Raw genomic sequence first — 72,089 nt, 5'->3', positions numbered from 1 at the left:
TCCCATTGGTTAAAATGTCTGGTTTTATTTCAGTATCATACTGTTTACTTATTGTAGCTTAGTAATACATCTATAATAAGGACATGTGTTACCTCCAGCTTTTCTTCTTTTTCAAGATTACTTTGACTGTTTAGGTCTTTGCTAGTTTCATGTGAATTTTAGGATTATTGTTTCTATTTCTGTAATGTTGACCTTGGCAATGATTTCTTGGATTTGACACCAAAACACAGGCAACAACAACAACAACAACAAAAAATCAACAAGGGAGGCAACAGCAAACTACAAAGCTTCTGCCCAACAAGTAAACAATCAACAGATTGGGAAAAAAATATCTCAACGATATAACTAATAAGGGGTTACTATTTAAAATAGTTAAGTGATACCAGCTGTTTTCTGCAGCTACTCTAACAATCTTCTTCAGTTGCGGGTTACATCATGTCTTTCTTATACAGCAGTCTCTAATATCTCCCTCTTATGAAATAGATCGAGTACACAGAAGCCAGTGAGGCTTGCAGAGTCCTCATTGATTAACTATACCTTTTCAACTGAAATTTAATTCTGCTTATTCTCAGCAAGGTTGGACCATCAAAGTCATCTTCCAATTTTCACATAGGGTTGTATTGATATTTTTGCTCCTTCGGGATGCCTTCATGGTGAGCAAGTATGAAAATAAATGAACAAGATTTTTTTACCCCTGAGAGTGGGTACCAGGATTGAACTCAGGGGACCTTGACTACTGAGCCACACTCCCAGCCCTATTTTGTATTTTATTTAGAGACAGGGTCTGACTGAGTTGCTTAGTACCTCACCCTTGCTGAGGCTGGCTTTGAACTGGTGATCCTCCTGCCTCAGCCTCCCAAGCCTCTGGGATTACAGGTGTGCACCACCATGCCTGGCAAGAAACAATATGTTTTCTTATAAGCTAGAGAAATGACAAAATCTTGGAGTAAGTATGCAGCCTCTCCAAGGGTGTTACTTTAGGCAGGGAGGATGGCTTATGCTTATGAAATAAATACTGGTTCATTTTACTCTGTTTACACTTTCCTCTATCCTTTGCAGGAGTTGACTCATCTTTTATTTTTTAAATATTTTTTTAGTTGTTGATAAAATTTTATTTTTACTTATTTATATGTGATGCTGAGAACAAAACCCAATACCTCACACATGCTAGGCAAGCACTCTACCACTGAGACACAACCCATCCCCTTGTCTTTCATTTTTAACGACCACATTAAAGTTTACCTCCACTGTTTAATCAAATTCTGGGCATTCATATTTTCAACTTCTAATATATTAGAAGTTTTTGCACATATTGCTAAACATGTCTAAAACATGCTTCCTCAGTTTTCATCCCCCAAATTCTGTTCCTCTTCCTACTTCTGTGGGAGATCCAAAGAGCTACCAAACTCAGTCTCCGTGGTCTATAAGGCCAAGTAGCCCATATAAAGATATAAATACAGGGGTGATTCATTGAAGAGGAGTAGGTTAGTGTTAGAAGTCATTCAAAAGAGCGCTTAAGACCAGGCATAGTCGCTCACGTCTATAATCCCAATGGCTCAGGAGGCTGAGACAGGAAGATTGCAAGTTCAAAGCCAGCAGCGAGGCACTAAGTAACTCAGTGCCTTGTCTCTATATAAAATACAAAATAGGGCTGGGGAAGTGACTCAGTAGTTGAATACACCTGAGTTCAATCCCTGTTACCAAAAAAAAAAAAAAAAAAAGAGTGCTTAAGATTTCCCTTTCCTCAAGGCTACTGAATTTTCCTCTTTCTGTGGTTCCATAAATATTTGTGTATGGAGATGGAAGCTAAATGAAAAGATTCTGTATATTATATAACATTACTAGAACTTGAATATGGATTGGATACAGGATAACAGCATAGGAGGAAATCCAGGAATGGCTCAGGTCTCTGACTTGGACCCTTGGGAGCAACACGCACAGTTCCCTAATATAAGGAACAGAAAGAGAAGCAGATTTGGGGGAAAGAGAAGATTTAGTCATACATGTGTCATGCTGAAGTTGTTGTGAAAAATAAATGGAGTGTTCATTGTGGGTTGAATTTAAATCTGGAGTTCAAAGACTTATTTTCCACTTATTTCTTTAACTTTATTATTTTTATCCATTAACCCCTTTGAATCACCAGTCCATCAATCTCTCTTGGTTTCACTTTTTTCCCCATAACTTGATTATTCACTTACACTCATTTTTTTGTTTTACATTTATCACATTTATCATTTTAATTTTCTTCTGTACCAACACAGCAGAATCCTAGAGTTGTAACAGTGTAGTTGTGTACTCAAATCTTATATGTGGGCAGCCATGTGCACCAGAGAAAAACACACTATATGCAAATTATTGACAGCTCATATTTCAAACCTAGCTGGGTTTTCAACATCTTTAGTTCAATGTGTGTGTGTGTCTCTCTCTTCATTTTTCACAATTGTTCTATGAACTCCACTACACCTCTCAAGGCCTTTGGCACATCACCTCTCACAAATGACTTCACTTCCTATTTTATTTTTTGCATTGCCCGTATAACGGTAGCTCCAAATTCCCAACCTCCAGACCAGAGGTCTCTGAATGTACTCAACTGAATTTTCTAGTTACTACAAGCTCAGTTCAAAATTTAATGTCTAAAATAAAACAAGCAAATAAGCAAAACACCTTAATATCTTCATTGTATCTCTTCCACTAACCAATATCTCTTGCATGAATTACTTACCTATTAAGGTTTTTCTCCTTGCCTCCAGCTCAGATTTCCATTTTTTTTTCTTGTATTTCTGTTAGAACATTTTTTCCCAAAACACAAATTTAATAGGACAAAGACATTTTGTCTAAATACATTTTTCTGAAAAGTACCTCATCCAAAGTAAACATTTTATGTTAAATATTCTATAAAGCATTTTTTTTATTCATCAGAGAAGTACTTAGAATTCTCAAAAGTACTAGGGGGAAAAAAAAGCACACAATGAAATAAAACTAGAACCAATAATAGAATAGTCCCCAAAAGCTCTTCAATAGGAAATTAGGTAATTTCTTTTCAATGATTGTATTTTAACAGGAAAAACAACACAAAAAATATATGCCCAATTATGCAAATTTTAGACTCCAAGTTTTAAACATAAGTTTACAATGTAAAATTTCATGATAGAAATAGACAAGAACATGAGAAATACATTTTAAAAACCCATATTTAGTCAAATAGTATTTAGAGGAAAACAGTTATTCTTATGTGCATTTATTAAAACACTAGAATATTTTTTAAATAAGTGAACTTCATATTTACTTAACTCAAGATGCTAGAAAATACAAAGAATTGGGAGAAAATATTTTATTGAATAAGACATAATCTAAAGAAATAAAAGAACTCTTACTTCAAACAGAAACTGATTTAAAAAATAAAAACAATCATGAGAGAAAAATTATGTAAGGCAAATCAAGTAGAAAGAAAACAAAACATAAATAAAAGGTACTAGAAAAAAATTGTAGTCATTACAGAGTTAGAATAATTTAAATGAGAAAACAAGTTACAAGTCCAGACTAAAAAGATAATTTCCAAGAGCATGTAAATCACTAAAATCTCAACTCATATAGAGGAAGAATAACTAAATTAACTGAAGTGGAATGCTAACTGCCCATCTCTACAAGGCAGTTAGTCCAGATAACAAAATAGGATTCAGATAATCCCTATGAAACAAGCTCGTCTTATATACTCCCCAAAATATCTCCCAATTCACTCTCTACAGCTAGTGTAAACTAGATACCCTAGTATAACATAACAAAAAACTATACCAATTTTATTTATGCAAATGACACATACATGATTAAATAAGATAACAACAAATTAAATCCAAAGCTAAATGTTTTTGCCATATGTATGTTTGCCATGACCAGGTAACTTCAACCTTACACTATTTAAATATATACTAATGTCATTTATAAGATAATTAGATTAATGGAAAATCATATTGATAGGTCATTTTAAAATAATAAAACATAAGATCCATCCTGGAAAATTTTATTTACAATGGAAGCTAGATAGTTTTTAAATAAATTTGACAAATTGTTTCTAACATTGATCTGGAATAGCATATGCTTAAGAACAGTCAAATATTTTAAAAACAAAACCTGAAATTACTGTCGTCTTGTGAAGAAATGTACAACTTTCAAATCATTCTTACCTGAACTATGAAATTTGATTTGAGACGTAGACGGGATCTGTATTGTTACCTCATGTTTAAGCCATCATTAAGTTCTTCCTGCCTTATTGAAATTGTCACCTGGTTGCTTTCTACTTCTTTTCCCTTTCCATCTATTCTCACTACTAAGAATAAGTCTCACGACTAAGCAATCCTGTTAAATATAGACCAGAAAATGTCACTTCCTTCCACAAAATCCTAAGAAAAATCCAAAATCATTCATTAAGTATAAAGCAATGGGCTTCTCTCCATTTTTGTTCCCTCCCTGGTTTCACCACATCTCTCTCTCTCTCTCTCTCTCTCTCTCTCTCTCTCTCTCTCTCTCTCTCTCTCTCCATTCTAACTACATGGCCCTCCTTGATCTTAAACAGGCATGCTTTCACCTCAGGATCTCTGTCAGGAACTTAGTATTTACCTCCAGAAATTTACCTTCTTTGGGTTTTGACTTAAGCTCACCATCATAGAGTGTTTTTTCTGGATGACCCTATTTAGAATTGTAAGTGTCCTGGTACTCCACCACTCTTCCTCATGTTACTATATCCCATAATGTTTATCTCTAATATGATAGACATTTTATTTATTTTGTTTATTTTCTGTCTCCTGTCCGTAGAATATAATTTTGGTGAGGACAAATTGTGGTATCTCCAGTGTCTAGAATAATGTTTGGTATATCATAGGCGCTCAGCAAATATCTCTTGGATGAATAAATGAATGCATGGATTACAGATGTGGTAACCAAATTCAAAAGAGTTAACAGCTTCACTTGGTGGTCATAAAACTTCATTAAACCCTCGATCTTCTGATTCTGGAGTGCCATATGCTTTTCCAGCAGACAGCCTCATGCCTATGATACCCATATATTAAATTAAATTTTGGTTGTTATAACTTCATTTTCTTAAAATTTAAAAATGAACAGATTTTGTCTTCTCATGCAATAACCTTAGAATTTAGAGTATAGATCCGATTTGTAGATTTCACAAATAATCTCTCTTTAGGCTTTGATTGCTTTTTTTTTAAAATCAAAGATCTAACCTAAAACAAACCTTAAAAATGTTTAAATTAGCATGTTTAAGTGCATATTCAATTCAGTTGTACAATATGCAAAATCCCATTTTATGAATGTAATGGAATACTAATAAATGGGGTATCCAGAAATACCCCAATTATAGAAAATTGAGGGATTATTAGTTTAAATTTTTATAAGAGACCATTAACAGTTTTCCATAGGACTAATGTTCACTTGTAGCTACAAGGTCCACTCTGTCTTCATACATTGTTGCCTGAGAATTTTAGTGTTTACTAGGGAATTAGGAAGAGAGAAAACAAATGTATTAGATCATTTTTCTACCTGAACTATATATGCTAAAAGGAAACATAAAGAGGTAGGTTACAACATCATATATATTGTTAAATGTCCAAGATATCTCCAGGGGACTCTCCTTTTAACCTGAGACCTTATTCTGTTTTGCAGGTCATACTTACAAACTTGTTAAAAGATTGGTCATTTTTCTAAGCCTGTCTTAAATGTCTCAATCATTCTCCAGTGAAGCTAGGTGAGGGTTGATTCAAGTGAGCCTTATAACATTTGTTATGAACTTGAGCTCTTTGGTGGGGATAATATTTAGACATGTTATAAATGTGGAAAATGATATTTTCTCTATTTCAAATGAGGATTTGGTTAACGTGACTAATGGAGAGCCTCTCGGTGAAGCTTAGGAAATACATTTTTTTTTTTACAAGTGAAGCAGAATAATCTTGAATTTGAAAAAGCATGACTGCTCAGGGCTATAATTGCTATTTCTAGTTCCATCTCATTTTTCAGTCACATTTCACGTGTGTTTATGTCTGATGGCTTTTCATGGGTTTTTCTCTTTGTTGTGAACTAATTATCCCTTTATTAAGCTCTTTAGGAGAATTGTGAAGTTGCATTTATATGTTTATAGAATACACTGATCTCTTCCTCTGTTTCTTATCTTTACTGGTTTTAAAGAGAGAAAGCAAGTGTATATCTATACATCAGATAGTTCTTTCTGTATTAGATGGGTTTGTTACAAATAGTGTGAATTTAAGAAACATTCAAAGCATAGAAAAAGACAGCAATTGGTAAATTTGCTGTGTCCTCTGTAAAAATAAATGGAACACTAAATAATGTGACAAAATGTATCTTGAATCTTCTTTATTGAAAAGCATTTTAGCTGAACATAAGATGAAGTGAAATTCCATTCTAGATCCATTTGGCATTTAATCCTCTAGATTAAATTAAAAAATGAAACTATGTTTTGATGTTTCCTATTTGAGCACAGCAATATCTCTCCTGAGGCAAATGTGATAGCTCAGAATCTTTTTCAGGCTGAAATATCCGACTGAGGATAGGGTTGTACAGAATGCTCTTTCTTTGTAGAACAATAGATAATGAAGAAAGACAGGTTCAATGAACATCTAAAAGCAAGTTTAAAAAATTCCACTGAAGTGTCTCACAAATGAATAATTATGTCATGACAAAGAGAAACACAATGTTCTTGGTTTCCTGATCTCCTTTCTGGAATTGTACCCACGGAGAGGACTAAGCAGTGTACCCACACAGTAATGGGGCCACATTCTGCTTCGTCCCAGGGCCTTGGGGTCCACGCCACAGTCAGGATGTAATAAACCGGCCAGCTTGCCTCTGTTCAGGCTAAGAGCTGGACTCCCTCTAGTGGTCATGGTAGCAAACAGGGGTCTGGCTGCTTGGCTGAAAACTAAACCAAAGCAAATAGACTGGGACGGTTCTTAATATGTGGGTGCTGTCAGAGAATCTAAGGGTGATTAAATAAAACACCCAATGCAGAGCTTCAGGGACCTTCCATATCAGGAGCTCTCTGATTCCTCCCTTTGGCCAGGGCTGTTGGGGCTGAGCCCTTGGCAGGCTGGAGCGCTTTTGCTCAATTAAGTCAGGCTCAGAGATTGTTGTGTGTGGTGCATTTTCTTGTTATTGAAATCAAGGGAGAATAGTGAAAAGAGTACTGGGGAGGGTGTCAGGAGGACTGTCTCTGCTGTGTGACTTTGAGCAGGTCCTTGGGACTTCATCTTGATGGGACAGTTTCCTCCTGACTGAGTTGAGAGGATGGGACACAAAGCTTTCCTCCTGACAATCATTCAATACCTGCCAGACGCTAGGCTGAGTGTTTTGTGGGGCTCCAAGATTTTCAAGTTCAAAGGAAGGGATAAAATTTTAGTGTAAACACCTAAAGTATATTAGAGAAAGTGCTAAATTTCATAATCAGAAGCCACGATAGATTTACATACAGAAAACTGAGGATTAGATAGTTATTTCTGGATGGTAGAAATGAAGCAATGTCACAAATATCTGTCTTATCCATCCATAGCAAATCTGTATCTCTTCCTTCCATGTGTGTATGTATACATATAAATGTGTAGATAAATATCCAATGAAATAGAAGCCATAATCAATAAGACAGACAACCACTTGGGGAAAGCATATGCAACATGACTGACAAACATAAGTTTCATATTGTTAATGCTTAAAGGATTTTTTAAAATGAGCAACAAATATACCAACTCCTTAGTGGCAAAAAATTTAAAAAAGAAACTGGAGAAAACCAAAAATATGTAACAAATACATTTACTAGCAATTACACCAACTAAATCAACTCTTTCAACTCTTTTTTAAAAAAAATATTTTTTTTTTAGGTGTAGATGGACACAACACAATGCCTTTATTTTTATGTGGTGCTGAAGATTGAACCCGGGTCCTGTCCATGCTAGGCGCTCAAGTGCTCTACCCTGAGCCACAATCCCAGCCCCCAAATCAACTTTTAATTTATTAAATAAATATTAATTACTATTAATTATTCAATTCACTAAATCTAACTGTCAATAAAAATACATTTCAAAATTATGCCTAAAGCAGCAAAGTTTAAAAAGTTTGATTATAGTTACTAGTATTCAATGGGTCATGAAGAAAATGAGCTCTTAGACACCAATGAAAGGGATATATATATATATATATATATATATGTTGGTAATCCATCTGAAGCAAAGTTTGGCAATATAAATTAGACTCTGATTTCTCAGAAAGCTTAAAAGGAACTACCAGATGAGCAAGTATGGAGTATTGTCTCTATTTATATAGATCGTCGTTTATAACAAAATATTTATAATATGTTACAGATAAAACACCTTACAAAAGAATGTGTCCTATATATGGAAGAATATACACAAGAATACAAATTGAAACATTACTGGTGTTTATGTGCTGAAATTAAAGGTAATTTTCACTTTAATTTTGTACCTTTTCCTGTTGTCTACATTTCCAATGCTTATGATAAATTATTTTATTGGCAGATAAACCGATTAAGCAATTTTTATTGAGGATGGGAAAGCCTGAGCAAGTAGGGCACATTCCCATGACAATCTCTTAACTACATTCCCCATGATGTTTCCTAATCTTAAAATTTAATTTCCTGCTTCAGTTTATAGTACTGTAGAGGTAAATAAAGGGACTAACAAAAGAGAGGCTTCTTTTCACAGACCATAAAAGTTCTATCTCACTGGTGACAAATTCTCTTTTCATACCCCTTAAGCACTATATTAAGTCTTCATGTGGGAGAAGTTAGAAAGGAAACTTGTAAAGACACCAAGACCCTCTCTCAAAGGAATAGGCCAACAGAGAGCTTATGTGGTCAGGACTTATCCCTTCGGCTATCAGCCAGCCTGCTAGGAGCCTGTATATGCTGTGGTCAAGTGTGAGAGTTGAAAAAATGGTTAGCAATAGTTAGACCTAGACAAGGAGAGTGTGGGAATGACTGAGAAATACAGGATGAAGGGCTCAGTGAAGTCCAGGGACCTCCTGTGATTACACTTGTAGTCCAGGTCCTAATTGTGTCCCCCCTAGAATTAGCATATTAACCTCAGCTTCTCTGCGGACAGTTTTTTTTTTCTATTCTTTAATATTGTTGTTAAATTCGCTCTCTCTGCCTTTCCAGTAGAGCCACACCGACTTGTGCTTGAACCCTAGTGTTGCCGTCAGCATTATGTAATTTTAGTGGGCAAGTAAATGAACTCTCTAAAATTTCAATTTTCTTATATATGGAGCAGGGATAATACCATTTCATTAAATTCTGGTAAAGGATGAGGTGACATAAGTATAATGCCTAGCATATAGTCAGTGTTCCAGAAATAAAAATTCAGCCATTTTGTGAATATCAAAGCAGAGCAGGTATAAGCCTCCATTAGTCATAAGTTGGATGACCACATAACTTATAAAACAAACAAGATAACTTTTGACAGTCAAAAGGCATTGCTTTAGTTATGCCAAAGCAAAATGTAATCTGTAACTGACCCTCAGAAAATTAAGATGGATGATCATTCTGCTGACAAGGTTCTTAATGTGATATCTTCAAGTATACATTTACAATGATTAGTGCATTATTAGTAGTTCTGAATATGGATGATTTGTTTAGGGTACATGGGTTTGGAGAATCTGACAATTCCCTGAGCACATAACCATTGTGTACATATGTTGCATTGCTATTATTTGCATGATGGAATCCCCATGGTATGTTATTTACATCCCTGGTGCCTAACATATGGTACATGGTCAATAAATGTTTAGTGAACTCATGAGTAGATGCCCTGAAACTATTAGTTTCAGCTGCCAGGAAATGGCCCCTGTGCTTTCTGTGTGGTTCCTGGCAGTGAGCCCAGCTTTCTAGCCATTGGATAATTGCACTCTGGTGGTCAGCCTAAGGCAGCAACAATCATCTCTGCTGCCTATTGGGTCAAGAATAGAGGTTGCTGTCTATTCACAATAGCCAAGTTATGGAACCAACCTAGGTGTCAGTCAACAGATGAAGAGAGAAAGAAAATGTGGTATATATATACACGGTAGAGTTTTATCAACCATTAAGAATAAAATTATGCCATCTACAGGAAAATGAATGGAATTGGAGAATTTTGTGCTGAGACAAGACAGCCTCCAAAAGTCAAGGGTCATACATTTTCTCTCATATGAGGAAGCTAGAGAGAAGAAACAAAAGGGACCTCATGAAATTAGAAGTGAAACCACCACGGTAGAGAAAGGGCATCAGAGGAGGGAGGAGGGAGAGAAAGGGGATGTCCAGGAGAATAAAATAGAGCAATTTGTGCTATATGTATGTATGAATATATCACAATGAATCCCATTTTATGCATAATTATAATGAGCCAGTAAACATATTTTTAAAAAAAGAATAAAGGTTGTTGATTGCTGCTGTCCACATCAGGTCCTGGGAATTTCTGAGGAAATAGGATACCACCTGGCTTTCTTGTTGTGCTGTAGAATCACTCTGCTTTGCTGGTCAGTCACATATGTGATCTACTAGGCTATGAGCCCCTTGAGCACAAGAAGAAGACAGGCTTGTTTATGCAGTAAAGAAAAATAATAAATGGGAAGAGCATTTTAACTTTCTATGTAAATTTAGAAATTTCACCTTTTTTTGCTCTTATTTTCTATAGCTATGGAGTGAGAATGATAATAGTATCTTATAACAGTATGGCATCACACATTTTAGTCATCACCATAATGTATGAGCATTAAGTCTATAAATTATAGTGGCTATGCTATTAGCTTTGGGTTTGGAAGGCTTGGAGTTTGAATACAATTTTTATTAACTGTTAAATCTTGGAAAAGTTGGTTAGCGTCTCCAAGTCTCAGATTCTGATGCTCTAATGATGAAACTAAATGTTGGTATTGTCTATTGCTCAATAAATGAAAGCTATTATTAACATCATTACTCATATCTGAAGTTATCTTAAGGTTTTAGAATTTTATGATTGTTTTTTGTTTTTATTATGTACAAAACCTCTATAAAATAAGAATACCATTATCATTCTTATTTACAACCAGTAAACAAGGAAGATTTTTTGGATTTGGATTATTGGGAATTGAGAGTGAATTGATAGATACAATATGTAGAAACCAATGTGAATCAAAAATTGCATAGTATTTTATGATGCACAAAGTATTTTCACAACAAAAAGATTCACAAAGCTTGGAATAAACTATGGATTGTTGGTATGTTTCCATTCATTACTGTGAATTGCATTTGTACCTTGCCATATTATTTTGGAGTTCCTGTGAACACTAAGAGCCATGTGTAACTCATTTACCTGGTTGATTTAAGAGGAGTTTGATAGTTTCCAAAAGTTTCCACTCTCTCTTTCTTCACCAGAAAAACAGAATGCAGGTGCATCCAAGTGATTGAAGGGAATTGAGTGTAGATTTGTCGGGTATGGGGAATGTATTCGGTGAAAAGCTTTCTGTAGCTGTGTGTGTGTGTGTGTGTGTGTGTGTGTGTGTGTGTGTGACTCACAAAGGCACAGGCACGTCTGTGTGTCCCACACCACTTGGGAATGAGATAATGGGATGACTCAAGGGAGAAAGAAACGGAACAAAGATAATCACACCAACTCATTCTGCACTTTAGGAGAATCTTATAGTGAGTGCTTAGAACGCTTAACTTTCTTAAGAAGGCTCTCATGTACTCAAACAGAATTTATGAACATTTCTCAACTTCAACACTATGTATCTACAAGTAATTATGTTATCTTCTTCCTGATCACATATCATTGCTCACAATTTCAATTTCAAAAACCTTACTTTATTAAATTTTCACTCAAAACTGTGTTGGAAGCAACAATGAATGATTCAGTTCTCATTTTCATTTTTCCATTCATCTCTGTTGATGGAATACCAAGAAAAGAAATCTAAGAGCTTTCTACACACTTTGATTACCAAGATACATTTCATGATCTGTGAGTCCCATTCTAAGTGTCAGACACATTAACAATTCCAGTCAGCTGACAAAAATGTTTGCACCTTGTAAAGCTAAAGAACTCTTTTTAAAGGGTTTAAAGAGTCATGAGTCCTTCAGGGAAAGGGGTGGGGAAAAAACAGCAAAAATATTCTCCTGGCTATGGAGACTGAAGACTTCCCCCTGAAAACTGTGGATTTCCTGGGCAGACACCCAGCTTCACATGGAGAAGCAGCTGGAGAGTCAAAAACTGACTGCTTTTGACTAGTTTATACCCACAATTTTCTATTTTAGCCTAGGAAATAGCTACCTTCCTGACCTAGTTATTTTTAAATGTTTATTAATTATTTTGATAGCCACTTATCTATTTCTAATAAGGGGAGGCTGAAGAGAAATTTGGAGGAACATTTTATCTTTTTATATGATATAAATGTGTGCTATAATTTAAATCATGCTACCATATAATATTATGACTTTCTTCTACAACATTTTACATGATTTTAATTAATGTCTTTGATGTGTTAAGTCATTTGCCTGTAGAAGAATTATTGAAGTGAGTTATGAAAAGAAGTTGAAATAACTGCTGATGAAAAACAGCAAGATGATTTGATGCTGTTTAGTTAACTTGCTATGTTATCTTCTTTATCTTCTTTTCCTTTATCTGTCTGTCTCCCTATTTGTCCATCTACACATATTCTAGATGTTCATAAAGAGCAAAAGATCAGTTTCTTGCAAAAGTGTACCCATATGGGTGAATTAGTAATAACTACAGGCAGATTTAGTGTCATCATAATAAGTTGTTTAGAATCAAAGGAAAGACGTGTTGGGAGTTTTCTTCATCATGTAATGCTGGAATGAGCAGCACAGCTGTGTTTGAATGGTCATGAACATCTGTATTATAAACCACAGTTGAGTAAAAACTGGTCCCGGAGCCAGAAGAAATGGCCTGAGGCAGCTTATACATCAGAGAGTGATTAACATAATCTCAAAAAGTATGGGTTATAAATCTGTAATAGTTTTTCAATTTTTAGTCTGCCAGAAAGATGCTGAGACTTTTATCATCTTTTAGGGGTCACATACTGGCCAAGGATCTCCTTTCGTAGAGTGTAACTGGTTCAGATAAAGAAAACATGTTTTGCAAAGAGTCAAAGGGAAACTTCTTCCTGCTTACCCCTTAGGTCAGTGCTGTCCAAAACTCTCCGTAGCAATGGAAATCTTTTATATCTGTGCAATCCATAAAGGTATTTATGTGTCACATGTGCTATTGAGCACTTGAAATGTGTGGTTAGTTGCACTGAGGAACTGAATTTTTTATTTTATTCCTTATAACTAATTTGTAGTTAAATAGTCACATGGGGCTAGTGGCTATGGTATTAGTACAGAGCTTAGATTCAAACCCTTCCAACTTTTTTGTCCACTGAGGGAATTTTTCTGAGTTATTAGCATTATCAGATGCTAAATATTTAAATGCTAGGCCAAAAGTTAAGTTCAAACTCTCTGTCATTCAGACTACTAAAGAACTACTTATTTAGCATTCCTCTACTTTCAGCCACTGCTATTCATGTCCCCTCATGAATAAATTACTATTCAGGATCTCTTGTCTCAGGTAGTGGTCATGGTAACAATCTTCGAATTCTCAGTGGTTCAAACAGATATTTTTCTTTTCTTTCTTTTTTTTTTTAGTAAGATATTTTCAGTCAAAATAAGTATTTGACATTAGTTGTAAAAGTACAAGACTTGGGTTGAGCCCAGTGGCACACACCTATGATCCTATCGACTCGGGAGGCTGAGGCAAGAGGATTGCATGTTCAAAGTCAGCCTTAGCAACATAGAGAGGCCCTAAACAACTTAGTGAGGCCCTGTCTCAAAATAAAAAATAAAAAGGGTTGCGAATGTTGCTCAGTGGTTAAGCAACCAAGAGTTTAATCTCTGGTCCAAAAAAAAAAAAAAAGTATAGGATTTGGGCCTGTCATTTTTTTCATAAATTCAATAAACAAAGAAATCTTTTCAATAAATAAATCTTCAGTGGTGCTGTGGTTTGGTCAAGTGCCCCCTCAAAGGCCTATGTGTTAAAGCCTTTGTCCCCAAAGTGGCACTATGAGGTGGTATGGCCTAGTGAAAGGTATTTAGTCATTAGGGGCAGGCCCCTGAAGGGACCCCCAGTCTCTTCCTCTTTCCATTGCTTCTGTTTCTTGGCTCATGTGGTTAGGAGTTGGCTTCATCAGACACTTCCAATGTGATGTACTTTGTCAGAGGCCTAAAGCAATGAGTCTACTCGGTCTTGGACTGGAACCCCCAGAACTGTGAGCCAAAATAACCCTTTTCTCTTTTAAGTTAATCATTTCAGCTATTTTATTATAGTAACAGGAAACTGACTGATACAAATGAGTGGTAGTTTCCTTTATCCGTTTACTGTGCTTTTTCTCTATACACAAACTCACTTGTAGACCATTGTCCTTATGTATCTGATAACAACACTAGAGGCTAATGAGATTTCTCTCAAACTCAAATTTTATTTCAGAAAGCTGCATGAGAAACATTAACAAAGTTTAAGACCCTTTAGGATTTTTAATTTAAATGAAATTTGCTTTTTTATTTAAATAAATATATGTACTCATATTTGGGAGACTTCTTTCTTCTTAAGGCATGAGATCATTTCTTATGTGCCCAACAGAGTGTTCAAAATTAGGATGCAGTGGAGGACTCTGCCATATACAAGTCAGAAATATTGCATCCGATGATGAATCAATTCTATAACTCAGTTCTGTAGTTGGAGTGGGATAGAATTTAAAAACATCCACTATGACACCTTGAAAGAGGAACTGGAAACCACTGTGACATTTGAAGCAACTAACTTCAAAATGTTCTAATATTAGTCTAAATCTGAAATCTCTCTTTGCGATATGTTGCTATCTCTTAGAAATGTTAGGTAAGCTTCCAACCAAAGGCAATAGAAAGCGCAGCCCCGAAGAGCCTAGCTACTTCTTGATGCACTCCACCACCTGCAGCCAGGCATGCCATCTACCTCTGCATTATAAAACCATCCAAAAATCACCCGCAGATCTGAGTGTTCTTATTCTTGCTATTGACAGCAGCATATAGACTCCAGCTTCCATCCAATATTTGTCTATGTGATTGTTTCAGTTGCCAAAATGTTGATATTGTGTCATTAAATTCTTCCATTTCTAACAAATGATTTCATGAAACTACATACACTGGACCCATTTTTTAAAAATCCATATTTATTCATGTGTCTATATGTAAATGTTTAAAGTGATGGGAAATCTCCAGAAAGCAGGACCAAAGTTTTATAAACACCAAACTATTTCTCCTAAGTAAGTCCATTTTGGGGAAAGCTCTGTCCCCTGGTTCTTGGACATAAATGCCTCTCCTCTAGACCACTGCATTTCCATCTGGCCTGAGCCCCCATGAGGTAGGGGGAGATTTTGACTGTAACCTCATGGCAGTTTGCCAGTGTGCTAAGTCTGGCAATGTAGTTGGCTGATGTTCTGAGCAAGGGGCTAGATCATGATCACACTTGCATCACACTTCAGTGATGCTGTTGGCAGAGTGCTCTCTCTTACTCTCTCTCTCTTACTCTCTCTCTCTCTCTCTCTCTATCTCTATCTCTCCGCCCCCTCTTTCTCTCCCTCCCCATCCCCTGATTGTGTGTGGAGTGGAGGGATCTGGGAGGAAGAGAACCTGAAGGATGAACATACCTGCTACTCACTGATTTAACTTTTCTGGAGACTGGAGTACTTATTATCTTCAGGGCATTTTTTTTTAGTGCCTCAGAAAAAATGTGGACTAAACCCAAGTTGTCACCAATTAAAATTGACAACATTGACCAGAGAGGGAAAAGTAAAGGTTCACATTCTGACCTAGTGCATTATCAACAGCCTCTGATCATCTCTTGAACTGAGTTTGTTTCTTTACAGACAGCAGCTCAAAACCCCAGACAATATAGGATTTGGACTTGAGGAAAACTAATGATGGATTTTCTTCCCACATTTTCTGATGGGCTTGGATAAAATAGGAAGAGTAGAAGGGGAAGAGAATTCTTAGGGAATAAAAACAAAGTAAAACAGAAACAGCAACTACCCGAAATGATTACTCATAATGTTTGCTCTTTGGGGGTTCATAATAAATGTCCACTTTAAAATAAAAAGTGATAGGAGGCATTTTATATCACAATATATGTTATCAAAATCAGTTTTACCCCATTCCTCCCTGTTCCATAAAGAGTGCTCAACTTCCACCCTATTCACTACGAGATTAAGTAGAAGATGCTTCCTTTGTCTTCTTTCACAGCTCTTCCTTATGGAAGAAGAAGCAATGATCCTGTTAGTGATGAGTGGAAATGGCTCATTCCTCCACTGATCCACATTTCTCAAGGGGGCATGATGAGATTTAAAATTATGGTACCTGTATTCTTGGTCTGTGGGGGTCTGCAATCTTAATGAGATATAGGGAAGATCAGTATTTCCCCTATGGCAGGATTACAGGGAGTGTTATGAATCCATTTTCCATTGCTAAAACAAAATAACCAAAGCTGGATAATGTATAAACATAAGAGCTTTATTCAGTTCACAGTTTTGGAGGTTTGAAGTCCAAATTATATGGTGCTGGCTCTGGCAAGATACCTCCTGGTTGCATCACATCATGGCAGATGGCATTTTGGTAAGAATGCATGCAAGATATAGTAGAGGGGATGGAGAGAGAGAAGCGGAGGGGAGGGGAGGGGAGGGGTGAGGGGACAGTGGAGAATGGGATAGACAGCAGAATACATCAGTCACTAGAAAGGCAATTTGTAAATCAATGGAAATGTAACTGATGTGACACAGCAATCTGTATACGGGGTAAAAATGGGAGTTCATAACACACTCCAATCAATCTGTGAAATATGGTATATTAAGAACTATGTAATGTTTTGAACAACCAACAATAAAATAATAAAAATAAATAAATAAATAAATAAATTTGAAAAAAAAAAAAGAATGCATGCAAGAGAGATCACATGGGGAGAAATAAGTCAGAGAGCAAGGAGGGGCCAGTCTTGCTTTTAATAATAATCTCCTCATAAGGTAATTAACAAGGCTCCCTGGAGCACTACCTTAATCCCTTCCTCAGGCAACATCCTCAATGACTAATCCACTTGTGTGAGGCTTTGCTTCTCAAAGGTCCTTCCTCCTCCCACTGTAACCACACATGCTGGGGACCAAGCTTCCCACACATGAGCCTTTGGACCCCCAACCTGTAGCAAGGGGCAAAGAGGAGGATCTTAGTAATAACCTACTTCTAGTCTTCCCAGACAGGAACAAGAGTCCCCTGTACTCTTTAGGAGGAAACAGTATTGGAGCAACATTCTGTGTCCTTTTTTCTGATTAAGGACATTAGGAAATGGCAACTGAGAATACGCAGGATAGCCCTTCTTTGGCTTTCCCCTTTTCAGAACTTTGTATTCAAAACATATTTTTCCATCTTCCAAGAAGTGAGCTAACTAGTACAGCCTTCTCTACCATCCGAAGTCATCCTAAAAATTAGCAGGGAAGTTCAACTCAGGAGGAAAGCCTCAGATCCAAACACCAATCAAACATTGCCATTATTCAAGATCACTTTTTCTCCATCTCTGATACTTCTATTTTCAAAAGCTTCTGAGAACTCTGAGGGAAGACGAGATAATAACTCTGATAATTTTCTTTTTTAAAACAAAAATTGTTCTTTTAGATATACATGATAGTAGAGTGTATTTTGACATGTTATATTCCAATTTTTATCCCATTCTTGTGGTTATATATGCTGTGGAGTTACACTCGTCATGTATTCATGTATGAATTTGGGGAAGTTATGGCCGATTCATTCTACTGTTTTTCCCATTCCCATCCCTCCCCTTTCCTTCATTCCCCTTTATCTAATCCAGTGAACTTCTATCAGCATCCACATATCCAAGAGAACATTCGGCCTTAAACCAAAGGCCGAATGTTCTCTCTGATGACTTTCTTTAAGCAGAGGCATCTGAGAGAAAATGGAAATGAATAGGTCAATCAAGGCAAATCTACCACTGAACTCCAGCCAGACAAACCTAGCATGGCTCTGACCTAGGATGGGTCAGTTATTCTCTTGGATCAGTAACATGAGCATAATGCTTACCACTACTCAGAATCCAGTGAAGATATTCCCGGAATATAAGTTCATTGTATGAATTAAATAGCTAACTTTATAGAACATTTACTTTGTGCCATGAACAGCAACATGTTTCATGTGTGATAACTCAAGTAACCCTCACAAGACTATAGGGCAGGTTCTGTGTTTTGTTCATATTTTACACATGAGGACAGGACAGGGAAACAGAGAGAGATTCAATAATTTGCCCAAGGTTGCACAACTCACAAACAACAGGGTTTGAACTCAAATGCAAATTGTTTGGCTACAAGCCTGAGTCTCTAACTCCCATAATATACTCTCGAATTCAGATATTTTTAAAGTATTTTCACAACTAAAATGAGTGGATGAATGTTTTAAATAGGGGTATGAATGGTAGAAGAGTTTCACAATCTCTTGATAGAAGTGAGATAGAACCTACAATCTCCTTCTAGACTGAGGAAAGATGATCCAGTCTCCTGGACCTCTCTCCAGTTCTTATCACTTTCCCTTGTATCATGATGGATGTCGTTGTTTTCTTCCCCTAAGATGATCCTGATCCCCTAAGGTGATCAGAACAAAAGTGAGTTGTGAATTGTGATCTAATATGGATGTTTGGATCACAGACTCTGATATGCTAGAGCAAAAGGTGATTTTGAAGATCACCAAGTGAAAATAATGAATGCCAGGAGGCAAAAGATCTTAGAAAAGTGCACAAGCCTAGAACTTAGCATTGGCTGGTATCTGGGGGTTGTACCAAATGCAACTGAAAAACAACTATAACTCAAACTCAGTTTTAAAGATCATACCATAAGTCGTGCATGCTTGTGTGTGTGTGTGTGTGTGTGTGTGTGTGTGTGTTCAAAAGAGCAGCAGGTAGGTATATTGCCCTTCTCGGACTATTCCCTGAAGACCTTAAAAGAGCATGCTACAGGGATACTGCCACATCGATGTTCACAGCAGCACAATTCACAATAGCTAGACTGTGGAACCAACCCAGATGCCCTTCAATAGATGAATGGATTAAAAAAATGTGGCATCTATACACAATGGAGTACTATGCAGCAATAAAAAATGACAAAATAATAGAATTTGCAGGGAAATGGATGGCACTAGAGCAGATTATGCTTAGTGAAGCTAGCCAATCCCTAAAAAACAAATACCAAATGTCTTCTTTGATATAATGAGAGCAACTATGAACAGAGCAGGGAGGAAGAGCAGGAAGAAAAGATTAACATTAAACAGAGACATGAGATGGGAGGGAAAGGGAGAGAAAAGGGAAATTGCATGGAAATGAAGGGAGACCCTCATTGCTATACAAAATTACATATAAGAGGTTGTGAGGGGAATGGGAAAACAAACAAGGAGAGAAATGAATTACAGTAGATGGGGTAGAGAGAGAAGATGGGAGGGGAGGGGAGGGGGGATAGTAGGGGATAGGAAAGGTAGCAGAATACAACAATTACTAATAGGGCATTATGTAAAATTGTGGATGTGTAACCGATGTGATTCTGCAATCTGCATTTGGGGTAAAATTGGGGGTTCATAACCCACTTCAATCTAATGTATGAAATATGATATGTCAAGAGCTTTGTAATGTTGTGAACAACCAATTAAATAAATAAATAAATAAATAAATAAATAGCAGCAGGTAAAAACTCACATTCATAAATTTTGAGTGCTATGGATCTAAGTATATAATTTTACAAAATTGTGCCTTTTCCTGTTGTATGTTTTCATTTCATTGGTCAATACTTACTTATTTTTAATTATAAACAGCTAACTTCCAGTTTCTGAGACTGTGGACAGTTTAGCTTTTGATGCTTTATATCATCAAGCTCATTTTCATCAACAAAAGTAGATGTTTGTACAATGTGGAAAATGTTTGTTAATACTAAATAACTTCTAGAGTGATGTGGATGCAAAGTTCCAGATCTCAACCTTGAGCTGAACCATGCTTTCTAATAGCTTTAGAGACCAATCCCAAGAGATATTCCAGGGAAATCCTCTGGCATGGAAAATAAGGCACTTATTGCAACAGTGACTCTTTTGGAAGTATTCATTCATTACAGAATTGACCACCCTGATAAAATGAAGATCTCATCAATATTTTTCAAAGGCACACATCACTCTGGTGGTAACCAACAAAGTCAGGACTCAAACTCAAGACCTCAAAGATCATGCTGTATCCATAATGTTTCAAAGGGTTCCAATACCAATTTTGGGGTAGGTCGTCCTATAGCACTGTACATACTTAGCAGTTCAATTGAGGGCGTGTGTGTGTGTGTGTGTGTGTGTGTGTGTGTGTGTATGGGTGTGTGTGTGTGTTTATTTGTTTGGTTGCAAATTATGAACATTGTTTCAAACCAATTTTAGTAAGAGTGGATACTTTGTTTTTATGAATAACTAATGTAATCCAAGGGTGGGAAGCAGAATTTATGAGACAATATAAAAAACTGGAATATCATCATGAAAGAAGGCAGCTACTCTCTTTTATCTGCAAGGCCAAAGCTTTATCTATACCCAATTCATTCTTCAGTCTACAACTGGCTTCAAACTGTTCAATGTGCCTAGTGAAAAACAGGACTTACATCACCATCCATGCTGCTAAATAACCTCCTAACTTCACCATTACTGGTCCAGCTTCTGTCAGGTGCCCATCTTTGTTATGTGTCAACCCTTTCCTGTTGTGGTTGGGGGGAGACCAGTTTCTGGAGGGGGCATGATGGATATAGACATCCAAACAGATGTCTGTCAGCACAGGTCTGCATTTCCTCACTTGGAGAATGGAAACACTAGATAAGATAGGATAAAAGGAAGGATTATTATTAACAAAGTTGTCATTCTGTTTTGGGCATTTGGCTAAGTTATGCATGTGTGTTATCTCATTCAATCTTGTAAGGACCATATGAGGCAAGAATTTCATTGCCTCATTTTATACATGAAATAATTGAAGCCATGAGAGGTTAGGGAATTTGCTCAAAATAATTTTTCAAAAATGTCTTGTAGTTTTGAAAAGTTATGATTTTTAATTAAGCACCACAGTTTGATAGAGATAGATTAACACATTAAAATAATACAAAAGCATGTTTTACTTTTAAACCTCTGTTCCTCTTTTCCTTAAAGAGAAATTGATAGCCTGAAAAATAGCTCAGTGATCATATTAGTGACATTTAGTTCCTTAGTCTAAAATGGACAGGACATGGTAATAAACACTGATGGAATAAAATTATTGTTAAACAAGTGGGTCCAACATCCAGAAAATAAAAACTTTAAAACCCCAAATCTCCAAGTACAAAATGTGGGATTTGTAGGTAACAAAAGAAAAGAAAATATGAAACAATTCAAGTTTCATTTCTCAAATTAGAAAGACATAAGATATTTCTTGTTATGGGTATATATCAGTATTATTCCACAGAGCTAATCATGTATGTTGGTAGTAAGCTACCAGGCCCCATTCGTGATACTATCTCAAAAGGTTCAACTCTGTGCCTAAGCAAATGACCCCTTTTCAAATGTAGCACAGTCTAAACCATGTAAGAAATAGTCATTCTCAAAGAAGAGAAAGAAAAGGAGAAATATTCAGTTAAGCAATTTTTATTTCCATATGATATAATGAAAAGCTCTTCATTACTGGAGAAAAGTGATACAAATTCAGCAAAGCTTAGCACATCAGTAGTGAAGTGTCCTTCACAGTTTCACTATAATACACCCTTTATATGGATTTGACTAAAGAACCAAATTTCATGTTGCATCTAGGAACTATAGTAAAAAAAAGATTTTTTTTTTCTCATTTTCTAATGATGAAAATTATAACCATTATAGGAAGGCAACAGTTATTAAATAAATTAAAAGCATCTTTAAAGTTTTTCCATATACATATATAATATATATATATATTTTTTTAATTGCCATTTACTGTACAAGCATTTCTCATCTAAAACATTTACAGAAACTAGTGTGGAAAGCTGAAGGGAAGGCTTCGTTTTCAGAAAAAGGGGATTATTTTTATCACTTATTAACTACATTAAAACACAGCTCTCAGAGGAAGAAAAGTTATACAAAGAAGTCAGACTTACCCAAGATTTCTTATTTAATCACTTATTTAATCTTATACATTAAGTGTGCTGAAGCTATTCTCTAACCCAACCGTGATTCAACGAGAAGCCAATGTCCAGACATTACTTGTTAGCACAGAGAAAAGTGAAAGTAGCAAGATTAAACGGAATAGTATAGTTATATCTTAAAAATTATAAGATGACTGATGATAGTATTACTCACATATGATTATCTATGAAAATATTAAATGGACAAGGAGTCATACAGAAATATTAGGTAAAAATTTATCTTACTGAATAAATGATCCACAGTTAATATATAGCTAGGTGAATATAAAAATTAACCTGGAATACTGTAGTCCTGAGATGTGAGGAATCCAATCTTCCAGTTTAAGTTCTACAACACCAATTCTGTAAATTGTATGTTATTTACATAGGTTACAATAAAATATTCTTAAAATACTAATCAACATTGGCTGTCCCTTAATTGGAATTCCAGATAACAGTTATTGAAAAAAGAACTCCTTTATAAAATGACGGTGTATATATGTGTGTGGGGTGGGTTCCCACACTGCAGAATGGCTAGGGAAAGGTTGAGAGTGGAAGGGCTGAAGGGAAGAAGGAAAAGAGGGAAAGAGAGAGAGAGAGATGCATGAATTTTAGGACATGGCATTTTGTAAATGTAATTTCTCTTCTCATCCATGCCAATTTTTTCTTTTTCTTTCTTTCTTTCTTTCTTTCTTTCTTTTTTTCTTTCTTTCTTTCTTTCTTTCTTTCTTTCTTTCTTTCTTTCTTTCTTTCTTTCTTTCTTTCTTTTTTTGGTACAGGGGATTGAACTCAGGGTCACTCAACCACTGAGCCACATCCCCAGCCCTATTTGTATTTTATTTAGAGGTAGGGTCTCACTGAATTGTTTAGCGCCTCGCTTTTGCTGAGGCTGGCTTTGAACTTGCAATCCTCATGCTGCGGCCTCCTGAGTTGCTGGGATTACAGGTGTGTTCCACGACACCCAACAATCTTTCTTTATTCTTTGGGAATAAAACTTTTTCCATAGTTAGCATAATATGTCCTTAGTACAATAGAGGTTGAATGATGGCTATAAAGTCACCTGGGAAAAAGTTACCAGTGAAATCTCTTTCCATTGCTAAGAGACTTTCCGAGATCTTTCATTAGGTAGTAGTATCATCATATCAATTGCTACTTAAAATAAATTGTAATTAGTTGGTACTTAGAAATTTTTATTACTTAAAGTATTTTTTGCCATTTGGTAGTATTTAATCTATATTAAATACGCATTGATTCACATTAAGAAAAGCAACAGACTTTAATTTGTATATGAGGCTGAGAAGTGATACTAAAAATTGCCAGCCTTTTTCATCAATGCATCTCTAAGAAAAACTGTTAAGAATTTAATCAAATATACCAAGGAACAAGAAATTTTCTTTGTCAAAAGACAGTATGACCAGGATATATGGCAGCGACACTCTGGTTCATTTCTGTCTTTAAAATTTGGCATTCAAATGTATAGGAATATTTCTTTGGGGGGTGGTGAGAGGTACTGAGGATTGAACCCAGGGGCACTTAACCACTGAGCCACATTCTCAGCCCATTTCATATATATATATATTTGACAGCATCTTGCTAAGTTGCTGAGGTTGACTTTGAAGTTGAGATCCTCCTGCCTCAGCCTCCTGATCCACTGGGATTACAGCTGTGCACCATCATACCCAGTGATAAGGACAATTTTTAGAAAGTAATTTTATCCCACATCTTGGTTTGAATCTTTAACTTTATGGTACCAGAACAACAACAACAACAACAAGGAAGTGAACTAGAGGAAACAGGGTTACTTAGACACCACAACTTCATTCATTTTTTAGACCTGTTATATCTCATTCAGAGTTAACACACACCTACACCAGCTTTTGTATATTTCTAAAGTGGCAAAGAACTTCTCTTCATATCCTTTTAATAGGTTTCCAATAAAATACCACTTAGACTACAGAGAATGCCACACTGGTTTACCAACACTGAAGGGTGGGGATGTTCCTGCATCTGGCTGATGCACAGAGATACTTGCAGTGTTTTCACATCCATCACTATAGTCCCCTCAAGGAAGACGTGTACGGAATAGCTTATAATAAAAACCCAAACGTTCAGTGCCAAAAGACTCCCAGCTCAAGTGGTCAGTCTCTTCATTTTACCAGGGAGGACACAAGACACACAGTTAACTCGAACCTTCCACAAAATAGATAGATGCTCAATAAATATTTATTAGATGACTGAACCACCATAGATAGCTACAGGCAGAGACACAGCAAAATTCCATGGCTTCTGATCCTGCACAGCTTCCAAAACAGACTAGTTATTTCTATTCACCAGGTAATACTCAACTAAGACAAGGACTAACCACAGATAAAACACTAACAACCATCTACATCCTGAAATGGCTTCTTGTATCTGGAGCAAATATAGCAAGGGAAAGATTTATAAAACAATTTTCTAGGGCAAAAATGAGATAAGGTATGTATGATAAATGGAAATGAAACAAAAACCAAATAGTATCTACATTTAACTCCTTTTCCTGGTGGATAAACTTGGTGAGCTTTGCTAAAGTGTAGATTCCATGACAGAGGCAAAAGCCCAAATCTGTGTGAAAAAGGTGCCCTTGATCCAGATGTGGTTGATGAATGATATTCAACCAAGGTGAGAGTGTTGATGGTCAATGTCTATGGGAAATTCCACAGGAAGGCAAGGCAATATCAAGCAAGTAAAATTCCAATGGCCTCAGGAAGAATTGTTGCTGTTGTTGTGTTTTACAGGGAGTTTCTTTTTCTCTTTTTGAGACAGGGTCTCACTAAGTTGCCCAGACTGGCCTCAAGCCTGCCATCCTCCTGCCTCAGCCACCCTCCTGAGTGTCTGGGATTACTGGTGTACACCACAGCATCTAGCAGGAAGGACTATAAAATTCATTTTAGAAAAGACAGATAAGAAAGAAGGGCAAAAGATGAGTTGCATCTGGGTTTTTAAAAACTGAGCTGCTGACTCCCTTTTCTGGAAGGCAGAAAACTGAAAATAGCAGTATTTCCAATATAATGGAGGATCCAATGGCAATTCTGTACAGGCTCTTGAATTGTTCTACCATTTTGGTAAATTTCTCATACTAAAATGGTGCTTGCCAGAACATGAAACTGAAAAACAAGGAATCCTGTGTAGACTGAGTTACAGAGTCATATTAAGTACACTAGCTATAGAGGACACAGACCCAGGCACATGTACACACACACACACACACACACACACACACACACACACACACACTTCAATGCACACAGTGACTTGTGTAAAGAAAACAAGGGTAAACAAGTGAAGAACTTCTAATATAAACATTAACATTGATTGGAATATTTAGCACATGTTGGTTTTTTTCAGAAATCTAAGGCAACAAGCCTACTTAAAAATATGAAATTACTCTGTTTCCCCTAAGTTGTTAGAATGAGTAGAGATAAATGATAAGCTACTGCTGTTTCTCCATTCTATTTTTAAATCCCCTTACAAAAATAAATCAGTGTGTTCTTTAACAGTTCTAAAAACAGTTTGATACTCTTCCTCATGTGATTTTTTTTCAAAAGAAAGAAATATGTGTCCATATTTACTACAAATTTATTTTCAGTTACATTCAGGAACAAATGCAGTCCAGTTCTGCATGGTAGAAATCTTCAATCTATTTGCTCATTCTCTTTTGAATATAAAACAATCTTTTGGAACAAAATGCATTGGCAGTGCAAAAAAAAAGTCCATAAAAATAAACTAATGATTGAATGAAGCATTCAAATGAGTTCTTTGCCAGGTTATCTGCAAGCACAAGACTCTACTGTCATGTTAGGATATACCTTAAGCACTACATTCTTATTTTCATCGAAGAATAAAATGCTGAGCGAGGACATCTTTTCTGGCACACAGCAAGGCTCAGGAATCCCAGGAACAACCCCTACAGCTCTCACTATGCTCTGGATGGTAGCGTGATTTGATGGTTTCAAAGACTAGAGAAAAGAAATGAGAGAACACACGTTAGGTGGAATGGTTATTCTACTCCTCATCACACAAAATGCCTATATAATGAATTTGTTTCAACAATTTTGTAAAATCCTGACATAGTGTACATCAGCCCAACCTTGGCTCCCCATCGCCCCGAAGTGATAGTCATTTGCTGAGAACCTGCTATGTTCCAGGAATTGTATACAGACCACCTCTAATCCTTATAACAAAAACACTGTTTCTTACATTTGGCAGACTCAAAAAGCTTAAATGACCTGTCTGAAGTCAAATAGCTTATAAGTGGTAAGAATTTGAGCCCATTCTTTCAGCAGGAATCACTTAACTGCAAAGAACTTAATCCCCAACCATGGAATTGATACATTAGTGATGTTTTCAACAATAGGTTTGCAATAAAAAAAAGTTTTTATTATTGTTCTTGACCCTACATTAATCATGAAGAACCCTAAAAAAATGCCCTATTTAACAGAGGTGCCTTAATGCCACTACTATAGTGATGTTTATGCATTGTTGTCAAAATAAAACTAAGTGGTACAGAGGAGCATTGATTGCTTTACTAGTTGCCAGGAAAATGAATTGGATGGTGACTGTTTCATTAATGTAATTATTCAACTTTCAGAAGTGCAAATTGAGGTTAAAAAAGACCACTCCATTGGCCACTGGGGGTCACTGTTGCTCCATGGGTTTAGACTTGGTAGAGTGGTGTTTTTAGGAGTAGATCTTGTCCTGTGGGAATAAACTAGAGGGTCTAAGGTTATCCCATGGATGTCAGACATTTGACCAAGGAAGCCTGGGTTAAATCTCTTCCCCGGGAAAATCCAAATGGGATCATTACCTTCCATGTGAAACATGTGGTTTTATTTAGAAAGCCCCATACAGCTCTGCTCTAACTCAAAGCATTGAAGGGAGGAGTCAGTTTTGCTAGCCCAGAGTGTTAGGTCCTGCAGAATGGCCAGAAGACCTCCATAAGAGATGCTTCTCAACAGCACTTTTCCCCCATGGTCTCCTTTGGGTGGGTGAAACTGGTTTTGTTTCAATCATATTTAAAAACAGAAATTTGGGGGCTAGGAATGAGGCTCAGTGGTAGAATGCTTGTGCTTGCATAGCATGTGTGAGGCCCTGGGTTTGATCCCCACCAACACACACACACACACACACACACACACACACACACAAAGAGAGAAGGGGGAGGGGAGAGAAATCTGGTAATTTGCCAGCCTTCATGTCAGGAATAGGATTTAAGTCAAAACTCTCACTCTAATTTCAACATTTTGAGCAATATTTCTTATGGCTTAGAGGCACCCCTGCCACAAAGAATTGGGGTTTTAAATTCAAACTCCTAACTCCAACATGGGAAACTGGCACAAGTTACATAAAAGTCAAAGGAGAAGAAAATAATATAGAAAATCAGCATATTGTGGGGGGTGGGAAAGGATTCCTTTTGGCAGAGAAAGGGAAATTTTTATTTGTCTCATTGCACTTTTCAATTTCACTGTAAAAAAAAAAAAGAGTCCATACATTTGACTTCAACTTATTGTGAATAAATATAAATAACTTAAAAATTAGTCTTTTCTTTGATATAATGAGAGCAACTATGAACAGAGCAGGGAGGAAGAGCAGGAAGAAAAGATTAACATTAAACAGAGACATGAGATGGGAGGGAAAGGGAGAGAAAAGGGAAATTGCATGGAAATGAAGGGAGACCCTCATTGCTATACAAAATTACATATAAGAGGTTGTGAGGGGAATGGGAAAATAAACAAGGAGAGAAATGAATTACAGTAGATGGGGTAGAGAGAGAAGATGGGAGGGGAGGGGAGGGGGGATAGTAGGGGATAGGAAAGGTAGCAGAATACAACAATTACTAATAGGGCATTATGTAAAATTGTGGATGTGTAACCGACGTGATTCTGCAATCTGCATTTGGGGTAAAATTGGGGGTTCATAACCCACTTCAATCTAATGTATGAAATATGATATGTCAAGAGCTTTGTAATGTTGTGAACAACCAATAAAAAAAAAAGAAGAAAAAAAATTAGTCTTAATTTTACTCTTACTTTCGAGGGACTTTATGTATAAGTTAAAAAGAGAAGTCAAGTTTCAATTCACTAGCTTGGATTGATTGCAAAACAGGATTTCGCCCCTTAAGTGAAAAAAGAAAAAAAAAAGTCCATGCTGTTCTACTTTGCATTTTGGGTGCCCTACATCATCAATAAAATATGTGAACCTCACCCAAATTGCAACGAGCATTGAACCATGGATGTCAATAGGCTTGCTTTGTTATCTTAGCAGTATCAGTAATTTCTAAAAATAACTTTTGCAGACATACAATTTTCTCTATTGATTTAAAGTTATTCTGAAGAACTCAATCATCCAAACAGCTTGTCATGAACCCCCAAAAGATTTCTAAGCCAGATTTTCTAACATAATTCTATTATTGTTAATGTCTAATGATTCAATATTTACATTTCATACAAAGTTGTTCTATTTAATTAGATCAGCCCTTGGGCAATAAATATGCTGCACATTGCTGTCCTCAATGCCTAGAACACTGTATACTCTTGACACTGAAGAAATATTTGGTAAATAGATGAAATACTTACAGGAAACAGCATACCCTTCATTTTACCTATTTTGGGGGAAAAAAAATTCAACACCAAAAATGAAAGGTTCTGCCGGAGATATGGAAAATATTCATGGGTGTTTCCTAGGAAAATTCCTATCCTTTTTTCCCCCCTTAACCTCCAACTCATAAATGATGGAGTCAGAAACTATGAGGGTATGAGTAGTCTCTAGTGAGCTCGCGGGAATTCAGCACAAGCCCTTGAATAGTGGGTTGGTGTTTTCTTATCAGGAACCTCTCGGATTACTAGGGAGTTTCCCCTTTTTTCTCACTATGGAATCCTCTGATCAAGCTCCCCTTACCAGGAATAATTATGTCATGCACAAATGATCCATGCTGCAATTTTCTGGGGTGAAGCATATTGCCTGTTCACAGTTTTGGGTTTGTTTCTGAGTTCAAACTGTGTTACTCATGACTCTTATTTACTGAGATTGAGAAATGTTTCAGCCATAAATGCCAGCCTATTCTCTTACCATCACCAGCCTCTCTTTTAAATGAGGTTGAAACATGTCTTCAACATCAGTTCAGATAATTTTTTGCTTAGGAAACGCAGTACATCACAATTCAATGTTTTTAGTTTTTATATTCATGACCAGACATTAGAATTGGAAAATTCAGGCAATTCATTGAGGATGTATGGTTTTGAACTAGTTAATGTGAATTTTTTTCATATGGAATATTTGGTGCAACGTATTTGGATTATTTGCTGCCTAGTTCTGTCTTTGCTATTCTTAGTTTTTGCATAATTCCTTGCAAAAGTAACTTCATTCCTCTAATCCTTGTTCGTTTCTTGGAGCTCTGTCAGCAACAATGGCTGAAGCATTTTCATTTGAAATTTCTGTTTTCCATCTCTGCTAAGGTGGTGAGGGAGGCAAAGAACTTGGCTTTGGCTATGTGGGTATTTTTCATCTCATGGCATTATTCCAAGAGTCTCTCTCTCTCTCTCTGGGAGAACAGATTGCCTATAAGGGCTAGAAATCGGAAAAATCCAAACTGCTCTGTCTGTGAATGAAATCTACAGTGGTCAGGCCTGCACCTGCCAAGCTGTGTGTGATGTCCTCAAGTTGAATTTGATTACAAATACATTAGCAGGGGAGAGTATGTCATCGGCTAGGAGCCTTCATTCCTGACCCAGACCTTGAGGCTTTGCTCCCCACTCTTCCAGTCCAGCCCACATGGGTGTGAGGGCCCAGAAACTATCTAATTGGAATCAGTGAAAGGGCAAAGCCTGGAATTTGGGAAAGGCAGAGCACAGCTGTTCTGAATTATGGAGCAGGTTGTCGACTTTAGCAGAAGAAGAGACCTGCCATATAGAGCAGGCTTTTGCTCAGGAGGCCCAAAACAGGAGAGCAGCTGAGCAGTCTGGCCTGGGAGAACTTTTCTCTGGGGCGAAATGAATATCTAAAGTCTGAAGATTCTTTGGTGCCTCCATTACTGCACGTGTCATGCTGACCTAGTTGCAGACCCTCATTTTGTTCAGCTGGTCAGGCTGCGTTTCTATTTAAGTAGTTGTCTCTGGTTGCCATATTCGACGCTATGCTGACAAGGGATATACTTGCCCCTTGCCCTTCCTTCAGCTTTATGTTTCCCATCCCTTGGTTACTGTACCATTGGAAGACTTAAAGGAAACCACTAGAAAGCTTTAAAAGTTAAGCATATCCACACAAGGTGACGAGAGATTGAGAACTCTTTGTAACGGCCAAACCTTCACTCTCCACTTGGCAAAAAGAAATATCAAGCTCAGAGAGAAAGCTCCATGCTTATCCCTGTTATGTCTCCCTGGAGCTCTGATGCCATTCCAAGTTTTGACAAATATTATGATGAGTCCAGTTGCTGCAATGGATGCTCTCCTCATTCTATTACTCTCCAAAGGCACCTCACTGGAAGAGCTCACAGGCTGTTAAACCCGCAGGGAGAATCCTATTTTCAATCTTGTGATATTTGTAAAGGAACTAGAAATACAGAACTTTTTCTTGCTTTACAACTTTTATTTTCTTGCTGCCTTTCCCTACATAGTCTTTCTTCAGCACCCCCACACTTAATTTTTCTGTTCTCCTCAGACTCTGCAATGGCCATTAATGATAACAACAGTAACAGCAAATACTTATTGAGCACCTACTGCATGCAAGTTGCTCTACTATCTCATTTCCCCCATCTCATTTTTGTTATGAGGTCCTATTATTACTATTTTTACCCATTTTCAAGATGGTAAACTAACATGTAGAAAGTTTGAGTAATTTATCTAAAGAACCATAGTTGGTAAATGGTAGAATCAAAATTCAAGCCAAAAGCATTTGATTATCAATGTCACTACTCCAAGTACAATTTGTGATTCAGCAGCATTAGTATCATGCTGAAGCTTGTTAGATGTGCATAATCATGGACTCCAGCCCCAAACCCACTGGATCAGAGCCTACATATTTAAAAAACCCCAGGCAGTTTGCAGACAAAGTAAGGTTTAAGAAGCCCTGTATGATTAAGCATGCATATTTAATTATTCTGCTATGTTAACATACTTCTTTCCTTAAATTCATCCTTTTTGTAACTAATCCCTTATTAGCCTTTAAATTATTATTCTTTAGATCACTGAGGACCATGGTGAAGCTCTTCTGGAGCAATACCAGGTTTAGGATGAGTAAAAGCAGGTGGCACCAACAGAAGAGAGAGACACAAGTGAGTAGCAGTGGTGGAAGGCTGGAGGCTAAGACCCTTCTCCAGAGTTAGGGAATGAAAAGCAAACCAAAAAGAACATCTCAACATTCGTATGGCTTTCTGGAACCTTCCTGGAGTCAGGAGGGAGGGAAAAAAACCTTCTTTTCCAGGTTACCCAAGTGACCTGTTTATGAGGGTGAGAGAGAGAGTTTAGAAAACCCTCAGGCTATCTAAAATCAGTCTTCCTGGACTTAACAGTAGAGGAATCCATTCTTGCCTCTGGATGCCACAAGGCAAGCCATATGGTAAAAGATTCTTCTCTGCTTGCGACATGTGTCATCTTTGTTGTGTTTCTAAGTGTCATCTCTGGTGAATGAGTTTTTGTTTCATCAGCAAAATGTACTCCATGAATCTTTAGACAAGATAAGGCTCTTTGTATCACTGTAAATGTAGAAAATCCTTACTTTGTATTGAGTGTACAAAACTTGATATCATTCAAAATCCTTGGGAAACATAAGGTCTTGGAAAATGTGAAAAGCTTATCTTTCTGAGATATCCTAACAAGAAAAACAGGATGCCAGTTAGCACCTTTGTTTTTATGTGCATAGTACCCAGTGATCACAGGACTAGAAACATAAAAATGCTATCATAAAGATTTATAAACAGAAATCAGTCACTCTTTGAGGTGAAGGATCTTCTGTCCCCATTATCAAACTATAACAAAAATTGATTCAAGTATTTTTAAAAATCCACTTTTTTTTCTGAATTCTATTCCTTGGGTCACCTCTCATTGTTTAATAGATTCAGATTGTTTGAAGCTAAGAATGAAAGCATGGCAACAAGCTGAACCGAAGGCTGGAGGGCCCCTCTCTATTTTACTATTTATACCATACATTGAAAGAGAACTGTCACTTGGACTTGCTGTGCAAAAAGAGGTGAGTGTTGGAGAGACTTCTGAAAATATATTTGTCATAATACTCAGTAGTGATATGATAAAACACAGTCTTAATTGAGTTTGGAAGAGTCAGGTGATTTCTGAGAGGTTAAAATGGGTCTTGGAAGACGTATACAGAGTCGTCATATTCTATTTTGCCTTCTTTTTTGACATTTAGCAGAGAAGCAAATGAAATAAACATCTGGAAGATCTAATGAGGCCAGTTTACCTAGCCAAACCCTGATCTTAACCTCTGTGGGGACAACTCTTCTCATGAGTAACTACTTATCAAAAAAAAAAAAATGTTCTGCATCAGGGCATCAATCCCATTAGCTTGTCCTTTTGCTCCCACCATCTCTACGCATTCCATTCCCTGAACATCCCTCAAAGACCAGTCTTCTACCACCTGGGGGTTGCTTATCATAGACAGGTAGAGATAACTAGTTGAATATGCACCATGTTTGGAAGCAACACAAAAGCCATATTTTATGCATACATTTTTTCATATTCTTCATATTCATTTTGACCTCATATTACTTTAACACCATTAAAGTAAAAACAAGCATAACCATATTACCTATTACACTTTAGAATGTAGTAAATCAGGGTCCAGATGGATTCTGTAAATGAAAACATGCACTGACACAACATGCACATTCAACTTAGTGTGACTTTCTACTCTGTGGAAATGGAAAGAACAGGGCTAAAACAATGGCTACCTTTGGCATGGGGAACTGGCAGGCTCCGGAGCAATAATAAGCATCAAAAGACTTGGGGGAGATAATCCATTCACTCCAGCCAATATCCGCAAAGTCTACTTTAAGGTATCTCTTGGCACAATTCCGAGGTTCAACCCACTGCTTTCTTCTTGCCTTCTTCAAGGTCTGCTCATCAAACTGGAGCGTCTGACTCTTTTGGTGAGGTCCTTTTCTCTGTTTCTTCTTGTTCTTATTCTTCTCAGGAGGCTGAGTCTGAAGGGTCTTGTAAGGCTTCCTTTCTTCCCATACCCCTTCCTCCTGGTACTGATACTCTGCCCCAGGAAGCTCATTGTTCTGCAGAGGCAACAAGATACCCGTAGAGCGTTTCTTCCTTCGTTCCATAGAAAGGGCAGCTCTGATGTGGCTATCCAGTTTGGGAACAGCTCCATTGGGGAAATTCCAATGTCCCTGTAAGCTTGACACCACACTTTCTGGCTCAGAAATGGCAACATCATTGGCATACACCAAGATATAAGGCTCCGGAAAAGGAACCATCCTTTTTGGCGGTTGCTGTGCTTTGGGGGTCATGTTAAATCCTATGAGGAAGTCCTCGTTTTCCTTGGCCTTCTTCAAGAGCTGAGTGATATCTTTAGAGAGCCAAGACATGGTATCTCGATGAGGTTTGGCTATATCTACTGACAGATGACCCAGGAGTTGGCTTTGGTTTAGATTATTAGCTTGGAGGCTCCACGCAGAGAGTTCTATCTGAATGTGTTTTCTCTGAGCATGATGTGAGCATCTTGGGGACACTGGACAATTCCAACTGATGTTTACTAGCTCTCCAATATAGAAATACAGTGTGGCAGACAAAATGTTTTCAGACTTGGTTAGGGAAGTCAGATTAAAAATATGCAGTCCTTTGCTTTTAAGGTCTCCTAGGAAGTAAAAAAGACAAAGAGTAAATAGAAGTAAATAAGACCTCAACCATGTGAAAAATTTTGACTCAAAATAAATCAGTGCCCTAAATATATGAGATAAAAGCCATAAAATTCTCCGATGAAAATAGAGGAGTAATTCTTCATGAACTTGGATTTGATAGTGAATTCTTAGATATGACACTCAAATGTAAACAACAAAAGAAAACAGATATATCAATAAAAGAAATTTATAAATCAGATAAAGTGAAATTCATTGAAATTGGTAAGTTTTGCATCAAGGGACATAATCAAGAAAGTGAGAAGACAATCTTCAGAATGTTAACCATATATCTGACAAATCTAATATCCAGAACCTAGTACATAAGTGACAGCTATAACTCAACAACAGTTATAACTATGTATAAACTAATAAAACATGAGCAAAAGTCTTTTTGCTCTCCAAAGAAGATATAAAAATGGCCAACAGGCACATAAAAAGATACTCAAAAACATTAGTCACTAGGGTACTAGAAATCAAAACCACAATGTACTAGTTGAGACATACTAGTATGGCTATAACAAACCAACCCCAAAACACCAGAGAGTCAGAGAGGATGTGGAAAAATTGCAACTCTTTCACTTTGTCAGTAGGGAGGTAAAATGGTTCAGTTGTTGTGGAAAACAATTCAATAGGTCCCCAAACATTAAACATAGAATTACCATATGATCCAGCAATTCTACTCCTAGACATATGCCTCCAAAACTGAAGATAGACACTCAAATGAGTATTTGTTTATAGCAGCACTATCACAATGACCAAAAGGTGGTAACAGCTCAATAGATCGTCAGTGGATAAATAGATAAGCAAAGTGTGGCATTTCTAAAAGATAGAATGTTACTGTTATGAAAGAGAATGAATACCAATACATTCACAATGTAAATAGACCATGAAACATTATGCTAAATGAAATAAACTAGAGATGCAAAAGTTCACAAATTGTATTGTTTCATTTATGTGATATATTCAGAATAGTTAAGTTCATAGAGACCATAGTGATTGGTGTTTGCCAGGGACCAGAGGAAGGACCAAATGAGGAGAAACTCCTTATGGAGTTTAGAATTATAGAAATGTTTTGGAACTAGATGGGGCTGGTTGTTGCACAACACTGCAAAGGTATCAATTGCCACTTAATTGTTCTCTTAAAAAGTTAATTTCCTATTTTTGTGAATTTTACTTCAATTAAAAAAATACAAACCAAAAAATTTATGTAAACTCTTGCTTTTGAGGGTTTCTAATAGGGGTGGGGAGTCACCAGGAGTAATTTTAAAAGCCAGAAAAAAGTTTAAAGCAAAAAATAGCCACTTTTATGATTTGTTATTTCCTTTACTGAAGCACCATAAATGTGTGAAAATTATAACACCATAGTAAACTTAGTGCAGGGGTGGGGTGGGGCAGAGCTGAGCATTCTAGAGATGATATAGATCTGCACATATAACTTTGACAAAATACTGTAATAGCCTCCTATCTGAGGCACCCAGACCCTACTAGATACAAGCACAGGTTTAGAATTAGACTCACCTTGACTTAAGTGCTGGCACTTAATTAACTGGGGGAGCTATTGTTCTCATTCATAAAATGGAGATAATTTCTACCTCCCATGTCATCAAAATTAAATGAGATAAGTTTAAAGCATTTCAAAAAGGATCTAGTTAAGTGTTTCTTCTTTTTTATTTATATATGACAGCAGAATGCATTCCAATTCTTATTACACATATAGAGCACAATTTTTCATATCTCTGGTTGTATACATAGCATATTCACACCAATTCGTGTCTTTATACCTGTACTTTGGATAATAATGATTATCACATTCCACCATCATTAATTACCCCATGCCCCCTTCCTTCCCCTCCAACTCCTCTGCTCTATCTATTCGTCTATTCCTCCCATGCTCCCTCTCCTTATCCCACTATGAATCAGTCTCCTTATATCAAAGAAAACATTCATCATTTGTTTTTTTGGAATTGGCTAACTTCACTTAGCATTATCTTCTCTAACTTCATCCATTTATGTGCAAATGCCATGATTTTCTTTTCTTTTATTGTTGAGTAATATTTCATTGTGTATATATGCCACAGTTTCTTTATCCACTCATCTATTAAAGGGTATCTAGATTGGCTCCACAGTTTAGCTATTGTGAATTGTGCTGCTATAAACATGGATGTGGCTGTGTCCCTGTAGTATGCTGTTTTTAAGTACTTTGGGTATAGACCAAGGAGAGGGACAGTTAGGCATTTCTTAAATGTAAATTGTCAGTGTAATTAGTGCCACTATTCACAGTATTTCGGGGATTGTATCTCCCACCTGCCTCACAAAATGTAGGGTGCAGGATATGTGTTGGGTAGGCAGGGCGAAATAACTTAATATTCAGAAATATATTAGAAAATGAGTCACCCATTCAAAAATGTTTTTAATTTTATTTCTTGTGTAGCTGTCTGAAATCTGATACTACATGAATTGTGAAGTTAAATTTCTATATAGCTCCACAACAACAACAACAACAAAAAGATTGAAATTGTTTACTTGTAATTCTAGTTCTTCATATCCAGAATAAGAGATAGTAGAGAGAAGGAGACAGATTTGTCAAGGCAGAACACGGCTCTTTCTCGTGAGATCATCTAACAAGTTATTGGTAAAGCTGAGGTTAAAGAATGTCCAGTCCTGGGACTGGCCACCAAAACCCAGGCTTTCCTTCATGCACTTGTTCCATATACATACTTGTTTCAGAAACACACGCAATCATGAAATTATGTTCTTGATCAAAAACATGTTTCTGTAAAAACAAAACATTTTTATAAAGATGTGGAAACTTAAAATGAGTTCACTGAGTCCCCAAGCACAGAGGAAGTGCAATGGGAAACACATTTTACTCATTTTTAACATTGTGTGAAGCAAAAGAAGGAAACTGCCATTTGTGCACATTTGTATTATCCATGACACCAGGATAATATTTTGCAGACCTTTATAACAAAGCCATGACATTGGAGTTGTTCAGAGACTCTGACCTTAATTCATCCCAGTCACCATAGCATACACTCTTACCCAAACTTTGTGTAGCAGAGGGAAGTTTAAAATGGAAGAAGAGAAGTCACTCTGTTCTAAGTATGTGGCAATAGAACAGCTGCCAAACTTACTGGCAGTGAATGAATGAACTCCGAGGGACAGGGGTGGCAGAGTCTCATTGGGTAAACTAATCCTGCTCCTTTCCCCCACATTTTGCTTCAAAACATTTCCTTATTTCAGACTAGTTTCCCATCACCTTGTTACCTACTCTTGGTCAGCCTCCACCCCTGTGTCTAATCTTCAATATCTTCTCATGAAAATTCTCAGAATCTGTCACACCACCTGGTCCCACCACTCCCATTTCAGTTCAGGCCATGATTTTAAAGTTTAAGCCCTGTGACCCAGTACCTATTCAACTACACTCAATAGGGGTTCTCAGACAAATTACAAATACAAACAAATGTATTTTGTTCTCAGACAAAATACAAATGTGCACAAATCCCAGTCTGCTCCTCTATAAAATGAGCCCAGTAGTATCAACTGTAGAGTAGTTGTGAGGATTAATTGAATGGATGCATGTAAAGTCCACATTTGAGGAAAGCCTCCTTAAATGCTAGAACTGCACTGTCCAGTATGTTAGTGACCACCTACTCCAGTTCAAAGTGAGGTGTGCTGTATACATGTAAAACGAACACTGAGTTTCAAAGATTTGCTAAAAAAATAAATGTACAGTATTTCAGAAATATATTTTATATTGAGTATGTGTTAAAATGATAATATTTGATTAAATGATAATATTGGGTTAAATGTACTTCATTATTAAAATTAATTGCTTTTGTTACTTTTTGCATTTTTAAATGTAGCTACTAAACTTTTAAAATTATATATGTGGCTTACATTTGTGGCTCCTATTAAATCTCTATTGGATGGTGGTGGTCTAGAATAACCACTGGTTTTATAGTTATGGCCCAAAAGGAATTTTTTTAAAGCTTGTATTTCCAAAGGCAGTAAAGAATGAGGATTTTGCTCAACACGAATAAGCAAATAAAACAGTAAATTGGGCAAAAGATTCCTTTCTTGAAATGCAACATTCTTTCTTTATGAAGGACATATTAGATAAAGATAATCTTGGTGATTACTTTAAAAATTTCCCTCCAGCTGCAGTTAATCATTTCAATCTGCAACCGAAAGTCTAAGACCAACAAACTGCTCTATTCTAGAGCTAAAAGGGCCTTATAACACAGAGATTATGTACATAGTTTCCACTGTATTATTTGTGTATTACACACATAAACATACTACAACCAGCCATGAACAGACACCAAAGCAAAATAAATTATTTACTTTAACAAACATGAGCTGAACACCTACCAGTTGCTAGAGCTGGGGGTAGATCATAGGATTTCACAAATAGATGTTCCTATTCACGCACACTGGTGAGAAAGAGGATCCTGAGCAATGTGCAGGTAGCTCTGCCACTTTAACACTAGCTGTCCAAGGTGTTAAGGATCTTGGAACAGAAGAGGAAGCACTTAACTTTGTTGAGATAGGGGACAGAGGGACACTTGGGGAAAAGGTGCCCTTTGAACCACACTTTAAAGATGAAGGAAGAAGGGAATGTTGGGAGGAGTAGGAAGGAAGGAACATGTTGCAGCAGTGTCACAGCTGCTGTTACAGCAGCTAAAGATCTGGAAGCTTTTCCACAAGGAATATTGGAAACATTTTAAATATAAATTATAAGAATGCTTAAAATTAACCTAGTTACATGAAATTCTAGCAAACAACTAAGCCAGCCAAATTCAGACAAGAAATGGCTAATTCACATCTAGCTTCTAACCAAAAGTGAGTTAAGTTATACCCAGCACTTGATGTCCTTGCTCTTGTCATTTCTACTCAAATCAAGGAAAGTTCTCTTTCTGCCTATTCTAAATCCCTACTCTCCTTCCTGTTTCTTTTTAAAAGTAAGCTTGAAGTAGCCACCCTTCTATAAAGCATTATTTCTTTGACCAATGCTTACTTTTTGTTTTCTCTGATCTTAAGTTATGTAATTTCTGTGCAAGTCAATGCTCTTCCCTCAAAGAAACCAAATAAATATTTAATGAACATTTACAATGGACAAATACACCATTAAGACAGCTGCATGGAATTTAGCAAGTTGGGTATGAGCAATAATTAAGAATGAGATAAATGCCTCTCTGAAATAGAAACACATGACAATAATATCTATTCAATGGCTTTCAGGCATTTTATATATATATTTTTTTAGATTTCTATATCAATTTAGCTTTTAAATAAGCATCTTCCTGTACTTAATAATGGGAATTTTGCATTAGAGTTCTCTCTCTTCCCCCATGAGTTATTGCAAAGATTTATCTACGCACACCAATAATTAAGTTTAAATACCAGTGAAAGAAAAATGCCTTAATGTTCACTTTTTTAATTCATTTGAAGTATTCAGATAATTATCTAGTTGGAATCATTGAATAAAACACCAGGTATATTTTCTGATTAATAAGAAAAAACTGATAATAATGATACTGGTAATAATAATATGAGAAAGAAAGATGGGCTGCTTGACGTTACCAAAAATAGCTTATGAAATATTTTTAGGCTATGGATAGCCTAAAATTTTGAATACAAGATAATACTAATTATATGCTATTCAAATCTAAAAATATCTAGAGCAGCATGCCCAATTCTGGGTGTTTTCATCTTAACTGGTTTCTGATATGTCAAAAACAACTAGGAAAGTAATCAAGATGTTGAGAGGTCTAGAAACTCTTTCATAAGTTTGAGTTGAATAAATAAGAATAGATGACCTGGGATGAAACAGTTTAGCAAAGACATAAAAATTATTGTGAATTATTGAAGGGACTTCACAGAAAGCAGGGTTTTTCTTTCCAGTGTCAAAGATAAGAATAAATCTAAAGGTGGCAATTGAAAGGAGGACAAATCCAGGTCAATGTAAGTCATGACTTTTGATTGTTTGACTCAACTTGGTAAGACTGGGAAAAAGTCCTGACTATTGCAGGAGGATTCCCTTATGGTAGGATGGAGTGTGAAAAGTGAGCCACAGAATCTCTCAGCTCCTTTGCATGTAACATGAGGCTTTGTTCCCAGCTCTTCCCCAAGACAAATTTATGATGCCAAAATATAGCTACCAATAGGTGGTGCTATTTTCTAACTGTTTGCTGGCACTCCAACAAGCCCAATTTTCTTGCTGGGAAGATATCTATTGCAATCTAGTTAAGATTTGCCATTGGCATTATAATCTTACATTCTGAATTTTCAGAATCATAATATCTGAGAAAGGGAGATTGGAAGTCAGGTGAGTTTCTGAACAAGCCAACCCTCCCTCTTGCTTGTTGGGACTCTGACCCTGCCACTTCTCTGTGGAAAACTTTTTCCTACCCCTTTCCAACTTGATAATCCAGATTTGTTTGTTAAGGTAAAGCAAAGGCACCACCTCCCAAGGCAGGGTGGTCTTGACAATCCACTCTCTTGATTGGGACCCTGCCTCTATTATTTTAATTTGGTGTTGCTCCTTTCTAAAACCATAAAAACACCTTAAAGATGAGTTCCCTGTTTTACATTAGATTCTCTAGCTCCCACAGTAGGTCCTGACCCTTAAGCAATATTCAATAAATGCTTCTTTTATGAACAAACAGATTTAGTTCAACCTATGCATTACAGAAATGCAAAAATGAAGGACCACAGAAGTGAGTCAGCTGGTTACAATTGATTTCAGGGAGGATCCAGGTCATTGTCTATCTATGTCGATTTATGTAAGGAGTTTGACTGTTTAAAGGTAGAAGATTTATTTCTGTTTTTATCTGAAAACAGAGCACCTGCACCTGACAAGGGCAAGGATTCAGCTTAAGCAGCTGGGATCTGACCTGGGGACTCAAGACTGGCCATGCTATGCAGCAGTTCAGCCCCTCTCCAAGAGTAGCAAAGGAAGGCAGTGTCCAGGGAGTGGTGAGGGGAAGTTCACCTCCGTGCTGGCCCACACAGAATGAATTCAAAGGGAATTACAACATACAATGGAAAGCTTTCTATGTAAAGTCTGATTTTAAAGCAAATAGATTAAATGAAATCTTGATGATTAGCTAAATCCCCAGGAAGCAGGGAAAACATTTTAGTCATACAGAAAATATGTAGCTAAGTGTTCTTACTAGTAGTTCCTTACTACCCCTCCCCCACAACTCCTTTGTCCAAACAAAGTTCAGCGGCAGAACTTCCAGGGGTACCTAGGAAGAGGTTATATATACTCTACACCCGCTGCCACTGGCTGAATATTTGCTCTGGACTTCTTAGCTGGGGCTGCAGTTTCTCTCTGCTACCTTCCACTTTCAGGAAGAGGCAGATGAAAAGGTCACAAAATTTTATTTTTCTTGCAGAGTCTGAATCAAAATGTCTAAGTTTTATGAGAACTCCAAACAACCACTTTCTATGTCCAAAGTAAAAACATGGCCAAAAATGATATAATGTATGTTTTTCTAGAATAGTCAAATGTTCATTAATCAGTTTATCTGCTCTTAGCCTCCGCCCGGGGGCATTCCTAGACTGTGAGCTCTTGGAGGGCAGACTTGTGTCCTATAAATCTTTGAACTCCTAGTCCTTCACACGGTCTGGAGTATTTACCTCCTGAAATAGGTGTGTATGTTTGTTTGTTGAATGAACAACTGTGCAAACTTACCAGATTCAAAAGTTTAACACCATAATGAAAAAATTTTCAAGTAGGTTCAAGTTCCTTAAGTTGGCAAAAGCCTTTCTTCAGCTGTTTCCTTCCAGTTAATTAGAGATGAAGAATTATTAGATCAGTTGTATATAAAGTAAAATAAGATCTCCATTTATATATAAGAGATAATATGCCTCAGGGGAAATTCTTTAAATTCTTTAAAGGACACATTACCTGACAGCTTTTCGACTATCTCTTCTTATTTCATCTCTGAACATTGAATTCAACTCAACTGAGTTCAAGCTGCATGTCAAACTATGCCAGGTCTTCAGAATGTGACCATGAAATGAGATAGACTTCCTGTCCTCCAAGGACTTTGTTTGGAGGCCCCTGCTCACATCAGTCTTCTAGCAAATCTATTAGGTCACAAACTCTCTGCAGCTGTGAGTAAAGGGCAAGCAGTCTTGATTAACATACTTTGAAGCCTTCTCCAGGGCAAAAACTGTCATAAAGGCAGCAATATACCTTGCAAAACAAAAGAAGCTTACCATTACGTAAGTTAATAAACCATTTGTCCATGGAGACGCCCACTGAGGGCCAGGAATAGCATGCTAATCAATCCTAGATTTCAAATATGGGTTATGATGCAAAATACTCAAGACTCTAGGGATAGAAGCTTAGAGCAGTGTTTCTCAGACATGGATCAGAATCACTCTGCTGGCTTTTTAAAACACAGATTGCTGAGCCCTACTTCAGATTTAACTCAGAATTTTGGTGTGGGCTGGAAAATTTCTAACAAGATTCCAGGTGATTTTGATGCTGCTGATTCAAGGACCATATTATGATACTAAATAACTTCATGAAATCTCTGCAAAAGAGTACAACTCTGCCCCACTCCATCCCTGGGGTCCGGATAGTAACTTGTTGAAGGATGGGAAAATCATAGAATGTTTTACAAGATGACTACCATCTCTTTATATTTACACTATCACTGCAAACAAACATATAGTATCAGCATTTGAGATGTGTTTAAGGCTTCATGGGAAGCTAGAGGAAGACAATCTCTCAAAATATTAAGAATATCTTGTTTAGGGTTTTTTAACTTTTAAAACAAATCTTTATTTTGTTTATTTATTTTTATATGGTGCTGAGGATCTAATGTGTGAGGCAAGTGCTCTGCCACTGAGCCCCAGCCCCAGCCCAGTTTTTAAACTTTTGATGTATCTTTCTATTAACTTTCTCCAATGGGTTTCACCATTGTTCTATAAGAGACACAGTAGGTATGATTTAACCCACCTAGATGAAGAGGCTGATAATAGCAATAATCAAGGACTTTATTACAGCAGTTTAGCTAGGATCAGAATTTAAATCTCCCAATGCTCAGCCTTAGGTAACAAAAAAAAATAAACTCTAATGATCTTTTTTTAAACTTGAAAACCATTCATCTTAATCTATATCTACCCACAACAACACTCAATATAGTCTTTAGGATTAATTTCATGCAATTAAATTTTTTAAAAATCAAAGGAAAAGTAAATAAGAGTGTGTTAGACCTCAGCTGCTTTAATTATACAATGAAAGGCTGGACAAAGAACCTCGTATTTCTGAAGTTATTGGATGTAATTATTACATAGAAGGCATATTTGACAGTACCTTTTTTAGTAAAGTGAGATCATTTTGCTCAACACTTTCATTTATAGTGTTCCCAAATATAATCAAGGCATTTACTGTGCTTCTGTTAACAAAAGAAGATAGATCTGTAAAGGAGATCACTGAAGAAGTCAATAAACACACCAAGGTAATTTCACTTTATGACCTACATGTAGATGTTTTTAGATAAAGAGAAATCCTTGCCTTTAAAAATATCATCACTGAAAGTGTGTGTTACCAGGGCACTTTATCTACAGCTTTATATGCCAATATGCCAAGACACAATTCCTACTAACTTGTGAATAGACTGGCAATTTTATTGGTTGCTAAATATGTATGAGAAGTTTGGGGTAATACTGTCATCACTTATTACAGTCCAAAGTTGGCATTATCCAACTTTAGCATGCATCAACTGATGCATATATCACTATATATATATAACATATATGCCATATATAACATATATGTCAAGTTTTTATATCACTATGTAGATATTTCCATTTAAAAGTTCTATTTTCAAGGATTCATGACATTATCATAAAAATTGACTCAACTGAAAATTGACATAGGGAAAGCTCTATCTTAGACTATTTGTGATGCCAATTTCTTTCCACTACTACCACCAAAATAAAATTATTAAGATTACTGATTACAGCCGGTGCAATGACACATGCCTGTAATCCCAGCAGCTCCAGAGGCTGAGACAGGAGGATCAAAAGCCTCAGCAATGGTGAGGTGCTAAGCAACTCAATGAACCTCTGTCTCTAAATAAGATGCAAAATAGGGATGGGGATGTGGCTCAATGGCCAAGTGCCCCCTGAGTTCAATCCCTGGTACAAAAAAAAAAAAAAATACTGATTACTAGGATATGCAATTTTTTTTTCTTTTTCTTTCTTTTGGTACTATGGATTGAACTGAAGGGCACTTTACTATTGAGATACATTCCCAACATTTTTTATTTTTTTGTTTTGAGACAGGGTCTCACTAAGTTGCTGAAGGTAGCCTTGAATTTGGGATCCTCCTGACTCAGCCTTCCCAGTCATTGGGATTACAGGTGTGTACCCCCTTGCTCAGTAGGATATGCAAATTTAACAAATGAGAAAACCATCTAAATTTGGGGAGAAAATTTCTGTCTTATATTGTAGCACAAAAATCCTGACTAGTCAATAGAACATATATGCCAAGTTTTTCAAAAGGTTTTATGAGGATTCTTGAGGGGTATAATTTTATTTTATCTATTAAATACAGCTAGTTCAGAGAATTATATAAGGGAGTTGATGGATGTCTTGAGCAAATGTGTCTTTCATATAGGTATTAATGATGGTAAAACATTAACAAAATGATATGTACAATCTCCCAGTGTATTTTTCTGCAAATAAAATAGCTTTAAAACAAACAAACAAACAAACAAAAAATAGGTACTTAATCATGTAAAAGAAGACAATAAAGAAAAGTTCATAAAGAGACAGGGAAGATAAAATTTGGTGACAGAGAGACTCTAAAATTATATTCAGAGAGATTTTCATCATAAAAGCAGGAAGACGGTAAAATGTCAATTATAACCAAGTTCAAAAACTAACAATATACATAAGTATCATGAGATAGGTACTGAATGGGAAATGAGAATGGAGACCAGTTTCATTCATAGTAGTCACTGAACTTGGCATATCTTCTTTCTTGCTAAATTAGGAAGGTTTTATTTATTTATTTTTATGTGGTCCTGAGGATCAAACCCAGTGCCTCACACACGCTAGGCAAATACTCTCCCACTGAGCCACAAACCTAGCCCTAAATTAGGAAGGTTTTAAACCAGTATTTTCCCAACTATTAATCTTAGTACTAAAATTCTCCAAAATTCCTGTAGAGAAGAATAAATTATCCTCTCTCCAAAAAGTGTGCCCCTCTTAAGGAGCCTCATTAGCATCTAAAGGCACTGAAAGGTCCCACAGCAAAGAAAACAAATCCCTTCTTCCAAATTTTTTGACCATGGAATCCATTTTTATGTAGCACCTGTTAAGATCTTCCAGGGACCTCTTTTTGTGAAATTTTCTCCTAGAAAATTAGATCAGGTCAATAGAAATAACAGATTTTTTGATGAGCTCAGTATGTTTGAAAATTGTCTAGCAAATATATCATGATGCCCATTTATGCTTCCATGGAAGCAGGTGAACTTGTTTCCTTCAATGACTCTTCCAAAAACAAAATTCTACCATACCAAAATAGTTAGAAGTAGATTGAGCATGTAGGTGCCTATTTAATTATTTTAAAATCTGAACTCATTCAGTCAATTACTTGTGAACTTGTACTGCTTAGGTAAAATGTATGTAAACATCTTAATTCATTTTTAATTATGCATATATTTTATTATACAAATATTGAGTGAATTATTTGCCTGAATGAATTATCTGCTTATGGTTTTTATTTTTCATTGACCTTCATGGTCTCTTGGTTTCTCCAAGTGTGTCTAACTGTACTACAAAGCTAAATTTGAATTATTTTTTATGTGATTCATTCTCTTTCTCCTTTCCATCGAGCATGGATAATCAAGAATTCATGGTATTATGGATTTTTAAATGTCAGATATTATAAAGCTGTCTTGCCTATTACAGTAAAAACTTCATTAAAGGCTATCATGTATTCAAAGTGGTGTGTAATTCAAAGCAGCTGCACATCCAATTCCTCCAGATGTACTATTGTCCTTTAAATAAAAAACAACAGATAAAGTACTCGTTAGTTTCAAGCCTCATTTCTAGGTGCTAGGCATTTCAAGGTAAATATATTCTAATAAAATAATTATAGTTGCTTATCATTATAAGATATGATGCTTTCCTTGGTCCACATATTATACAGACACAGCTCCTATTGTGTGATGATCCTTTTATCATATACTATTTTTCCAAATTCTTATATTTTCACCTTGCATTTCAGAAACATGTCAAAAATCTTGATTCTTCATTTTTAAAGTTTTTGCTTCCTAGTAGAAAAGAATCTTTCTTTCCTCATTGAAGGAAAATATTCACTTGTGGGTCTGGGTACTTCAATATCATTCTCTTTTATTCATGAAATATGTGTGATTTTAAAAATTACAATGCATAACCACTCAAATGTAGTCTTTTTGTACTTGTATGTCATAGATAGTGATAGTTTCCTAATAAGAACATATGTGCTTTAATTGGTTTTCCTAAAGAGGTTACATTTATGACCAAGAAAAATGAAATTAAGTTACTATGGGAATAAAGATAAAGTAAGTAATATAAATTATCTATCTTGAATGATCATGATAGAAAAAAAAAACATCATGTAAAAGCCAAGAACAAACAAATCAAGATTAAAACAGGCGAATTTCATATCCTTCTGTCCTCCTTCAAGATGATGTGTTTTATCAGGCCAAACGTCTCTGCCATCAATAATTTTGTAAATCAACTTTTACAAAGGGAAAGATAAAACCTCTCTTTATGTAAACTCTTACACGTCACAAAAAAAGCTTATAAGTGCTCCAAACTTACGGTTTTGGCACACCAGCTGCCTTGAGTTGAGGGAGGAGAACAGGGGTTAGCAGAAAGTGTATTTAGGATGGATGCCACCCACCATCAAGTAATGGTTTAAGTAGAAAGTAATCAGAGGGAGACCACAGCAGCTAAATTTCAACCAAAGATATTCTAGGTTTAGAACAATAAATAATTTTAATCAGGTATGTTCCAAAGAGCAAATAGGTCTCTAAGGCTATAACTCAGCCTGCATAAGCACTTGGAAAGTCTGCCAGATCAGCAGCCACTCCGTGTACACAGCACACCACCTGACTTTCCATTAAAATCTGGAACATCTTTGGTACAGAGAAGCCCATATGTTGTGAAACACTTTGAACTGAAAAACATATCTAATTTATTAATGCAGACAGCATCTTTCACCCACATCAGAACACAGGTCACAAGGTGAAGGGTGTCATGAAAACGCTGATATGGATGAAGCGAGAGGGACACACATGAAAACCTTAGCACTTTTCTGGAGTCCTGCCTCATTACAGCCAGGACTGCCTTATAATAAAGTCTTTTCAGTGTGTTAGTAACTAAATACTCTTGGAAGGGGTCCAACATGAACCACCTCTCAAGGAGTCTCCAACCAGGTAACATGACACTTAAGCTTCCACAAAAACCAATGTCTACATTTGATGAATAAGTCATTAAGACAGTCTCTAGGATGCTAAAGGGATTACCTTTCTTATCAGGGCACACAGCCTTGTATATATGCTTCAAGCTTCAATTCATCATTTCAAGGGAATGTCTGGCCTCTGCATCAGAGTTTATCATTTGATGCTAGAAGACCACAGTGGGGCTGATAAGGGACACTAAAATTATAATGTGCAGAATGAATTGAAGCCCCAAAGTATACTGTGCCTGAGTTATTCAAATCCTTACACATAGTTCACCCAGTCTACAACAACAATAACAACAACAAAACTATACAATGTGTGTGAATGAAACAAACTCAAATTATATCTCCAAACTTGTGGTTTATACTAAAAATGAAACTTGTCAATACAAAAAAATATATATTGTTTGTCTCTCCAGTGCCTCAGTTATTCCCTGGGCTTATAACAAAGAAAACAAATATCAACATAAGAGTTACTTGAGTATCTGCAGTATTGCCTCCTGCCTTGCCCACCAGACTTCCTTCTAATCCTTGTTACTTCCACACTGCTCCTTCATTCAGCTCTGCCCCCAGAGATTCACTAAAGTAAACCCATCATTCACTGTCAAGACAGCTTCCTCAAGGATCTGGGGTGTTGTGGATAATGCAGGGCAGGTTTCTGTTTCCCTAGTGGAAGTGAGCCCCTTACAGGTCATGCTTATGGTTCTAAGAAGAAAGTAAAACCTGGTTCAGTTCAGCCTCTAGCTAAAGACTTCTGCATTATAAAGCATAATTCACATTTATTGTAAATGTCATCATGCCTTTGAGCTCTAGAGTTTATTCACAGTTTCAACCTTGGACTTTCCTTGATGGATGTGTTAGTTTTCCCCTTTTTTTTCCAGGAGTCCTACATATCAAAGTTGGGGGAAATGTCTCAGAGCACTGAGGCATAGTTTCCTTTCTTGAAGATTCTTTGATGCTTCACTAAAGACGGCTTTGCATTCACGTTTTTCTTTATCATGAATGTAAGGAAGGAAAAATCCTAGTGCATCCTCAAAGCATATAAATAGGGTTTGGAAACTTTCCCTCAAGCCATTAGCACAAGAGGAGAAGACTGTTAGCATCTAAGTTATTCACTTCACCACAGGGGCTAAGGGAAGAAACCTTGTTAAGCCATGAATTTCAGTCTGCAGTGATCTGCGTTGAAAAATGGGATGAGCAGATTCGTGGGCAGATTCCAAGAGATGTTTAGGATCCGCAGCTGCTCCACCCCCAGCCCCCAACTCCTCCCAGGGTGGATGGTACAACTCCTATTTGCCCAGATGGGTTTTAAGTAATGTATACACTCAAGCACCTGGTTTTATTTGGGTGTTTGCCACAAAGGGACTATCAAGTAGAAAGTGTCAAATATAGTAACACCACCTAGGGCGCGAGGAGTTAAGAGCCGGTGCAAGATCTGGAGAAGCGAAAACCTAAAAGGCGAGGGGAAGGCATCTAGTTCAAGTGCGCTTTACTCTCTGGAGCCCTTTGGGCTGGCATAAAATGGCATCTGCTTCTGGGTAAACACAGGTCGAGCCTAGCCCAAGGGAATTTCCGCTGACCAATTTAGGAATCATTGGGATAAGGTCCCCTAGAAGTACTCCAGGCACCCCGAGCAGGAGGGCTAAGCTGAGCATAAAATGTCGCCCCCAACCGTCTCTATTGCTCTGAGCTCTTCTCTCGACTCCCACTCACTTGGGATTATAAAACTGGGCTTATCTGGATAGCAGCTGGAGAAATGCGGAGTGTGACAGGACAAGGGACACAGAGGGCAGCTGCGAAGGGCGGGGAAAGGTCCCTAGGTAGCACTACCGAGCCAAGGGCTGACAAGGAAGCTGTGGGGGGTCCTGGGAGAAAGCCGTAGAGCGAGCGACAGCAGGAAGGGGGCTCCCCTTGAGCACTCACCTGCAGCTCCCGCACGAAAGCTGCGAACTGTGTTGCCTTCGCGCAAGGGCTGAGGGCGCCGGGGCTGCGAGCTTCGTTGTCGGGAGCTTGGCATCCGTGCCGCCTCCACTCTGCCACTGTCGCTGTACCTGTCATAGAGCCGCAGCATATGCTCCGACACCTTGTCAAGAGGCTGCAGCTCTGGGCCCGGGCCACCACCTGCCGTGCGGTCTCCCGGCATAGCTTGGTGGAGCTCCGGCAAATGTTGTTTCGGTCTCTCTCCCTGCACTAGGCTCACGCTGAAGAAGCCCAGCCACAGATAGAGCAGGATGCGCGCCCCAGCCATGGCGAGGTCCGGGTGCCGCGCGTCCGCTCGGTGCATCGCACAGGAACACTCCCAAGGCGCGAGGGGCCGGCGACAAGGCTGAGGGTTGAACTTCTAAGCCGCTGCGGTAAGGGCACTGGAAGCCCAGGGCACAGCTGGAACCGGACAGCGACAAGCCCCACTTTCTGCGCTGACTGAGCGCGAACCCGCAGGTGGGCTCTTCTTGGGCAGCAACGCGGATCTCACCCGCGCAGGGCGCTGCTGGCGTTGTCTCCAATCCAACGCTGAGGAAGAGCTGTAGGTCGCCGCGTGTGTGGCCCGGGTGTTTTCAGGAGCTGCCTCTACCCTCCCTCCCCACTTTATTTTCGGGAACACCCTGCCAAAGCGGCTGCGCTGGGGACGCGGGTTAGAGCTGCCTTCAGCGCGTGCCGGAGCTGGGGTGGGAGCAGGGTTCTGGAGGGCGATCACTAGCTCGCCTTTTCCAGGGACTGGAGGAGCCGCGGAACCGCCAGTCTGAGTTTTGAGTGTAAGTGCGTGGTGTGTGTGTGTGTGTGTGTGTGTGTGTGAGAGAGAGAGAGAGAGAGAGAGAGAGAGAGAGAGAGAGAGAGAGAGAGACTGAGACTCTGACTCTCCAACTTCGTTCCTTCTTCCTCTGACTGATCTGTTCAGTTCGCTGCCAATTTCGTCCTCTCCTTAGCCCTAGTAGGCACTCGGACCTGGCAGTAGCCAGGAGAGAAGTGAGGAGGGAAGTAACCAGTGAACCAGCAGGGGGAGGGAGAGAAGAGGAAGTAGGGTGGGGGTGCCTAGGGAGAGGAGGGAGAAGGTAGAGGAAGCAAAAGTAGGAGGGACTTTTTTTTTTTTTTTTTTTTTAATCTCTTGGAGAACAGTGGCCACATTCCCGCTAGCAAGAAGGCAGAGGAAAATAAAAGAGTTTTTCTCTGGGTTTTTAATCTTCTGACTCCAAACAAAATCGCAATGTGAATTCTGTTCTCATTTCCTTTCCTGGGCTTCTTGTGTCTGAAGCTATGGACCCTGCACCTGTGCCTCTTGGCCATAGCTACCTGTCATCCTGAGAGCTTCTCATCATAGCTCCCCTCTCCTGCTAAAAAAAAAAAAAAAAAAAAAAAAAAAAAAAAAAAAAAAAAAAAAAAAAATCAGTGAGAGCCTATTTCATGCTACAAACATGCTAATTCACCCACCCTCACCCCCCTATACTTCCCGGAGAGGAATTGGGCAGTGGTGGTGACACTCAGGGCTTCTGGAAGATCCCAGAGTGCAAGCAGGTTCCTGGAGTTGCTAGCTTTGATATCCTTGCTAATTCTCTATTTTTCTGGGCTATAAATGGAGATTAAACTACTACCCAACGTTTTACCCCACATGAATCATATCCTAGGCGCTTTTTTTAAAAAAAAATGTTCCATGTGTACTATTTTCAAAGAATTTTCATGACAAAGCCCGTTTTACAGACTAAAAAACTAAGACAAAATGATACACAGTGTAGCATAGATGAGCTCTAAAATCAGGGAGTCTGACTTCTGGGCTCAGACCCTTAGTCACCACAGTATCAATAATGAAACTACCATTTAAATTAAAGTTTAAAAGTACAACTGGTGGATATTATGTTCTTGTCCCTGTTCCTGGCTAATGAAGTAAATTCTTCATATCTCTTGCAGCTCCCTGCTCCCTCTGTGGGGCCTTGAATTTTATTGAAAAGAAGATAGGCCCAAGGGTTACCTTGAGCTTCCAGAATCTCTGTTTCTTTTTTAATGGTGAATAACAGCACATTCCTTTCAGAGTTTTGTTTGGATGACATTAGAAAGCAGTGTTAAAGTGACTGGCACACTGACTAGCCTTTACTAGGGGCTCAATCCCTTTTTATCCCAAATTTATCCCAAATGCAGACTATATTCTCCCCACTCAGTCACTTCTCATCCCCCTGTGGTTTGGATTTTGCCCTTAGCCACCCCAGGAACTGTTCTGCAGATAATAACACATGCTTCAAGTGTGTTTGAGAGGATTCAATGGGATCATGTGGGTGATCTTTGCCTGGCATAGAGAACATAATAGCTTTTGTGATTAATAATGAAGACCTAATTGCGAAATTCAATAGGCCCTGGAAACTCACTCCCTCTTTGATTTTTCCCTGTGAATCTTTAGTTGTGTTCCCTCCCCTTTCTGCTCTCTCAATTCTGTGAGCTGCCTTCCCTAATGTTTCTCACATCTTTATACTCTGCCCTGGGAGAATGACAAATCGAGAAGATTCTTCTCTGCTCCTGCTGTTGAGGTGGTCACCTCTGACCTTTCAATATGTAATTCTGGGTCTCCCACAGCCCTAACCATCCTTGTCAAAAGTTCATCCTATTCCCCTTTGAAAGTGTTCCTGAGACTTGCCTCCCTTAAACTCCTGTGTATATTTAGTTTGCGACATTTGTCACTCTGTTCTCAACATAATTCTTTGTTTGTAGGAAGCTGTGTTGTGGGGCTGCAGACAACTGTGCATCCTGAGTGCCCACCTTCATCTCTTGTAGTTCTGTATAGTCCTTTCTCAGTACCTTTACTTTCTCATTAGCATAATGCCTCCAGCATTGCAAAAGCTTAAAGAGAGATAGTGGAGACCTGAAAGAATTGTGTGTCAGTTTTTTTTTTTCTAAAGATGACATCAATTTTAGTGACCAGTCATTACATTCAGAATAAGCAAAGTAATGAGGCGATATTAAGCATGTAGAATAATCTCTAACAGGACTCTCAGCTGTAACTGCAAGATGGTATAAAGAGTCTGGATGTGGAAACCAGTTAGTTAACTTAAGGTTGCATTTAGGAGCCAAATCCTAAATCTACAATGGCACATTTGCAACTAATACACCCAGGAAGATGGAGGAATGGTTGAAATGGATGAAGCCAGCAGCAGCATGACCAGCAATGCAGATAAACCTACCCATTCACACCTGTCTGAGTGACCTTTTGGGGAATTGAATTGAAAGCAAATTAAACTGGGGGGAAAAAAAACCCCAAAATCAAAAATCCAGTCTCTAGTCTGTCAGAACACCTGGAGATGCCAGTTGAGATACTTTAAGAGAGAAGCACACAGAGTCTTAGATCTGGATGGATTAAATGGTTTCCGAATGCTGGAATACTTAGAAGCCTCCTCCCTAAAGCAATCAATGAATGAGTAAATAAATCATAGAATTCAAAATTCTGGCTGAACATCAGATTTTTTTGATGCTCAGGACCCCTGAAAAGTGCAGCTTTTCAGAAAGAGTAAGATTAAGGTATTAGTAGTACAAGTGTCTTGTATCTAATTTCTTCAAGACATCTGATTAATGAATTAAAGTTGCTTTAATGTTTTAGTAATAGAACTTTCCTATTTTATATTAGTGCTACTGTTACAGACAGCTATTAAACCATAGGACATACCTCACTCTCTTTTCCTAAACACAAGAAAAATTAGACATGAGTTGAAAACAGCAGCAAACACAAATTTAGGATTTTACTGGATTCTGTTAAATTGAGCTCTACTTTTGTCAGCGAAATCTTCTGTGTATATGTTTCTGTGAATACTCTGTATCTTTATTTCCATGATTTACATTCATTGTCTAAAATCTTCTCACAAATGAGACCAAATTCTACTTATGTACAGGTGCTAATATATCACAATGAAACCTACTGTTATATATAATTTTAACTTGCCAATAAAAATATTTTTAAAAAAACTTATAGAAATGCCAAGAACACCTTTCCTTTAATTACTATTGAATATTCATGTAAGCCTGAATTAGTAGTTGTGGGGGCTCTGGTTCCTTCTTATCTATTTCACTACTGCTGTGTTTGTTTCATTCATTCAATAAATATTTAGTAACTATTGTGATCTTGACATTTAATTTAGTATTGAGAATGTAGAGGTGGAATCATTTGGTCCCTTCCTCTGAACTTAAGCCTACTGGGGATATAGGAACATCTTCTTAATTAACTTAAGAAATCTTAATATAATTTTATCTGGCTGAGCAATTTTGTCTGCTAATCAGAGCAGGGAAGCTGTATGGAAGAGATAATACTTGAACTGAGGGGTAATAGTTTTAAGCAGGTGATTTCCCTAGACTGTTGCAGATCAGATAATCCACACAGAGGAAGGGTATTATCCACAGAAGTGGGCATCGTCTTTCTTTGGGATCCTCTTCCAATTTCTACCAATCTTTCTTTTCACATATTTTTTCAGTTAATTCACTTGAGCCATGTGCTTCGATTTGGTTATCAGGAATGTGACAATTGTCCTTTCTTTCTTTGGTACTGGGGACTGAGCCTAGGGGCACTTAACCACTGAGCCACATCCCCAGCCCTTTTTTTTTTTTTGTACTATTTTTAGAGACAGGGTCTCACTGAATTGCTAAGTGCCTCACTAAGTTGCTGAGGCTGGCTTTGAACTCATGATCCTCCTGCCTCAGCCTCCTGAGTCACTGGGATTGCAGGCATTTACCACCGTGCCCGGTGACAAATGACATTTCTAACTTTAACTTCTTTACAGCATTGCAGCTCCTTCATTTTGATGAGTTTGTGGATATGCTGTTGATATCATAAATTCAGAGCATTTGAAATAAAACTGATTATCCCTACTTCCCAGTCTTATTCTGGGTTTCCAAGCTTTTATAAATTACACCATTATCCTTTCAGCCCTCCAGGTTCCTGTCTTAGACTCATATTCACCCTCTTTCCTCTGGCCTCCATCTGGAATCCATTGCTGTCACACAAAGGATGTTTCTTTGGTGTTGTTCCCTTCTGACCTCTTTATTTTTATGGTAACTTTTTTTTTATTGAGGTACTAATTTGTTTTAATCTAGGTTAGTTTCATAATCTAAGTGGCTTCTAGTTCCTCCCCCACCAACTGTATTTGATTTCTGTTGCCACATAACAAATCACCACAATCTTAGAGGCCTACAACAACACCCATGTGTTTTTCCACAGTCTTGCAGGTCAACCATCCAGGTGGGCTCAACTGAGTTCTTGGCTCATAGCCAAGTAGTTGGCAAAGCAGTGGTCTTATCCAAAGGCTCTGGGTAGAAATCCTCTTCCAAACTCATTTCAGTTTTAGCAGTTCCTTACAGTCCTAGACCTGAGGTCTCAATTTCTTGGTGGCTGCTAGCTGAGGCCTGTTATTGGCTACTAGAAACCACCTATCATTTCTGCCATGTGAGCCCTTCCATCTTCAAGTAGCAATGAAGAATGTTTTGCACATTGAATGTAATACTTTCTATCTCTTTCTCCAGAAAGAGCCCCTGTCCTTTTAAAAACCTTACCTAAGGTTAGGCTCATGAAGGAAAACTTTCTTTTTTTAAATTTTTTTTAAACAGTTGGCTTTGCTAGACAATGTAAAGCTAATCACTCCAGTGATATCCACTCATCCCTTCAGCTTTTTCCCACACTCAGAAATGGAGGGGATTGTACAAGATCCTGGGTTAGCAGGAGTCCTTTTAGAATCTTGCCTACCATAGTAGTCATGTATGGGGTTGCTAAGTTTATCCTCCTAGAACTTTGTCATTCCTGCTATAAACTTTCTCCCAAAAAGACAAGTAGCCATTCATTACTAACTAAATTTAAAAAAAAATCAAAACAAGACCTCAGTTCAATACCTGTATCCTTTCATACTTGCCTCAAGCTAATATTTTGGTGTCCAGCTCTCTTTTCCCTCATATTGCAATGTTCCAGCCATACTACATGGTCTGGTTTCCTTCACTACCATTTTTCTTTGCCTGGTTTATCCTCCTTAATACTCATCTGCAAATGCTACCTTTTCCATAAGTGATTCCTCATAGGTCCAATGGATTATGAATGCTTAATCCTTTATTGCATTGCAGCATTTATTACTTATATTACTTAAGAGATTCTGTTATATGTTGTTTCTGTTTACTTTTATAAAGAGCTAACTGCTGCCTTAATAAACCCCAGCTCCCTCAGGCTTAGCAGCAATAGGAAAATAGCCACGTGGGGAGGAATGGCCAGCCCTCTCTGATTCTTCTTCCCCAGACACTTTTCCTCTGTCCTTTCTCTGACTGATTCCTAGTCCCATGATTTTAAAGACAGACATAAGAAGGTCTGGAAGAGAAATGTTCCAGAAACAGGAATAGCAGTTGGGAAGAACAATCTGCTCAGAGGGTTTTAGCCAAAGGTTTGGTGCTATTTGCCCTCTGATCCATGAAGGAAAATAGGACAAAAATCTGAAGCATAGACTGAGGTTTGGGAGAGGCAGAAGTATCACTACATTAATTTATTTCTGTTCTGATGCAAAGACCCTCAAGACAACTATTGTTGTTCAACTTTTCCTCTCACTGCCTTCCCCAAATTTCCTTATATATCATTGCCTACTTAATAAATATTTGCTGAGCTGAATCCAATTGAATAGTGATGAGCTAAAGGCATGTTATTTCAGATATCTCCTGTCCCAAATCCCATTTCTCTATATAAATAAAATTAAAAAATATATTGAGAATCCTATGGAATAAAATAAATTGATTCAGCATTTTCTTATTTCCTGTTTTTAAAAATTTGCTTCAACTGTTTTTAAACTAAGATGTTCCTTAAAATTTTAATGATATGAAAATTAATGATGACTAAACAAATATAATAAGGCATAAGAATTAGTCAGTTCCTTGAGGGCAGAAACTGTGTTTTATATATTTTTGTATCACCCATAGTCACAGGACTCAAACAAAACCAAAATTAGCATCTTAGGATATAGCTTCCACTCTCTCTTCTTTCTCTGCCTTGGGTGTAGAATATTTCTGTGTTGATTATATCTTTATAATCATGCAGTATTTTGATTTTTTTTCTCTTCAATTAAAAATAAATTATTTAATGAGGGGAGTATATGCTATTATACTATGGTCTTTGTATGCTATTTTATATTTTCATAATTAACAAATCAGAACAGTGCAAACACTAAGTTTTTATGACTAATTAACATATCTGGTCATGTTTCCCATGCATTAATTAATTCCACTTTTACTAAAATTTTCTACCGATAATGGTTCTATGAGAATTTACCACTATGCTCCCCCTACATATAAATGTGTGTGTGTTTGTGTGTGATATTTTATTTCTAAATCATATATATATATTTCCCTTTGTGGAATGCCTGGAGTCATGCTTGAATCACAGCATGTGACGGGTGTTCAGCTCGTCTTTTATTTGGTACCAGGGATTGAACTCAGGGGCACTTGACCACTGAGCCACATCACTAGCCCTATTTTGTATTTTATTTAGAGACAGGATCTCACTGAGTTGCTTAGCGCCTGCTTTTGTTGAGGCTGGCTTTGAACTCGAGATCCTCCTGCCTCAGCCTTCCCAGCCCCATGCCCAGCAGGACAGCTCATCTTGACAGTTTTCCTCTCACTGTCTGTTAACTCATTAATTGGTTGAGACTTGGAGGGGCTCCTCAGATGCTCTTCGTGTTCTTTCCCTCGTGAAGCTGACAGTCTCTGCTCTGTGGAGCTCTTCTAACCCTCCAAGTCGGTTTTCCTCCTTTAGGTCTTACAGGTGCCATTTTTTTTTCTTGGCAGTTGTGTTTAAATCCTCTGGCCTCCAAAAGACCTTCTTTTTACTATCAAATTTCCAGATTATTCTCATTGGGTCTTATCAGCCATTGCTGTACACAGCAGTTATTTGAGTCTGACTTTTTAAAATTTATGTATTCTTTTTGTAGTGCTGGGGATCAAACCCAGAGTGCTTTACCACCAAGCTACAGGCCCAGCCCTTTCTATTTTTCATTTTTGTCAGGGTCTCACTAAGTTGCCAGTGCTGGCCTTGAATTTGCCATCTTTCTGCCTCAGCCTCCATAGTCATTAGGATTATATGCCACTGAGCCCAGTTTAGAATCTGATTCTTGCCATTTGGGAAAAGTTACTACTTTGAAAAAGTCTTTTCTTCTTAAAGCCCACCTTCTTCCATCTGATCCCTTTGATGATTATTTCCTGAATTGAATTTCTAAGAGCATAACACTTAAATATGTCATGTTCTTGCAATTGTGCCTCACACAATTTAATGAACACTTCCATTATATTTCTGTGTTCATTTCTTGAGTTATCATGCAGGGAAGACCCACAGGTAAGGAAGAGTTGGTAACGCTGAAGTACACAGCCTCCTTTTTAACTTCTCCCTCTTCCTGATTTCAGGTCCACTCTGCGCTTCTCCTAAACTTCTAACACTTTCTTTTCTTGTCCCTCTTCTTTCCTATCAAACACAAATCTGAATGAAGGTCATAGGCATTGGGACTGTGGAGAGAAGTTACTGACCCTCCACTGCCTGGAGCTGAAAGTCCCTTGAGGGAGGTGGATCTCATTTGTCACCTTGGCCACTCAGAGATCCATTCATCAGAAGGGATTCATTGCATCATTGCAAGCATCTGCCTTTTCACCCTGCAAATTTTCAGGTGGAGCTGGAAATCAGATGACCCATGTAAAGCCTTAACAGGATCAATTAAAGTTGGTTAGGCATGGTGACGAATGCTTTAAAAATACGGACAGATGGGAGTGTAGAAATGATAAATATCACCACTGGGGACTAATTTTATTCTTTACTTTTGCTTCAGGGTTTCCAGGTGTTTTTCTAGCTTTTCTTCCTTGAGGGAAGTCGTTTTAAACTGCCCCTGGATATCTGCCCATGGAAAAGCAAACAGCTTTCTTTGACCACAAATGATCACCTACCAACAACTCCTCCACCCTGTTTTTCAATTTTTGAACTCTGGGGTTAATTCTTGCCTTATAAAATTAAGATCAAGATTACTCTGGCAAGGAGCCAGTCCTGCAAACCAGTTCTTTTACTGGGCAATGAAGAGTGATTGCATAAATGCTACATAAATATTTCAAGTATCCATGTTGTCAATCCTGGTAACTATTGCTGAGCTGTAAACAGAGCTGCAGTGTCTGGATAGTGCTGGGGGAGCCGAGTAGGATTTGACCAGACAGGAATTAAAATGGAATGGAAGCTAACAGACCCTGAAGTAGGCAAGATTCAGGTTTATGGCTTCTTTGCTTTTGTAATCCCAAATTTACACTAAGTACGCAATATTTTTTTAATTGAATTGCATATTTTGAAAGAAGTGCAAATAGAAAGAGATTGATGTTTACCCGTATAGCTAGTTCAGCGTGTATTTTTGAGTTCTGAGGCATTGACAAAGAATAACCCCAAGGAACATCTTGCAGTCCTATGGAAGTTGTCCTTGTCTTAAAACACTCTAGAGCAAGTTTCTTGGTAATATGACACAAACCCAAACCAACATGTTAATCTTTTCCAGATCAGTAAACTTCAGATTTCATTTGATCACAAAGCCTTTCTACATGACTCCAGACCATTATGATTTGATGTACCAACACGCAACAGGAAAATGACAATACAAATAGGCATTTGAGAACATTTACATCTCTATGTGGAGCACAGCTTCTTAAGAGCAAGAGTCATGCATGGGCCCAAAGAGCTCTTTGCCTACAGTAGCTAATCTGTAAATACGCTTTAAAGAGTGAGGTGCAGTTAGTGAGACCCTAATTCTGTCACCTAAGATGACAGGAAGATGAAGAGAGTCCCCTCACCCTTTTAATTGTAAATTAACCTGGCCCTACTCTATCATGTTGAGAGCAGAAATTTATTTTCCTTTTAACAAAAAGGCAGCAGCGCTTTTCTTTTAGTGATGAAATTATGGGTTACAAAATGTTTTCAGTATTTTTCTTCCTGAATTCAGCGCTTGTTCACGATGCAAGTGTGATTGTCTTCTTGAAATCTCTTGAGTGACTCATGTCATAAAAGACAGGAAAGTGATCTGTAGCACACCTCAACCCCTGACTTCCTACGCTTCCCTTGAATCATACATAGACTTGCTAATTGAAATTAATTCAGTAAATCAGATACAAGTCCCAACAAAGAGCAGTTTGCAGCCAGGCATCTTCCTGGTGGTTTCAAATCTTTCCGTTTCTCCCCACTCAGGTAGGAAGAGATTTTCAATGTTGTTGATCTCCTCTGAAAAGCTGTAGAAAATATCTGTCCTGCTAGGTGAAAAAAATCCCACCTGGTGGCAGTGTTTGGATTGTATTCCCAGCAAATGTTGGGAACACAGCTCCCATACAAACACTAATGGGCTCAAAGAATGGAGGTGCAAAATATTAGGGACCTTGCCTCCTAATATGAAGATGGCTCTGATAGAACCAGTCCTGGCCTGTTATCAGAAAGTTCTGGGCACAAAGGTGAATCCTTTCTTTCCACCTCTGTCCTTAAACAAAGCAAAACCTCAGTGTTCTGACTGACATAGTAGGAGAGGAACTTTCTCCCTGGGGATGGTCTCCAGGGAGGCAGAGTGCAGAGTGTACCACCTGTGGGTAGTGCACTTGGTGAGTTATGAGATGGGAGCAGTCTTTTCATCAGCAACTCAAAGAGCTTCTTTCTTTGACTCTTGACATTCTGCCAGGCTTCAAGAGCCCCCTAATAAAATGTAGATATCCCTGGGAAGGCTAACACCTTGAGCATTATCAACTGGTATCAGTTAACACCTTAAGGGAAACTTAGGAGTGTTGCCAAAGTGGGCAGAGAAAGAAAGGGGAAGGAGAAACGGTACCCAGTATCAAGAATTGCTTACTTTACTATTTTGTCCAGGGTCAGCCCTGCCTAAGTTTGCAGAACAAGTGGACTCTGTCTTACCTCAGTGGCCTTGGACAAGTCCTTCAGCTATGCTAGTTTCTAGTTTACCCGTTAATTGGAGAGCATAATTATTCTTTATCTCGTGAAGGGTGTTGGAAGAATTTATGGTCTATAAAACATTTGAGATTTTTAGTGTGAGGCAGTTCATAAGTACAAAGTATTATTATTGGTTTGATTACAGGACTGTAAATGTGATATAGGTAGCATCATAATAGTGATGTTATGTAAAAGTACTTATCTCTAGTTCTACAGAGAGGTGGGGCTATTTGTATACATTTACTAAGCCATAGTATAAGAACTACTAAATATTGATAAATATAGATTAGGTCCTGATATAATGAAGATGTTGTTGGATTTTATTACCTAACACAGGTGTTTTATGGTATTTCTTATCTGAGAATAATATCCGAATGTGTAGCCAAGCCCCGATCAAAGTCAGTGTGGGTATTTTTTTTTTTAATCCTGTGAAAATATGGAAAGGTCTTCTTTTGTTTCCGTAGATATTACTATTATCTTACTCTTCAGTGGCAGGACATACTCATATTCATGCTGGTTTAAAACTCTTACTGCTATGTGGCCCCTGTCTCTTTCCACACACAGAAGCAGAACTAGAATAGCCAATGGTGGCTTTTCACTTGATACTTGTCCAAGAATCTATAGTGATTCTCCAGAGACTCACATTCGATCTTTGAATTCCTCAGTCCAGAATTCAGGAGCTTCTACCAATCCACTCCATCAATTTCCATTTCCATTTCCATTTTTCCATGAATTCAATACATTTGTTTAATCTGTTTGCCACTAATATCCCCTCTTGAAGTGTAGATTCTATGGCATAAAGAGTTAGAGGGACATAGCAGCTGTGAAGTAAAGTTGTTTAATGCATGAATAAATAATTTAATCCCTGAAATACTTTTGTTCATTCTCCCCTCTAATTTTTATTCTTTGAGTTTTCAAAATCTGGCTCAAAATTCAATTCATGTATGTAATCATTTAATTCAGTGTTTCATATTATTAACTATATGTTGAGTTGAGTACTTAATACCTCCTTGACCAAGCCCATCTGATTAGGGTTGTCCTTACATTTAGACTCCATATTTAAATTGGAAATTAGCTCCTCTGATTTGCTGCTTTATAAAAATGAGTGTTCATGATTTAATGTATGCTTTATATATAAGAAAATGAGCTTAGGTATCAGAGCAAAACCCTGGATTTGCCCTTATCTCATTGCAATATTCTTAATTTAATTATCTCTTACTTGAGATAAGTACTTAGTTTTAATTATCTAAATTTCCCTAAGCCTTAGTTTCTCTATGTAATTCTTTCTCTCTTGCTCTCTCTCCAGTGCATTGCCAGGTTGTTTTCTTTCACTTCTGATTGGCTGGATAACTTGTGCCATAAATACTTGGAAGAATGATGAAAATCTTTGCAACACTCATTGTGTTACCTTTCACCAGGAAATTTGCTGCACAAAGAACTACTTTAATATAGTGTGACCAACTTGTCTTGATTAGCTCGGCACTATCTTGGTCTTAGCATATTCTGCACAACTTCTCTGTCCTGAGCAAACCAGAAATGGTTGGTCACTATTTTAGCTGGGTTTTTCTAGGGAATTAAAACTACTAGGACACACACACACACACACACACACACACACACACACACACGGGGTGGGGGGGGGTGATGGTGTATCCTTAATCTGAAAGTCAGAAGTCCAAAATGCTCCAAAATCCAAAACTTTTCGAGTGCAAACACGGCTCTCAAAAATTTTCTATATTGCAGGTTTGAAACATAATTCCTTCTTCCTTTGAGAATTCAGTCTTTGCTCTCAAAATGGAGCATTTCAGATATTGGATCTTCATATTCGGGATACTCAACCAGTAAAATCAATGTCAGGATTACAAAAAAAAAAAAAAACCCAAAAAACAAAAAGTACCTTTATTAGTCAGCTTTTTGTTGCTAGGACCAAAATACCTGCAAAGGACAACTTAGAAGAGGAAAAGTTTATTTTAGGCTGAAGCTTTTAGTCCTATGTCAGCCACCTCCATTGCTCTGGCCTGAGGTGAGGCTGAGCATCATGGCTGAAGGATAGGGCAGAGGAAAGCAGCTCACATCATGGCAGCCAGGAAGGAGAGAGAGAGAGAGAGAGAGAGAGAGAGAGAGAGAGAGAGAGAGAGAGAGATGCGCTACATGGAAGAGGAACCAACCCTTCAGGGAGTATCTCTCAGTGACCAACCTCCTCCAGATATACCCCAACTGCCTACAGCCCATCCAAAGTAGGACGGACTTATTAGGTTACAGCTCTCACAATCCTATCATTTCACCTGAATGGATATTTCTTCATCAACACAGAAGATTTTTTTTTTTTTTGAGGGGGGAACCCTATAACCAAACAGATACTTCAGATAAAAGATACTCAATGTATGTGTGTGTGTGTGTGTGTGTGTGTGTGTATGGAGAGAGGTCCCAAGAGATTTATTTTAAGAATTTGGCTCATGAGACTATGGGGCTGGCAAGTCTGGGATTTTAGGACAGGCCGGCATGATGTGAGAAAACTCAAAAAGGATTTTCATATTGTAGTTTTGAAACATAATTTCTTCTTCCTCTGAAAATCTCAGTTTTTGCTCTCAAGATCTTCAGCTGATTAGATGAGAGCCACCTATGTTTTGTCTCTGCTTAAAGACAACTGATTGTAAATGTCACTCAAATACACAAACCCCTTTAGAGCAATATCTAGATTAGTGTTTGATGAAACAACTGGGCTCCACAGCGTAGCCAGATTGACACATAAAATTAACCATTCAATTTAGGAGACTTTCTTTAATGCCTCTTGAAAGTTTTGATGTCTATGACATGACAATCTTGAGAAAGTAATGGAAACAATATATTTCAATAAGAAATCTAAGACAAATATGGATATTCTCAGTGTATTTTAAAGGATACAAGATTTGAAGATGAGATTTGTTTATAAATTAGACATAAAATTGTGAATAGTACATTAGTTGCTCAAATAACTGCAGTTTTAATAAGAGGGTTCTGATTCATCTGAAACTATATATAATGGTACAAGGTGAAAAGAGGACTGCATTTTATACTACTATGTATATCATCACTGTTAAATACAGGACCTGCAATGATGGACCCGAGAGCAGGTGGGGTGGAGGGGCCATTGAGAGTATATCTGCTGGTGTTAAAGTGTTAAATTCAAATTTGGAATTTTCTCTTAATTCCTTAGAGAAACTCAGAAAGGTATTAAATTTACATGAGCCTCAGTTACTTCTCTTAAAAAATGTGTTTTAAAATCTTTAAAAATATTTTTATTTCCAAATTTATTAGATATTTATTGTGTCTTTACAAAACAAATGTTCACATAAATAAAGTGAAATGTGTTTAGATTATTTTTATAGAATTGACCCATAGCAATTTTCTTTTTTTAAAAAAAAGAAATTGTACTACCCAAACAGTACAATTGTAACCTACCATTCAATATTATTTTTATTGATTATGATTAATATATAAGAAGTTACATGCACATATTTTATGTATACATTTTGATGTAAGGATAAATATACATCTGTGAAACTGTTCCCAAAGGCAATGCCATAAATTTAATCAAAACCTCTACAAGTTTTTCCCCTTTTCTTCCTCCCTTCTCTCCTTCTTTTCTCTTTTGCTTTTTAAATAGTTGTAGATGAACATAATACCTTTATTTTATTTATTTATTTTCCTGTGGTGCTGCAGATGGACTCAGTGCATCACACATGCTAGGCAAGTGCTCTACCACTGAGCTACAACCCCAACCCCTTCTTTTATGCTGGGGGTTGAACCCAGAAATGCTTTACCATAAGCTACATACCCAGTACTTTTTATATTTTATTTTGAGACAAGTTTTCACTAAACCATTGATAGTCTCTCTAAGTTGCTGAGGCTGGCCTTGAACTTGTGAGCCTCCTGCCTTATCCTTCCAAGTTGGTAGGATTACAGATGTATGCTATAGCACCCAACATTTTAAGACCTATTCTCTTAACAAAATTTAAGGTTTAGATATGCTATTCTTAACTAGTATACCTTGTATACTATATACTATATACTAGATCTTCTGGATTTAGTCATCTTGCATAACTGGAACTATGTATTGTTCGATCAACACACCTCTGGACTATACCTTGTCATAACATTGTCTGGGAGTACATACAATACTGTGTTCCTGGTTCTGTGTTTGATTCTGTGGGTCCTCAGTGTGTGGAGGCTACAGAGAGGACAAGAGGGAATTTAAGTAGTTAACATTGACTCTGCACACTTTCATATACTAAGAACTGTGCTGGTCAATTTACAAGCATTATTTATTTAAACATCAGATTCACTCAATTATGTGGTGATTGCTACTGTCTTCCTTTTATCAGTCAGATAATCAGTTTGGAGGGGTTAACTGATATTTCAAGGTTAAACAGCTAGTAAATGGTAGAGTTGGCATTAGAACCCAGCCATTCAGATTCCAGAACCTATGTACCTAATCCTTCTATCACACAATTTGGAATAATGAATTAAGATTAAAATCCTTAGATGAGGGCTGGGGATGTGGCTCAAGTGGTAGCGAGCTCGCCTGGCATGTATTCCTCTCTCACTCTCTCTTTAAAAAAAAAATCCTTACATGAGACTATATTTGAGTAATTATTGAGAAAGTACCTTCCCAGCTGGATGTCCTTGGGTAAATTATGTAAGCTCTTGGAAGTCTCTATTTCCCTAAGAAATAATGGTAAGAATAACTACAACCACAAACCTTATTCCTCACAGATTCCATATTTGTAAATTTACCTACTTGCTAAAATGTATTTGTATCCTGGGACCCTCTTGCTGCCATTTGTTTTCATGCACAGAGGGTGGAAAATGTGAGTTTGCTGATGTGTGCATTCCCAGCTGAGGCTGACAAGGCCACTGTTTCAGCTCTCACACTATAAACAGCTGTCCCTTTCACAGTCTATTAAGTGCTATGGTTTTCACATTTTTTGTGCTTTTGTTGATGCATTTGCTACTTAAAACAGCCCCCATGCTTGAAGTCTAGTTTCCAGAAAACTGTGATATGCCTTTTGGAGAGGCTGCCTGTATTAGGCATGCTTCATTCAGGCATGACTTAGAGGACTGTTGGCATTTAAGTTCAACATGAATGAACTGGCAATGTATATTAGATAAGGTATTTAAATAGCAACACACATAAAACAAGGTTGTATATTGATTGCTTGACCAGAGACTCCTGGAAACCTAATCCTCTCTTTCCTGAGGATCAATGATTTAGTATTCACTAATTCAGTGTTTACAGTAGAACGTAACTAAAGTAGAATTGGCTCTATCTCCTAAGGGTGAGAATTAAGATAATATACTTGGCACAAAATAGAAGCTAAATTGTAGATGGTTTTTGTTTTTCAGAACTATCCAGATTAATTATCCTTTTCTGAAAAAAAAAAAAAACTAAAAAGAAAGTTTCAGTTTAAGATTTGCAAGATTGGCTTCAAATTACAACATTGAAATGCCAATCCAGTGGGTTCTTTTTTTTTTAATATTTGTTTTTTAGTTGGACACAATACCTTTATTTTTTTATTTTTATGTGGTGCTGAGGATCAAACCCAGGGCCTCACACATGCTAGGCAAACGCTCTACCACTGAGCCACAACCCAGGCCCAATCCAGTGGGATTTAATGGCTGATGACTAGTTAGTCCCTCTTGGGAAAGGTCCTCAGCAGCTTTGTGTGGCAGACTCCTCCTGCTCAACCCTTGAGTTCGGTTTTGACTTCTCCCCAAATTTCTCTAGCCCAGAAAAGCCTGCCTGGCTTCCTGGTAGCATTCTCAATACACAGTTTTGTCTTGTTTTTCACTCTTATCACAGACATTGTTACCTTTTCTCTCTTCCCCACAGGGTTATGAACAATGCCTAGCCCATAGAGGGTGTTCAAGAAAACTTGTTGAATGAATGAAAGAATGAATGTGTGCGTGTTCCCAGTTTAGTGTGTGTATTTAACTACAGCCAGGTGTCTATCACACTGATAAAGATATCTTCCACCAATTGTAAAACACACCATCAGCTCTAATACAGCATACGTAGACATTAATGATCTTACTGATGAATTAAAGTTAAGTACCATTAAAGTCTAAGCCCCACTTTGACCTCCATGCCTTGACATTTATCTGTGAACATTCTGGCATATTTTATCAGATATATCACTGGTTTGAGGAAAACTGATGAATTTACTAATTTCTTGGTTTTTAGAATGATTAGGTTATTAATACTAGGGAGTCTTTCTTTTTTTAAAATTTTTTGGTACTGAGGATTGAACCTACAGGTGGTTTACCACTGAGCCACATCCCCAACCCTTTTTATTTTTATTTTGAGACAGGCTCTCACTAAGTTGCTTAAGGCCTTGCGAAATTGCTGAGACTGGTCTCAAACTTTTGATCCTCCTGCCTCAGCCTCCCAAATTCCTGGAATTACAGGAGTGCACCACCACACCCAGATTAGGGAATCATTTTCTGTCACATAAACTTTCCAAACTAATCCCAGCATTTGCACTATGTCCTTCCTCTTTGATCCTCTGTCCCTTACTATTCACTACTCTTGTCAGTTCTTAAGGCAAAGATCTTTTTTTGTTTGTTTACTTTATTCTCATTGACAGCACCTCTAACCCACATCTCTTTGTCCTCATAACTATGCTAATGCAGCTTTCTCAGGAAACAGTTTCCAAACCTTTCAAATTCTTGATTTTCCCTCCCATCCATCTCGTTTGGAAACAGCTAATGCATTCATCTTTCTGCAGTACAAATTGATTCCGACTGTCTTCTGAGAAAACCACATTTAAGGGCCTCTCATTGTTCATCTCATTAAGGATAAAAGGCCTGGGCACTTCATGGTAAGACATTTTGGGGAGGCTCATGAACGCTCTTTTGCCATAAGTTGCCCATAGCTGATGTTCTGTCCACCTTTGCTTACTGCTCTAAACTCGGGACCCAATGTGGCATTGGGTACATCAGTAAGCACTTACACATCATTTGGGGTTCAGCAAATCAATTAGGAAAACTGATGTTGAACTTTCATTGAACTTGGATTTCTAAGTGAGATGTGGTTCTGTGATACTTCCTATTAAGGTACATGGACTCACATACAAAGGGATCTCTAGGAAGCATGGCATTGTGAACTTAGATGTATCTTTTCTTTCCATCCAACCTACATATGCTCAAGTTTCCTTAGCATTTTGCCTTTATATATTAAACTTTCCAGAAATAGCAAGAGTTCGTTGATGATGATTGTGTCTAAGTTTATAAGCTTTTCTCGATGTTTTTATTCATATTCCTGAGTACCTTGGGAATGGAGGAAGCCATGAACGGATAGGAGTTGTGATTACTTGGCTTTTGCTCATTTTTGTCCAGGCCCATTGATAGTTAAGTCTTCAGCTTCATTTACCTTCATTCAGTGGGTAGAACAGGTGAGTGGGAAATCTCCCCAGCAAATGTGACCTCATTCCGCATGGCTGTCCTCTGCTGCATCTCTAGCATTATTGCCCTTCTGCCCCACGGCTGTGTCATTTACAATCCAGCTTTTATTGCAAGGCAAGGGACTATCTGGTCCTTATCTCAGCAGGTGCAGCATTATTTTACACCACAGCAGCAGGGATCAGCTTTACCACTTTCGCTTTTACTGGGAAGCGGCCTTCAGTCCTCACTAGTCTGTCTGCTCCAACTGTTAAATCTTGAGAGTTCTTTCCTGGATGGTGACAAAGGCTGGGCTCAGCTGTGAATTTTTAATCAGTTTCTAGGGACCTCCATGCTGGCCTTTTTCTGCTTCTTTCTGGTCTTTTTATTACTGGTTCTTCTCTTCTTCCTGTCCTCCCTGCATGTTTTGTGCTCTTGCCCAACATCTGCCCTTGGCCCAGGGGGCAATTTCCAGCTCTGGGTATTGTCTATATATTTTTAAACAACATCTCCCTCATGGTGGTAAATACACATTTGCATTTCAATAGCAATTCCTGGATATGTTTAAAAAATACCACCCACGTATAATGAATAGTTAACCTAGGAAATTCTGGTTCCCTTTGTTTTCTGCCTCCCCACCCCCACAAAATCCTCTACTCTCTCACACATCTCACACATTGGGAGCTGTGAATGCAAGTGAAGGTAAAGCAGCCATGCTTGGTGGCTTGTGCTTTTCACACTTTGAACTTGTGATGACTATTCTTCAACTGAAGTTTCTCACCTTTTTCCCGTGGGGCCTCTCCAGACTCTGTCTCACATAAACCACTCAGTGCTTGACTTTCAGAAGGAAGTTGTGAGGGCTGGGGATGTGGCTCAAGTGGTAGAGCGCTCGCCTGGCATGCGTGCGGCCCGGGTTCGATCCTCAGCACCACATACCAACAAAGATGTTGTGTCCGCCGAGAACTAAAAAATAAATATTAAAAAAAAAAAAATTCTCTCTCTCCTCTCTCACTCTCTCTTTAAAAAAAAAAAAAAATCTCTCTCTCCTCTCTCACGCTCTCTTTAAAAAAAAAAAAAAAAAAGAAGGAAGTTGTGAGACTCCTTGCTCTCACTCATACCTTTTCCAGACAAACCCTCTGAGAGACTGTCCCCATCACAGAGATAGGTGACCCAGGACTCTCCAGTTCCTTCTCGTGGGGCAAAGCTCATACCTCCCTTTTCCATTCTACTCCTAGTGTCATCCCACACCTTGGGCTTTGTACAAGTAGATTGAGAGAGAGACAGCTGGGGAAACCCATCAGCGGCTTATTTTTCTCAAGGAAATAAAGTGAAACAAAAATAGCCTAATTTTTGTATATCATTTACAAATTTCTGAATACTCTCATTTGACAGTTATAACCCAGGGAGGATTATTAAATTATATTATTTTATAATCATTTTTCTAAAGAAGAAACTGACTTTCTTAAAGGACTGCCATTCTGCAAGTGAACAAACAGACAAAGCAACAAAATACACACCCCACAAATTACTCTGCAGATTCCATCCTCTGGCAGAACAGGAGCAAGCTCATTCATTTGTTCATTCATCTAAGCTAAAATTTTCTGAATCCCTTCCATGAATGAGGCTTTTAGTGTTGATTGCATGACTGGGCTATGCTTGTGTTAGATGGTCTAAAGTTGTTCTATTCATGTTTTAATAAACCTTTCTTTTTCTGCTTTTTAATGCATTGGCTACTTCAGTTCTGTAAGTTGATTCTCACATGTTAAGTCATCTATTTTTCCCTTGTGGATAAATGAGAACTAGTTTTCTACAAGAATCAGGGGCTTTATAACTATATTTTGTAACTATATTTTTCTTTTTCAAGAATGAGTGGATTCTTTGTTCCTCTCAGATTCTACTGCTCACATACATTTCTGTTTGAGTCAGGGTTGAGGCTCAGAGTTTCAGATGTCTCAGTTCACAGATGGCAGACTCCATTGCTCTGGGTCCAAGATGAGGCAGCAAGCACATCATGGGAAAAGGGCAGAGAGGAGGAAAGCTGCTCAGCTCATGGCAGGGCAGGAAGCTGAGAGAGGGAAAGAGAGGAAGGAACCACAGGGAAGCTGCTCTGTTATACAACACACCCCCAGGAACCCACCCTCTCCAGCCAGCCATGCCCCACCTACCTACAGGTACCACCCAGTTCATTCAAACAGGATGAGATGAGTAGAGTACAGCTCTCATGGTTCAATCATTCACCTCTGAATAGTTCTATAGAAACACAGGCATTTGGGGAACACCTTGTATCAAAACCAGAAAAAAATTCATATATATTCACTTAAGAATCAGAATTCTTAAAGTCTAATAAGATATTGTAGAATAAAATGTGTATGTGCCCTGTCTTATACTTGGGATAGGACATTTTTATACATAACTCCCCAATAGACAACCAAAACATCTGATTCTTAAGAGAAGGTACCAATATTTAATAATAGACAAACCAAAATAGAGCCTAGAAAACCAATATGTCTTTGATGTGAGCTCTGAAATAATTTGGTCCTAGTATAATAGACTCTTCCATTCATTTTAATACATACAGAGACATATAATGATGAAGATGTGATATTGCCATCCTGAGGGATTTTCCTTTATGAGCAATTAAGGAAAGAAAATATTGGCATTGCCTAGGACATGGGCAGGAATGTTTTCTCACATTGCAAAGGTTCTTATACAACACATGATAGTGATATATTATAAACTAAAAATAAGGTAAACAATGAAGCAATTTTGTAGAAATGGGTTAAATTATATCAACAAATCCATAGCGCTAGTACAAAGTGAATATCCTTCCTATTCAATAGAGTCTAACTTTGTGTGTGTGTGTGTGTGTGTGTGTGTGTGTGTGTGTGTGTGTGTGTATGTGGTGCTGGGGATTGAACTCAGGGTCTTGAGTATCCTAAACATAGGCTCTAACACTGAGCTATACCTATTGACCTCCAATATCATTTTTGAGGTAAAATGGCAATATCTTTGTAAAGACTTCATCCAATGGTCTACTAGATAGATTAATAGTTAGCTTAGATAAAATAGTTAAAATGAATTAACTTGTGTTGCACAGTTAGTGCATAATGAGGATTATTCTAAGAACTTTACATTTACGATCTTACTCAATTTTATTTTAACAACCTAATGGAGCAGGTATTATTAATACCCATTTTGCAGATGGGTATTAATTAAGGCTCAGTGGGGTTAAATTATATCCACTGTTTCACTTAAATAGTAAAGTGGAAAACAATTGGGTCTTAGAAACATGAACTCCTGAAAGTTGTGCCTTCAAGTCTGAATTCTATCAGATATATATTGAAAGGCCACGCTCAGGAAGCTCATTAATGGTAGAAGTAATTATTCTGACCATATTTTTCAAACAAAAACTTAGGACACACATTTTGATAAACAGAAATGTATTCTATATGGCACATAAAAGACATTCAATAATTTCTTGAGGTAAAGAGGAAATGAGAGTTGTCTGAATATCTTGGAAATTTTGTATTTATTCATGCCTTTTAAGGTGATAGCCAAAGACCTATGTATAAGACGTATGTTTGATATTTCTTCTTCATATAGTCAGAATTGTTGTGTTCCTCTAAAATTCACATTGGACCTAATCCCCAAGGGTGACAGGATTAAGAGGATGGACTGTTTGGGAAATGACTAAGCTATGAGGGCTCCACTCTTATGAAAAGAGGTTGAAGGAAGCTTCCTGGACCTTTCTGCCATGTGATGATACAGCAGCAAAGTGCCATCTATGAATCAGGGAGTCTTTATCAGACACCAAATCTGCTAGTACCTTGATCTTGGACTTCCCGTCTCCAGAGTTCTGAGGAATAAATTTTCACTATCTGTAAATTACCCAATTTAAGATATGTTGTTATAATGGCCAGAATGGACTAACACACTCCTCTAGAATGAAAGATTTTTTTGATGTGATATTCTTTTTTAAGGACTATTGGTGCCCAACTCATAATTTATTTATAATACAACCATTTAATTTTTTTAAATTTTGTTGTCATATTTGATTTCCTGGTGACATATGAATTGATTGAATGCTGAACTTACTCAATAGACCAGGAAATCCAAAATTG

At 37.6% G+C, this 72,089-nt stretch overlaps 1 protein-coding gene across 1 annotated transcript; it reads right to left on the bottom strand.

Annotated features, from left to right (window-relative positions):
* Window positions 1-24,916: 24,916 nt before the first annotated feature.
* BMP3 (bone morphogenetic protein 3) lies at window positions 24,917-50,469 on the bottom strand. The gene is made up of 3 exons (XM_081304670.1): window positions 49,539-50,469; window positions 33,176-34,089; window positions 24,917-26,234 (listed from the first exon to the last, which is right to left on the bottom strand). The coding sequence occupies exons 1-3, from the start codon at window positions 49,897-49,899 to the stop codon at window positions 26,043-26,045; spliced, it is 1,467 nt and encodes a 488-aa protein (XP_081160796.1). The 5' UTR covers window positions 49,900-50,469; the 3' UTR covers window positions 24,917-26,042.
* Window positions 50,470-72,089: the final 21,620 nt, after the last annotated feature.

Source organism: Spermophilus citellus (genome assembly GCF_964194105.1).
Source record: "Spermophilus citellus genome assembly, chromosome: 8".
NCBI classification, from domain to species: Eukaryota; Metazoa; Chordata; class Mammalia; order Rodentia; family Sciuridae; genus Spermophilus; species Spermophilus citellus.
Note: the sequence above shows the minus strand (reverse complement) of the source record. Positions and strands in the feature narration are given on the sequence as shown.

Excerpts from the sequence above, each read along its gene's own strand:
- BMP3 (XM_081304670.1), bottom strand. The coding sequence starts at position 49,899 with ATGCACCGAGCGGACGCGCGGCACCCGGACCTCGCCATGGCTGGGGCG. Across the intron at positions 34,090-49,538 it reads CTTTCGTGCGGGAGCTGCAG|GAGACCTTAAAAGCAAAGGA; the intron begins GTGAGTGCTCAA and ends TTTACTTCCTAG. Across the intron at positions 26,235-33,175 it reads GCCAGTTCCCCATGCCAAAG|TCTTTGAAACCATCAAATCA; the intron begins GTAGCCATTGTT and ends TCTTTTCTCTAG.